A 61632-nucleotide genomic window follows, 5' to 3' on the forward strand; every position below is an offset into this window, starting at 1 on the left:
ACATTACATTTAATCATCATGTTGCCATAGACTTCTCTTGGCTGTGACAGTTTCTCACACTTTTCTTGTTTTTGATGACCTGGAGTCATCAACATTTGAGGACTACTAGTCAGGTATTTTGCAGAATGTCCCTCAACTGGGATTTGTCTGATGTTTTCCTCATGATTAGACTGGGGTTATGGGTTTGGGAAAGGAAGACCACAGAAATAAAGTACCATTCTCTTCATATCCTATGAAGGGTACACGCTATCGATATGCCTTATCACTGTTGATGTTAACTTGATCACCTGGCTTAGGTAGTATATGTCAGGTTTCTCCACTGTAAAATTACTCCATTCCCCCACCTTCCATACTGTACTCTTTGGAAGGAAGCCACTAAGTGTAGCCCGTGCTTAGGGAGTGGGGAGTTATCCTCCCAACTCCTCGAGGGGGAAGTATCTACATAAATTAATTGGAATTCTCCTGTACGAGAAATGTGTGTATTCTGTGATTTTAAGATGCTGGAATCAACAGGCTTTAGGTATAGGAAGAGAGGGATTGAGAGAAGTCAGGTATGACTGCCAGGTTGCTGTGGGACCTCCTCTGTGAAATGGTTGGAATACCAGATCTTGGACATACTCCAGATTCTGATGAATGTTTTGGGGAGAGCATGGAAGCTTGGATGCCTCTGGTTCTGACCTGGGACCACACTGTCAGAAGTGGATAGAGGAGACTCTGGCTCAGAAAGGAGAACATCTTGCCCCAGGGCCAGAGCTGAGAGTGCAGGATGCTGAGTCAAGGCATCTTGTGCAGAGGGAAGAGACACCTATGTGCAGTATCTGGAGCCAGTCCCAATGAGCATGTGATGAAGTGGAGGGGCAGGGGAAGCAGGAGGGGCAAAGGACCTGGAGTGGGCCAGGAAGAGGTCAGCCTGGCAAGAGGATCCCAGTCAGTTCAAGAGAGAGACAGCCTGGGTATCCTTGTCTCAATATACTCTGGCTCACAACGTGACTTCCTCACCCTCTATAGAGGGTCTCAGTTTTCCCATCTGCAAATAGGCTAATCATGCTGGGGGATCAGCCCAGGAGAAGCAACCAGCCTAAGATCCCAAGATGGAGTCTAGCCTTGAAGCAAACCTCTGAAGCCTGGCCTTCATCATGCTCTTACCTAATTCCTCTCTGTTTCTCTAATCAAATCCCTAGCCCCTCATCCTGGCATTTGAGGCCTCTCTTCACCCACCCTGTTAGAGAGGGCCTCTGACTTCAGGGACACTATTAGGACCCAATTATGTGATTCTAATATAGCTGGCCAGGATGCTCATGTCCTGGACTGAGGCATGGGAGAAGAAGATGTTCTTTGCCTAGGGTGACATCTTTTCCCTGTGCCCTCACTCCTCAGTGTGTGGTGTGGCTTCAGGTCCTGCCTAGTCTGGTCCTCCAAAAGGGAAGACTCTTCTAGGTCTTTAACGTCACATCCAACTCCAAAATACAGTCTTTGCTGAAGACCAGTGAAGACAGGCCCATTTGCTGGGACCCCAAACAGAAACCAGGAGGAGAATGAGGAGTCATAGGCCCAATGTGCCCCGGGGCCTTTCCCATGCCGAAGCTACTTGTCTTTGTATCCTTCACAACTCACCCAACTCCCCTAGAGCAGAGGGCCCTGCTCCTGAGGGTAAGGTTCCAAGGACTTCCTGGGGCCAGACCTTAAAAGTGCCACCCACTTCTGTGAATAAAAGCAGATTGGCAGGGACAAAACTAGATCCAGGAAACTAGATCCCTCTTTCTTTGGTGATCAAAAAGGCCATCAGTGGCTCCCTCAGTTGGGGGTGTGGAGGATCCTGTTTTTCATTAGGAAGCATCCTATTTTTCATTCAGTAAACATTACTGAGCACCTGCTGTGTGCCTGATAGAAACTCGGTGATAGGACTACAACAAGGAAACATGAATAGACGAAGTCTTTGTCCCCCTGGAGCCCAGAGTTGAAGACAAGTGTTCTTAACATTTCCTGTGTGCCATGGACCTGTTTGGTGATCTGGTGAAGCCTATGCGTCTTTTCTCAGAAAACAATATCTTTTGAATGCATAAAATAAAATACCTAGAACCACAAAATATTGACTATATTGAAAAATAGTTACTAAAATATGGAAAAGCAAATATGTTATAGTAATATATATGCTCCTTGTGAGATCTAATGGAGAGTCTAATGACAACCATGATTTTGAGATAGAGATGAGATTACATGATATTTCAAGAAATGTACAACATCTATAATATGATATGAAAATCTCTGTGATTTCTATTAGTGACAGAGTCACAGGTACTATCACTATTATACTATGGTGAGTTACATTCTTTACTGAAAAGATGCTAAATTTCAATTAGAGGAGAGTGAAAACAAAGATGTAATTTTTTTCCCATCCAAATTCATGGACCCCTCTAAACCCTGTCCCTGGACTGGATTGGAGGGAGATCTGTGAACCCAAATTAAGAAACCCTGGTAATAGGAAGGGCCTTCCTGTATCTCCTTTCTTCTTAAACCCCTTTCGTTTGGAGGACAGAAGCCTGGGTTTTATGCTGGGTCTTATTACTGTGTGACCTCAAGCCAAACAGTTTGCCTCTCTGGGCCATAGTTCCCTAAGTCTGAAACAACGGCAAAGGCAAGAATTGGGAGGGGAGACCTTAATTGTTTATGCTCCAGGCAATTAATTTATGTTCTCTCATTGAATCCTCCATTGAATGAATGGCATTTTCAGGAAAGATTTTTTAAAAAATTATCTTCCCATTTGACAGATGGTTAAACTGAGGCTCCAAGCGAGGCTGTCACTCGACCAATGTCTTAATCAGTAAGTAGCAGGGGCTGGTGGGTGACTGGCCAGACCCCTATAACCACCTCATCCTCCAGGGATAAAACTAGGAACTACGTTCACTATGAGCGAGAGAAACCTGGCTCAGAAATCCCTGCAGGTGGGGGTAAGCTATGGGAAATTGGGGGCAGAGTCGTGTCTCTTAGCGGAGCGGTGGCTTACGCAAGGTGGCTTACGGAGAATAAGACGTCAAGAAGCCGCGCACCTCCGACTGTCCTGTGACTCGCGCCAGGCCTCACTTTGGGGTTCGCGCCTGCGTGCTCCCAACTAACCTCCCGAAGACCTGTCGAATGGACTGGCAAAAAGCGATGAAGATCCTCCTCCTGGCCAATCCTATTAAAGGGTGGGCTTGGCTTATAAACCAATCAAAGACCCCCAAAGGGGCGGGTTTTCTTCGGCCTGGATCCTGGCTTGGGGGGTAAAAATGAAGTGTGTCCATCTCCAGCCAATCCCAGGGAAGACAGGAGGGCACTCCTCCAATGGGAGTCTGGAGCCGTCGGTAGCGGTGGAGGCCTGCGACCCCGCTAGCGCTCCAGCAAGCGGGAGGAACGCGTCCAGTCTATTCGCGAGATCCAGCTGCCGGTCCCTGGAGTCTATTCGCGCGAGGCAGCGGCTGCACCGACGGCCCGAGGTTCCCGGTGAGACGCTATAAAGACGGGGGCGGGTGGAGGACGCGGAGGGAAAGACGCCGGGCCGGAGCGCGTGAGGGGTGGGACCTGGGCGAGCTTTTACCTGGGCGGCCTCTCAACCCTAGGTCAGCGGGTTGCGGAGTATCGTGCGGGTAGCAAGGGGAGGGCGAGTGCTCCTGCGGCCCCCAGACGGCAACCAGGTGAGTACCCTGCGGAGCCCACCGCCCATGCCCACCCTCCGCGCTCCCCCCATTCCTGTCTCTTGGGAAACGGTGTACTGTGCAGGTCTGCAGCTCACGTGATCGTCTGCTTGCGTGTCTGTAAGTCTCCGTCTGTTATTCACTCTCTGCCCACCCCACTCCCCCTTCCTCTGTCCTTATCTCCATCTTTCTGTCTGTTTGTCTCTATCTTTCTGTCTGGCTCCCTCTCTGAGACATAGTAGACCGCCCAGACCTATAAGGCTGAATCCTGACCCAGCCAGTTAAAGCTAGCCGTAAGACCTTGAGCCTCACCCAGCTGGGCCTCAGTTTCCCCATCTGTCAAATGGGAGTCTAATAATCTCCGCCTGAGACAATACAGTGCATCACTTTGCCCAGCGCCTGGCCCCTTGAAAAGTTTCAATAAATAATGACAGTTATGATTGAAAAGAATATAGTCTCTCTTGGCCTTTGGCTTTATTTTCTCCCTGTCTGTCTCTGGCCCTTCCCCCACCCCAACTGGTTCTTCTTTCTGAATGCTTCTTTCTCTGTTATTGCTTTTCCTCTTTCTGCCTCTTTCCCATCCCTAAACAGGTTAGAGGTGCATTGTTTATAGCAATGAGCTTGGCCTGAGAGTGCCTATGAGCTTAGTCTGGGGTTCTTGTCTGTTCTGGGGGTAAAAAAATGGAGCCTGGCCTTAGGCTGCTTCTGGCCTCATTGAGGAGACAACCCTCTTTGTTCCCCACCCTACTGTGTTAAACAGGTGAGACCCCCCCCCCACCCAGGGTGGGGAGCAGCTTAGATGAAAAAGTGGATCTGGCCCTTATCCTGTATTATGTTAGTCTCCACAAGAAGATCAGAGACCAGGGGTCTCCTAGTTACATTCCCATACAGCCCTGGAATTGACCAGGCCTCTGGAACTCACCTTCAGTCATCAGCAAAATCCCCTTCATTCTCTGCCTGGTTTCTGAATAGTCCCGTTGTTTTCTTGCCATGCCTTAGTGGTTCTCATACCTTTTGAACACAACACTCCATTTTTATGATGTATGTTTTGAAACATCTCTTTCACTGTTCTGAATTGAAGTGCATAGATAATAGAATCTGTCTACACACATAATTCCCCCCAAAACCAATATAATGTCCTAATTCAATATAAGGGAGAAGTAAAGGAAAAATAATTTATAATAAAACAATATGTATTTCAGTATGTAAAGGCTGGGATATAATTCCACTAGAAGACATAATGAAATGGTCTTGCACATACGATGCTTGTACCTGGGAGTGTGACAGCTACACTGTGACTCAGAAACCATGGATAGGGTGATGCTATTTTCCTAGATGATGAACAATTCTTCATGAGGTTCTAAACAAAACAAAGTGCAATCTTCCCTCAATTTATATGGTTGTTGAATTACTGTAAAAGTCATTATATATTAAAACCCATGATCTGGCTCCCATAACCTCTCTGACCTTATCTCCTACCACTCTCCCCATTTGCTCCCTCTCTTTCACCCATCCTGACCGCCTCTAGGCTACTTGAACATATTAGGCACACATCCACTTCAGGGGCTTGTACTAGGCCATCCCTTGTACCTAGAATGCTTTCCCCCCACCAATATCCACAAAGCTCATGCCCTCACCTCCTTCAGGCCTCTACTCAGATGTCACTTTCTCAATGAGGCCTACCCTGACCATCCTGTTTAAAATTGCAGCTCTCCCCTAGCACATACCCTGATCTGTTTTTTCCATAGTGCTCCTCACCCTCTTACATAATATATCTTACATCTTTATTATGTTTGTTGTTTATTGTTTGGCTCTCCCACTAGATTGTAAACTCCAGAAGGGCAGAGATGGTTGTCTTTTTTGTGCCTTGATGTATCCCTGTTACCTAAAACAGTGCTTGGACACAGTAGGTTCTCTCAATAAGTGTTTGTTGAATGAATGAATGAACACGTTTTTCACCTACATGATTGTCTGGTGGAACATTCTAAAGTCATATGGGATGCAGTACGATTCTTTGCTGTGTGGAGCTGTCTTGTGCACTGCAGAATGCTGAGCATCCCTGCTCAGTGCCCACTAAATGTCACTATAATCTCCAATTATTGTGACAGTCAAAAATGTCTCTGAAACACCCCTTGACTGTCTATTCAATCCCCCACTGAGAACCACTGCTTGAATGGAAATCTGGCTTTCTCCTGAGCGCTCTGCTCCCCCAGCAGCCTCCTCATACCCCTGCTGCCAGGAGGCCAGGACATGGGGGTAGGTGTCCTCACTCTATATGTCCTTCCCAGACATTTTCTCTGCCTCCTTCTTAAACACTCTGGTTTTTTAGAATTAAAATTTATTTTTAATAATTTCAGACTTTTAAAAAGTTATAAAAATAGTACAAAGAATTCCCATATATCCTTCACTTACATTCCCCAAATGTTAAGAAATTATACAACTACAGTTCAATTATCAAAATTAGGAAATTAACATTGGTACAATACTCAATGAAAGTACAGAACCTATTTGAATTTCATCAGTTTTTCCACTAATATAATTTTTCTATTCTAGGATCTAATTCAGGATCCCACATTGTGTTTAGTTGTCATATCTCCTTAGGCACTTTTCATCTGGGACAGTTCTTTAGTCTTTCTTTGTCTTTTATGACTTTGATACTTCTGAAGAGTCCTGGCCAGCTATTTGATAGAACTTGGGTTTGTCTGATGTTTCCTTGTGATTACAGTTAAGTTATGTAATTTTGGCAAGAATGCCACAGAAGAGATGTGTCTTCAGTGCTTTATATCAGGAGGCACATGATGTCAGTTTATCCCAATACTGGTTTTGTTCACATTGACTATTTGTTTAAGTTAGTGTCTCCAGGTTTCTCCATTGTAGTTACTCTTTTTCCTTTGTAATTAATAAGTAATTTGTAGAGAGATACATTAAGATTATATAAACATCAACCACTTTGTTTTAAATCTCAAATCATCAGACTATACCATCACCTACCTGTGTGTTATAGTCAGGTACAGACATGCACACATGCCTGCCCCGGTCACGCCTCATTCCTAGAAGGATTTAGCTACTAGCTCACTGTCACTCTATAACACTACTCCAGTCCTACTTCTTGGTGATTTTAATATCCTCGTAGATGACCCTTCCAGTGGTCTTGTCTCTCAGTTCTGTCTGCTCTTCTACAGTGCTCTTGCCTTTCAGCCCCACCTCAGCCACTCACCCCGATAGTCTTACCCTTCTTATCAGTACCTGTGAGTGCATCTCCTCCATAATCTCAGTTTCAGGCATCCTGCTCTCCAACCAGTACTTATCCTTCTAGCTCACTCCCTCTAGCACCCCAATTCCAACAATCCTTCAATGCCACTGGAACTGAACGTTTTCACTACCCTTTACTTCCTCCATGTTCCCATGTCCTTCCTTTAATCAGCTTAGATTCCGTGGTCCATCATAATAATCATTCCCTTGCATACATCCTCACTTCCCTTGCCCTCTGTCACTTTAGCATACTTATCAGGCAAAACCCCAGCCCTGCCTAAATCCAACTCTGCCAGCTCCACTGTACTTCCTTATTCACTGTCCTACCCTTCTAGATAACTATTTCATACCTTCTCTCTCCTCAAATCTCCAACACCTCCTCTCCCATCCTAGGCTCAGGCTGCATACTTGACTGAAAATTTTAAACCATCAAAAGAAAACCTCCACTGATTCCCACTACCACATCCAACCACCAAGCAGCATGTGTACTCATATACTCTGCCTTCTTTTCTGTTATTATGGAAAAACTGTCCCTGCTGTCATCAAAATCCTGTCCTTCCACTTTGGCACTAGATCCCATCCTCTTACCTACTTGAGTACATTGCTTCAGCAATATCTCCCTCTCTCTCCTACCTCAATTTCCCCCTCTCTACAAGGTCATTCCCATTAGCACACAGACATCCTGTTATTGCTTCCATCTTTTTGTTACAGCTTTATTGAGATATATTTCACACACCATAAAATTCACCCTTTAAAAGGGTACTATTCAGTGGTCTTTAGTATATTCACAGTGTTGTGCAGCCATCACCACAATCAATTTTAGAACATTTTTATTCCCCCCTAAAAGAAGCTTCATACTCATTAGCAGTTACTCCCCATGACTCCCCTCCCCCCAACCGTAGGCAGCCACTAACGCACTTTCTGTCTCTATTGATTTGTCTGGTCTAGACATCTCATATAAATTGGATCATACAATATATTGGCCTTTATGAGTGGCTTCTTCCACTTAGCATACTGGTTTTGAGGTCCATCCGTGTTGTTGCATGTGGCATTTGCTTTTATTGCCAAATAATATTCCATTGTGTGAATATACTACATTTTGTTTATTCATTAGTCAGTTGATAGATATTTCAGTCGTTTTCACGTTTGGCTATTTTAAATAATGTTGCTCAGGACATTTGTGTACAAGTTTTTGTGTGAATGTATGTTTTCTTTTCTCTTGGGTAGATACCTAGGAGTGGGATTGCTTGGTCATATGGCAACTCTGTGTTTAACTTTTTGAGGAACTACCAAACTGTTTGCAAAAGTGGCTTCACCATTTTACATTCACACCAGCAATGTTTGAGGGTTTCAATTTCTCCATATCCTCACCAACACTCCTTATTGTCTGTCTTTTTTATTATAGCCATTCTAATGGGTATGAAGTGGTGTCTCATTGTGGTTTTTATTTGCATTTCCCTAATAATTAATGATGTTGAACATCTTTTCATGTGTTTATTGGCTATTTGTATATCTTTTTTGGAGAAATGTCTATTTCTGTCCTTAGCCCTTTTAAAATTAGATTATTTTTCTTTTTATTGTTAGATTGTAAGAATGCTTTATATATTTTAGATACAAGTCTCTTAGCAGATATATGAATTGCACATCTTTCCTTCCATTCTGGGTTATTTTTTCACTTTTTTTTTAAGTTGGTTTTTTTTTTTTTTTGATGTGAACCATTTTTAAAGTCTTTATTGGATTTGTTACAATATTGCTGCTGTTTTATTTATTTATTTATTTGGTTGGTTTTTTGGCCACGAGGCATGTGGGATCTTAGCTCCCCGACCAGGGATCTAACCCACACCCCCTGCATTGGAAGACGAAGTTTTAACCACTGGACCACCAGGGAAGTCCCTGTTTTTTCACTTTCCTGGTGGTGTCCTTTGATGCACAAAAGTTTTTAATTTTGATGAAGTTCAATTTATCTGTTTTTTTCTTTTATCATTTGAGCTTTTTGTGTCGTATCCAAGAAACCATTCCATAAACCAAGGTCACAAAGATTTATTCCTTTTTCTTCCAGGAATTGCACGGTTTTAGCTCTTAAATTTAGGCCAGTGATCCATTTTGAGTTAATTTTTGTGCATGCTGTGAGGTAGGGAATCCAAATTTCATTCTTCTACTTGTGGATATCTAGTTGTCCCAGCACCTTTTGTTGAAAAGAGTATTCTTTCCCTCATTGAATTGTCTTGACAACCTTGTGAAAAATCAGTTGACCATAAATCATAAATGTAACAGTTAATTTTTGGACTCTCAATTCTATTCCACTAATCGATATGTTTGTCACTATGCCAGACCACACTGTCTTGATTAAATTAACTGTGTAGTAAATTTTGAAATCAGGAAATGGGATTCCTCCAACTTTGTAATTCTTTTTCAAGATTGTTTTGACTGTTCTAAATCCTTTGCATTTCCATATGAGTTTTAGGATCATATTGTCAATTTCTGCAGAAAATCAGCTGAAATTTTTATAGGGATTGTGTTGAATCTATATATCAATTGGGGAAGTATTGCCATTTAACAATATTAAGTCATCCGATCCATGATCATGGGAAATCTTTCCATTTAGATCTTCTTTCTTTCAGAAGTGTTTTGTAGTTTTCAGCGTACAAGTCTTGCACTTATTTTGTTAAATTTATTCCTAGGTATTTTATTCTTTTTGCTACTATTATAAATGGAGTTGTTTTCTTACTTTCACTTGCTGATTGTTAAGTGCTAGTGTGTAGAAATACAGTTGATTTCTGTTTATTGGTTTCTGTCCTGTCACATTTCTGAACTTGTTTATTAGTTCAAATAGTTTTTAGTGGATTCCTTAGGATTTTCTATGTATAAAATCATGTCATCTACAAATAGAGATAGTTTTACTTTTATTTTCCAATTTGGATACCTTGTATTTATTTTTCTTGACCAATTAGCCTGGCTAGACCTACAGTATTGACTAGAAGTAACGAGAGCAGACATCCTTGTCTTGTTCCTGATCTTAGGGGGAAAATATTGAGTCTTTCTCCATTAAGCATGTTGTTAGCTGTGGGTTTTACATAGATACCCTTTATCAAATTGAGGAGGTTCCCTTCTACTCCTAGTTCTCTGAGTGTTTTTGCTATGAATGGGTGTTGGATTTTGTCAAATGATTTTTCTGCATCTACTGAGGTGATCATGTGGAGTTTATGTTTGTTCTATTAATATGGTATATTACATTGATGAATTTTCAGGTAGTAAACTAACTTTGCATTCCTGAAATAAATCCTAATTGGTCATGTTACATAATACTTTTTATATGCTGCTGGACTTGGTTTGCTAGTATTTTGTTGAGGATTTTTACATCTATATTCATAAGGGATATTGGTCTGTAGTTTTCTTGTGATGTCTTTGATTTTGGTATCAGGATAATACAGGTTGTATAAAATGAATTGGGAAGTGTTTCCTCCTATATTTTTTGGAAGAGTTTGTGAAGGATTGATACTTGCTTTGTGTATGTCTTATGTCTTTTCTGTTTCTTTGTTCTTCGATTCCTCTCTTCCTATATATCAAGTAGATATTTTCTAGTATAATTTTTTAATTTCCTTGTTAACTATATATTTTTGAGCTACGTTCTTAGTGGTTGCCCTGGGGATTACAACTAACATCTTAACTTGAGAAAATCTACTTTGGGTTAATTCTAACTTAATTTCAATAGTATATAAAAACTTTGCTCTAATATATCTCTGTTCCCTCTCCCTTCCTTCATAGTATTATTATCATACAAATTACCTCTTTATACATTATAAGCCTGCCAACGCAGTTTTATTATTATTGCTTTATGTAGTTATCTTTTAAAGCAGATAGGAGAATAAAAGTGTTACAAGCAAAAGTACTTTCTTTCATAATACCTGTGTAGTTACCTTCAAGTTACCATTTAGTGTCCTTTAATTTCAGCCTGAAATTAGTATTTCTTGTAGGGTAGGTCTACTAGCAACAAATTCTTTCAGTTTTTGTTTATATTAACTTTTCTTTCATGTTTGAAGGACAGTTTAGCTGGATAAAGAAGTCTCCATCTCTTTCTTTCAACATTTTGAAGATATCATTACACTGTCTTCTGGCCCCCATGGTTTCTGATGATAAATCAGCTGTTAATCTTATTGAGGATCCCTTATATTCAATAAGTCATCTTTCTCTTGCTACATTCAAGACTTTCTTGTCTTTGACTTTCATCAGTTTATTCTACTTGAGCTTCTTGAATGTATAGATTAATATCTTTCATCAAATTTGTGATGTTTTGGCCCCTTTCTCATCCTCTTGTCCTTCCAAGATTCCCATTATGTATATGTTGGTACATTTGATGGTGTCCCACAGGTGTGTGGGGCTGTTTCTTTTTTTTTTCATTCTTTCTTCTTTCTGCTTTCAAGAAATGGATAATCTCTATTTGACCTATCATCAAATTTACCTTTTCTCTCTTCTGCCAGCTCAAATATGTTGGTGAGCCCTTCTAAGTGAAATTTTTATTTCAGTTATTATACCTTTCAACTCCAGATTTTCTATTTGATTTTTTAAATGATTTCTATCTCTTTATTGATATTCTCTATTTGGTGAGACATTGTTCTCACACTTTCCTTCAATTCTTTAGATATTGTTTCCTTTAGTTCTTCAAAAATATTTATAATAGCTAGTATAAAGTCTTTGTCTATTAAGTCCCAAACATTGGCCCCTTCAGGGACATGTTCTTTTGGTTGCTTTTTCCCCTGTATATGTAACATACTTTACTGTTTCTTTGTATGTCTCATAATTTCTTGTTAAAAATTGGACATTTTAGATATTCTACTCTAACAACTCTAGTATCAGACTCTTCCACCCTCAAGGTTTGTTATTCTGGTTTGTGTGTGTGTGTGTGTGTATGTGTGTATGTTGTGTGGTTGTTGTTATTGTTATTTTTCTTGTTGTCATTTATTTGTTTGGCAACTTTTCTTGACTAATTCTGTGGATTCTATATTCCCTGCATTATGTGGCCTCTGAGTTCTCTGCTAACTTTTTTTTAAAAAAGATCTTGTTTTTATTTTTAAGCCTGGATTCCTAGGGGTAACACCTGGTAAGTATAATTTGGTGGTCAGCCATTGATTGGTCAGATGTCTTTAAATACCTTGTCTATATGTCTTCTACCCTCTGCCAAGGGGATCTGTGTGAGAAGGCATGCCTTCAAACTTCAGCCAGATTACAGGGCAGCCTGAGTTCTCACTTTCTGCCTGCACAAGGCCTCACAGTCAGCCAAAAGTAATGACTTGGGCCCTCTCCTTTTCCAGCTCTTTCTTGTGCACAGCCCTTTAGATTCCCAGGAATATGTCAGAACTTTTCAGAGTTCTCTATAGTTGTCTCATTCTCCAGGATTTCCTTTTAAATTCCTGACCAAGGCATCTCTCTGTTTTCTGGAATTTATTCAGCTTTTGGCTACTGAACCACTAAGCTGGAGAGGGAGGGAGGATGGGAATAGCCACAAGTTAAAATGTCACACACAAAAAAGGCACAGAGCCTGCTGTCTTGCCAAGATTCAGTCGTTTCTCTTGGATCAATGATTTTCACTTCATTCTATGCCTTTGTTAATTGCCAGAGTTTTGAATTGATTGATTTTAGTTGGTTTGCCCTTATTTTCATTGTCTTAGAGGGATAGCTGGCTCACCAAAGTCCTCACTCTGCCATTCCATTGATCTCCTGTTGCTCCCATCTTTAAAAAATGTAAAACTCTCTTCATCCCACATCCCCTTGCAAATATGACTTTATTTCTCTATTCCTCTAACAACAAAACTCTTCAAAAGAGTTGTCATTCTTCACTTCTTCCTACTCTTCTCCCATTCACTGTTTGTTCATATAAAATATCTTACACATATAATAAAATAATATATACATTATATACATAAGTTATAGAGATAATAATAATGAAAACCCAGGAACTCCAACCCCGCCCAAGAACAGCATTAATGATAGCATCTATCCCTGTGTCATTTTCAGTCCCATTTCCCACCCCTCCTGCCAGAAATTACCACTCTCCTAAGTCTTGTGTTTAACATTCCCTTGCTCTTTTTGATTTTTTTTTCATATTTGTGGAGATGCTTAACCAATACATTGTGGTTTTGGCTTGGTTGTGAGCTCTGTAAAAAATAGTATCATACTGTATGTGGTCTTCTGTGACTTACTTTTTTCATTCATTATCGTGTTTCCAAGATTCACCTGTTTTGCATGTAGCTGTAGCTTGTTCATTCTCAATGCCATATGATATTTCATTGGGTGACCTTAAATTATTCATCCATCTACCTGTTGAGGGACATTTGGGTCACTTCTAGCTTTTTGCTCTTATAAAAAGTGCTATTATAAACATTCTTGTACATGTCTCCTTGTACACATGGACACTCATTTTTCTAAGGTATATACCTATGTATGGAATTGCTGGTTAATAAGACATGTAAACATTCAGCTTGATGGGATTATGCCAAAATGTATTTTAAACTCTTGGTACCAATTTACACACCTTTCAGCAATTTGTAAGAGGTCCCATTGATTCACATACACCTTTTTAATACTTGATATTGTGCCACTTTTAAATTTTTGTCATTATAGTGAGTCTTTGTGGACTTAATTAGCATTTTTCAAATTACTAAATAATTGAGCATCTTTTCATGTTTATTGGCCACACATGTTTCTTCTTCTGTGCAATGACTGTTAATATCTTTTGCCCATTTTAAAAATTGATATTTTTATCATTTTTATTGATTTACAGAAGTTATTTAATTATTTGGATACTCATCATTTGTCAGTTATATGTGAATATCTTCTCGTTTGTGGCCTTTTTCTTTCTTTATGGTGTCTTTGCATGAGCAGAAATTCCTAATTTTAAATGAGTTGAACAATTCAGTTTTTTCTCTGTAGCCAGCACTTTTTGTGTGTTGTCTTCCCTAACCTATGGTCATGAAGATATTCTTTATTTTCTTCTAATAGAAGTTTAAAGGTTTACCTTTAACTTTTAAGTCCTTAATCTAACTGGAATTGATTTTTGTGTAGTGTAAGTTATGAGATAGGAAGCCAATTGTGCTATTTTCCCCACAGATAGCCTAATGATCTGAAGTGCCACTTCTATCATACATCAAAGTTTCACATCTGTGTAGGTCTGTTTCTGGGATCTCTGCTATTGGCCAACTTTTTGCCCCTGAATCAGTACCACACTACCTTTAATTACTTTAGCTTCATAAAGAATCTTGATATTTGATAGAGCAAAATCTTCCCATCCTATTTTTCTTCAGGAGTATCATATATTCTTGGCCCTTTGTTATTTCAAACACATTTCAGAATAAGCTTGTCGTGTTCTACAAAAATATTGGAATTGGAATAAATCTGTAGATCAGTTTGAAGAGAATTGATATGTTTGTGATGTTGAGTCTTCCTAGCTATAAACATGATGTATCCTTTCATTTTAAATAAATTATTGAATGTCTTTTGGTAGAACTTTATAATTTTCTGTATAAGGTCTTGCATATCTTGTGTTAGATTTTTTTCCTTGGTATTTATGGCTTTTACTGCTATTATGAATGAGATCTTGTTATTTAATGTGTCTTATCTCTTTTGCAGGTATATAGAAATGAAGTTGATTTTTTATATTGTTATTATAGCCATTCACCTTGCTAAACTTTCATTACCTTTAAGCAAACTTTTAAGTTTAGAATAATTTTAGTTATAGAAAAGTAAATAGAGACAGTATGGAGAGATCCTGTATACTCTTCACTGTGATATTTTTGTCAAAACTAAGAAAACAACATTGGTATATTACTATTAACTAAACTTCAGACTTTATATAGATGTATCAGTTTTCCCACTAATGTCCTTTTTCTGTTCTAGGAGCCAATTCCAAATACCACATTGCATTTAAGTTGTCATGTCTCTTTAGTGTCTTCTGGTCTATGACATTTTCTTAGTCTCCTTGTTTTTTTTTTTTTTTTTATAAATTTATTCATTTATTTATTTATTTTGGCTGTGTTGGGTCTTCGTTTCTGTGCGAGGGCTTTCTCTAGTTGCGGAGAGCGGGGGCCACTCTTCATCGCGGTGCGCGGGCCTCTCACTATTGCGGCCTCTCTTGTTGCGGAGCACAGGCTCCAGACGCGCAGGCTCAGTGATTGTGGTTCACAGGCCCAGTTGCTCCGCGGCATGTGGGATCTTCCCAGACCAGGGCTCGAACCCGTGTCCCCTGCATTGGCAGGCGGATTCTCAACCACTGCACCACCAGGGAAGCCCCTCCTTGTTTTTTATAAGCTTAACAGTTTTGAGATGTACTATAGAATGTCCCTCAATTTGGATTTGTCTGAAGTTTTCCTCATAATTAGACTGGGGTTGTTCTTGGAAAGAATACCACAGAGTTGAAGTGCCCTTTTCATCACATCATATCAGGGGTATGTGATATCCCTATCACATCCCTGGTGATGTTGACCTTCACCACTTAGTTAAGGTAGTGTTTGCCAGGTTTCTCCACTGTAAAGTTGGTATTTTTTTTCCCTTTTCATTCTCTGCTCTTTGAAAGAATCTAGCCCACCCTCAAGAAGGGAAGGAATTAAGCTTCACCTCTGGAAGGGGATGTAATTACATATATTATTTGGAATTCTTCTGTAAAAAAGATTTGTTTCTTCTCCTTTATTTACTTACTTATTTATTCAGTTACTTGTTTATATCAGTATGAACTCATGCCATATTTGTTTAATAATTTGAGATATAAATCCAATACTGTTATTTGTCTTGTGGCTCAAATTGTTCCAGCTTTGGCCACCGGGGGCTCTTTTAGGTTGGCTTCTGTGTCCCGTTGACATGGCCCCATCCTTTTGTTTTTAAGTACTTCCTTACTTGTCAGTGCTACAAGATACTCCCTACTCATCTTTTATCTTCCTGCCCCAGTCCCAACCCCAGAATCGACCATTTCTCAAGGAACCCTGCTTCCTTTTAAGTTGGCTATATATTCTTTTGTGTTTTCTATGTTGACAACCATATCAGCTATTAATAATGACGGTTTTGTTTTTTCCTTTCCAATCTTTATGCTTTTAATTTATTTTTCTTGTCTTACTGAGATGGCCAGGACCTCCAGTACAGTGATGAATAGAAAAGATGCAGTGGGCATCCTTGTCTTGTTGTATATTTTAGAGGAAACACCACTAACTTTTCTCTAGTAAGAACGATATTTGCTGTAGATTTCTACAGGTTTTATCAGATTAAGCAAGTTCCATCCTGTTCCTCCATGCTAAGAAGTTTTTGTTATTGTTTTTAAATCATGAAAGGGTGTTGAATTTTTTATCAGATACATTTTCTGTTTCATAGGATGATTGTGGTTTTTTCCCTCCAATAATCTGATGATGTGGTAAATGACACTTATAGGTTTTCCTTATGTTAGACTACCTTTGCATTTCTGTTATAAACATAACTTGGTCATGATCTTTTCCTTTTTCTACAATACTAGATTCAGTTTGCTAATATTTTGTTTAGGATTTCTGTATCTGTGTCCATAAATTGGTCTTTAATTTTCCTTTCTCATGCTATCCTTATTTGCCTTTGGCATCAAGTTCTGCTGGTATCATAGAATGAGTCAGTGTTTCCTCATTTACAATATTCTGGAAGATGCTACTATATGACTTTGGAATGATCTGTTTGGTAGAATTCTCCTGTAAAGCCACCTTGGTCTTTTCTTTTTAATATTAAGTGAATATTAAACTTCTAAATAAAATATTTTCAAAATTTTGAATGAGAAACTTGAAATCTGCTTCCATAACATGTTTATTTTATATCAGGTTTTATGCTTAAAATGGCTACAGACAAATCCTGATCAAGACTTTTTAATGATGTATTCTTCAAATTCTTAACGGTCACCATCAATACAAATCTTTCTTTGTACAATTAGGTGGTAAAGTATTTAAAACCAACTTTTAAATTGTTCAAAAATGTTTAAAAAGTGAAATTATATCTAACAGCTTTTCTTTTTGTGTCACTGACAAATATATTGTTAAAAATGTCTTGTGATAATATGATTAGATTTCAAATCCAATTGAACTCTTTCATATTAACTATTTCAAAATAATGATAAAGCTCTTATTTGCAGAACATGCATCATTGTTAGAACCATCACCCTGCAGCTAGCTTGGACACCATTAAAAGGGCTCATCAGCTGCAAATGGATAGAAGTATCTGATATTCGTGAAGACAGAGTTTCAGGGCTTCTGCCTGGAGCTACACTCTCCAAAAGCCCCTGCTTGGCCTCCCTGCACCCAACCCCACCCCATCCAGTCACAACTTGGGTCGTGTGGTGTTTCTTGGCAACTGGAACACAGACTCCTCCAGCAGCTCCGCAGGCCCCTTGTCCTCAGTGAGCAGAAGACTACAGAAGCTGGCTACTGAAGAGGCTGTCCAAGTCTTAGAGCTCCTCTTCGGCCCTGCTTAGCACATTTACCACAGAGCAGTAACTGAGTGCTGGATGTTACTCATTCGTGCTCACCACCTGCAGGGACTGCAGAGGGATTTGTCAGACCCCATTTCACTAAGGGCCACCCTCTAAGGATCTCCACAGGAGGCTGCCCATAGAGAGAAGTGGCCTGCCTAGGGTCTCCACTGCCTTAAGGCCTACGTGGACACTTCCAGGCCTAAGGGGATTAATATTTCTTCACCTACCTGTCATCCACATATCAACTGGAAAATTCTCCCTCCTGTTGTTTTTTGTTCTTTTGTTTGTTTTTTGGTAGGAAGAGTTTTAACTACTGTTTCAATTCCTTTAGTAGTTAGAGGACTAGTCAGCATTTCTTTTTCTTCTTGAGTCAGTTTTGGTAAGTTATAGTTTTCTAGGAATTGGTCCATTTTGTCTGCTTTCTCAAGTTTATTGGCATAAAGTTTCCTTATTTTTTTATTCTCTGCTGTATACAATCTGTAGTTATGTCTCCTTTTTCATTGCTGATATTGGTTATTTGTGCCTTCTCACTTTTTTTCTTGATCAATCTCACCAGAGGTTTGTCTATTTTACTAGTCTTTTCAAAGAACCAACTTTTGGCTTTGTTGCTCCTCTCTATTTTGTCTTTGTTTTCTATTTCTTTAATTTCTGCTCTTATTTTTTTTGATCTCCTTCCTTCCACATTTTTTGGATTTATTTTGTTGTTATTTTTCTAATTTCTTAAATTGGACACCAACCTTATTAATTTTCAGTCTTTCTTGTTTTCTACTTTGCACATTTAAGGACGTAACTTTCCCTCTAACTACTGCTTTTCTACAAGTTCAGACATGTCATATTTTGTTACTGTTCAGTTCCAAGTATTTCAGCATTTCCATCATGGTTACTTCTTTGACCTATGAGTTATATGGAAGTGTGTTTCTAAATGTGTGGAGATTTTAAAGTTTATCTTTATGTTATTGAACTCTAGCTTTAATTGCATTATGGTCAGAGGATGTGATCTGTGTGATAACAATTCTGAAATTTATTGAGACTTGTTTTATAGCTTAATAGGTGATCAATATTTTTGAATGTTTCCTATGTGATTTATAAGAATGTATGTTCTCTAACTGTTGAATACAGAGTTCCACATAAGTCTGTTATCAAATTTGTTAATCGTATTGTTCACATTTTCTATATCTAAACTGATTTTTTTGGTCGTAATATACCAATAATTATAAGGTATGTGAATATGCAATTATGATGGTGGATTTGTCTATTTCTCCTTGTAGTTCTTTTTTTTTCCTTTTACTTATTTTGAGGGTATTTTATTAGGAATATTCAAAATGAGAATTGTTACATATTCCTGGTAAACATGTAATGACCCTCTCTATTCCTGATAATGCATTTTTTTCCTTGAAGTCTATTTTATCTTACATTAATATAGCAACACAAACTTTTCTTCTTCTTAGGATTTGTGTGGTATATAATTTTCCATCCTTTTACTTTTCAACATTTTCATGCCTTTATGCTTTAATTATATCTCTTGGAAATGGCATATAGCTGCACCTTTTAAAACATCTAATATAATGATCTCTGTCTTTTAATGGTCAAGTTTAGTCTGTTTACACTTATTGTGATATATTTGGACTTGTTTCTACCATCATACTTTCTTATTTCTATTTCCTACCACCACCTTTTCGATGCTTCATTTTTCTCTTTTTTTGCCTGCTTTTTAGTTTTGAAATTTGTTTGTTTGCTTTCTTAATCATTTTTTTTTCCTCCCTACTGTTTGGAATTTACCTATTCTTTTTCCTTTCTTTCTGTGGTTATCCTTGAAATTTTACCATGCATGTTTAACTTACAAGGTTTAAAGTTAAACAGTATTTTAACCTCCCTCTTGAAGAATGCAGGAACCTTAGAAACCTTCAACTCTAGTCATTCCTATCTTGACCACATGTTATTCTTTTGAGTGTGTTAGTTTGTTCCTTTTTCCCCTGACCTCACTAATATATCATCATTAGTATTATTTTATATAGATGGTATGTGTTTGGATTTACATACATACATTCTTGCATCTCAGAACATCATTCTGGGATCATTTTCCTTCATTATGATTACGATGTTTAGATACTCTTTTAGTACATATCTGTTGGTGTTAAATTCTCCTAGTCTTTGTTATATGTAAATGTATTTATTCTCATTCTTAAAAGGTAGATTGTTATAGGTAATATTAGAAGTCCACTATCAGTCTAATTGCTGTTTTTTGTAGGTGTTTTTGTTTTCTTATATTCTGGCTACTTTTCTCTCTCCCTTTTTTTTGGAGGGGAGGGGTATATTCAGGGGGTTCTGCAGTTTCATTCTATCAATGTTTAGGTATGTATTTCTTTTTTATTATTCTACTTTGGAAATGTGCTTCATGCCTCCGGATTCATGTTTTTCATAATTTCTGGAAAATTCTCAGCCATTATCTCTTCAAATATTGCCTTTCTTCCATTCTTTCTGTATTTTCTTTCTCAGAATTCAGTTGGTCATATTTTGGACCTCCTCATTCTGTCTTCCACATCTCGTAACATTTCATTGATATTTTCTATCTTCTTGTCTTCCTGCACTTCATTCTAGGCAATTTCTTCAGATATATCTTTCAGCTTATTGATTCTCTCTTCAGCTCTGTCTGATCTACTGTTTAATCTGTCCACCGAGTTTTTTTATTTCAAGAATTGTATTTTTCATTTGTACAAACTTCATATATTTCACTTTCTAATCTTCCTAGTCATCACTAGTAGTCTCTTGTTGCTTGCTCATCTTTGTGGTTGCATTTATTATTTCTTTAAACATGTTATACAATTTTTGTTCAGCCAGTAATCACTGTTTGTCTAAGTATGGCATTGTAAATATTGTTCACATCCAAACAACATAGTACAGTCTGATTACATATCCTCTGTTGTATACCTTTTTGTTTTCCTAGTAATTGTCTGGGTTTTTTTTTTTTCTTTTGCCTGGTGTTCTAATACCATTACTAGTTCTTCTCTGAAATTCTTTTTTTTTTAATTTTTTAATTTTTTGGCTGCGCCACATGGCATGTGGGATCTTAGTTCCCCAACCAGGGATCGAACATGTGCCTCCTGCATTGGAAGTGTGGAGTCTTAACCACAGGGAAGTCTCTGAAATTCTTTTTAAAATCCATATCAGATCATGTCACTCCTTTGCTCAAAATTCTCCCATGGCTCCCAGCTCCCTCAGAATAAAAGCCAAAGCCCTCACCGTGGCCCAAAAGTCTTTACACAATCTTGTCCCCATCATCTCTCTGACCTTGCCTCCTATCACTTTCCCCATCACTCACTGTTCTCCAGCCACACTGGCCTCCTTGCTGTTCCTTAAACATGTCGTGTATCCCCCCTCTTCAGAGCCTTTGTACTTGCTAGTCTCACTGTCTAGAACACTCTTCTTCCCAGATAATCTGATGACTTGCCCACCCACTTCCAGTAGGCTCAAATGTCACCTTCCTAGAGAAGCATTCCCTGACAAACATATCTAAAATAGCCCCATTCACCAGCACTTTCTATCCCCTTATCCTACTTTATGTGTTGTGTTTTCCTACAGAGCACTGATCACCACCTGATATACTATATTTATTTATTGTGATTAGTGTTTGTCTCTCCACAATAGACTGTAAGCTCCACAAAGCAAGGACTCTTGTTTTGTTCACTGTTGTATCTCTAGTGCCAAGAACAGTGCATAGTAATATTTAGTAGACACTCAATAAATATTTGTGGAATAAACTGAATGAATTAATGAATGAATTAATGTGGAGGATAGAGGGAGAAATGCACTGAGAACTAGGCTAGGCATGAATGCCTTTCATGCCATGCAAAGGAGCTTGGGTGTCATTGTTCAGAAGGGTGAGGGCTGTAAAGAAGCAGTGAGGATAGCTCCTGGGTTCTTTTGAGGAGCAAGTTCAGAGTTGGTAGGGTGGTAACAAAGCCCCATGTATGACTCACTCTGTATCCTGGGCTCCTAAAGGTGGACCTGCCTCTTTTTCAAACAGCCCTCAAACTGCTGTGTTGTCATGCCTGCCTGTTACTTAGTGAAAACCAAAGCCCCAGCTCTCATTAGGCCTTTTGGTCCCAGCTAGGATCCTCCTTTCTCCTGCCTGTGAGACACTGTTTCTTGGTCCCCAGGCCAAGCGGATCACCCCCATTAGACTTTTTCTGTGGTACTTGGGTTGGGGGGGAATTGTACAGGAGCTGGTATAAAGCCTGGTACATAGTAAGTGCTATCATAATGGTGGACACTTCAGGGAAGTAAGTTTCAGCTCAGAAAAACTTTTTTCCATTGTAAAGGCTACAACAGATTGTGAGGTTTTAGTCCTGACTTTCTCCCTAACCCCTTTGGGAGCCAGCATGGCTCCAGTGTTTCTGTTTGTCCATGACTGTTTGGATACTAATTGTGTTTAATGTGTGGCCTACTCCCCTGGTTTTTTTGTAGCCCACTAATTTCATCAGAATGCCATCAATACACACAGGTCCCTGTGGCACGCCCCTAGAGACCCCCCCCCCCCCGACCGGGCCAACATCTGTTCATTAATCATTATCACACTGGGTTTAACCAGCCAGCTAGTTATAAGTTCACTTGAGCAAAGTTGACTGAACACCTACTATGTATCAGGCCTCCGGTTCCGCACTGAGGACACAGAGATGAACAAAGTGTGTTCTCAGACACAGAACCATCATTTCAGGGCAGTGTGGTCAATGCAGTAATAGTGATGGGTACGAGAGACTGTGAGAGCCCCTATGGAACACACGACCCAGCTCAGGGGGCCAAGGAAGTTTTCTTGGAAGAGATGGTATATGAACTGACTCTAAAAAGATGAGTAGGAATCTTCTAGGTGACTAACAAGGGAGAGGAGGGCAGTCCAGGCAACGGGTACAGCATGGGCAAAGGCCGAAAGATGGGAAGCAGCATGGTGTACACCAACCTAACTGCATTCACTGTTCACCTTTCTTTCTACAAGATCATTCTAGGAGACTCTGGCACATACCAAAATTCTGACATGAGGAGTTTGTGACCTCCCTTGACATGCTAATCTGTTAACTCTTCAGAAAGGTAATGAAAAATTTGGTTGGACACAACTGTCCACAAACTTGTTCATACCAGCTTCCAGTGTTCCTGGCTTCCTTATCTAGATGATGGTGTTTATGTTACCTGCTTCCTTTGTACCTCCCCTGGGGTTGGGGTCATTCCCACTGTCCTGGAGGTTATGGAGTCTCCCTCAGCTCCTTGTGTGGAGATCTCATTGTGGAGAGGAGTTTTTCTGACTCCTGATACCAGCTGTGGCATAAAGACTATTTATCTTTCAGGGAATGGGCAGGGCCTGTCTGTCTTGTCCTCAGACATTAGGGTTCACGTCCTCTGGGATTCATTCATACCTGTAATAATCTAGGACAAGTTGGTTGTGGAGTCTGGTAAGCCCAGTTTCAAGGTATGGAGCCCTCATGTCTTGGTTGTGTGACCTTAGCCATGTCACCTGTCCTCTCTAAGTGTCAGTTTCCTCATCAGTAAAATGAGTTGAATACCCACCTTGGACAGTTGTTGTGGGTGTTAGAACATATGTGAGTTACCTGGCACCTGGCTACCATTTATTGAACACCTACTACTATCAATATTAAAGGGACAGTGGCCTGCCTAGTGGTTAAGAACATGAGCTGAAGATCCAGACCAACCTGATTTTGGATTATAGCTCAACTACGTACTAGCATTGGGACCTTGGTCAAGTTTCCTAACCTTTTTTAGCCTTAGAACATGTGTAAAATGAAGTTACTGTACCTACCTCAGAGTTATCATGTGTGTTCTTGTAGCAGGGTATATATGCGAGGTGGGAGCCTTCACAGGCCCCAGACCCCTCCCCCGCCTGCCCTCTCAAGAGACCCCCCCCCATCCCCAGGGGACCTACCTTTAGCTTCCCCCTCTCTCTAAGGCTAACAAAGAGGACTGAGCTAGCCCCTCAGTGTCATAGGGCTACCTCGTTATGGGAGCTTTCTAATGTTAATTGGCTCTCGCATTTCTGGAGTAAACCCAACATTTTCATCTTATGTTAAATCTTTTTTTACTCATTTGGTTTGCTAATAAATTGTTTAGGATTTTTTTCACCTTTGGTCATCTACCATGTTTGTCTGGTCAAGGTTATTAGTGGGCTCATCCAGTAAATAAATTAGTTGGTCCAGTTCATCTAAGTTTTCAAATTAATCGTATCCTCTTATTTTATAATTTCTGCTATATCTTTTATATTGTTCATATTATTTATTTGTGCCTTTTTCCTTTTTTTCTTGATTAGTCCCTCCAGAGATTTTTTTAGCGGTTAGTCTAGAAAATTTACCATACATATTCAACCTAAAGTCTAAAGTTAAACATTATCATAATCCCCCACCCAAACAGTACAAGGATTTTATAATTTTCTTTTCTAAGGAAGATATTAACATATACACTAGATGGACATTAACAATATTATTATTTTGTGCAGTGTTTAAATACTTGTTTACTATTTTATTTGTTCACTTTCCTTCTTAAACCTCAGACCTCCTTTTTGGGGATAATTTTCTTTCTTGAAATATATACTTTAGAAGATCCTTTAGGGCAGATTTCTTAACAGGAAACTGTCTGAATCTGTATTTATCTGTAAATGCCTTTATTTCACTTTATTCCTCTTGAAAGATAGGTTTGCTAGGTACTCAGTTCTGAATTACCTTTTTTTTTCTCTTAACACTTATAAAATATTATGGCACTGTCTTCTGGTTTCCGCTGTTACTGTTGAAAAGTCTGCTGTCAGTCTAATTGTCTTTTTTTTTCAGGTGTTCTTTTTCTCTGGCTGCTTTGAAGATCCTTCTTTGATTGTTGCTTGATTCTAAGGGCTTTTTATCATTGTTGTTCTCTGAATATTCCTTTGTATAGCTTCCTGATCTTGCTTCATGAATACAATATTTTTTCTTGTCACTCTGAGGACATTAAATAATAGTGTCTTTCAAAAAAGTGTTCTTTTCCTTGCATAGTTTTTGTTTCCAAATATGTGTATTTGGGTGGCAGTGGCAGTGAGAAACACTCACTGGCTACCAGATTTGGCCAAAGGCATCACAGATACCAAAGACATAACCTATTCTGAAGCCCTAGAGAGAGTTTGTATGATATTGAGGGGAGCTCCATTAGTGAGTGTACAAGCGTGGGTCAGTGCCACAGTCGTCACTTGATAGCATGGTAGTGCAGTGTACTCTAGAGCCAGACTGCCTGGGTTCAAATCCTAGATCTGCCATTTCATACCTGGGCCCTGGGCAAGTCATTTCACCTCTATATTCTTTAGTTTCATCTTCTGTAAAAACGGGGATAATAATAGTACTTACTTCACAGAGTTATTGAGGGTATTAAATGAGTAAATATATCTAAAACATGTTTAGAATAGTGTCTGGCAGATAGTAAGCACTATATACGCATTTGCTATTATTACCATTATTACTTTTGTGCTGAGGGAATTGAAGGGAGAAGAAAAGCTTCTATGGTGCAATGAGGAAAGCACAGAGTATATCTTGCCCTGTGTGTTCCCCTAATGTCTTAGAAATAAAAGCCATTCACGAAAAACACGAAGTCGGGAATTTAGAGGAGTTATTTGGGTACTTTAGGCTGTGGGATATCAAGTTCATTAGGTAGTCAGAATGGGTTAGGATTCTTCAGTGGGAATATGGGAAGCAGGGTTTAAGGGTAGGCCCCTCTTGAGAGGTGACCCACATTGGCTATTTCCTCATTGGAGTAGAACAATACCAAATGGGGGAGCAGTGACAGTGAGGGTTAATCTAGGGTAAGGGATTTCCTAAGCATTTAATAATGCTTTTCTCTTTGGAACTAACCTGTCAGGTACTGAGAGGCTTTAAAGGGTGTGATGGCTCTTCAGGCTGGGGACATGACTCTGTTGAGGGGCAAGTCTGCTCCCAGGAGTTGATTCACACTCTCAGAGGTAGGACTGAGCACATCAGAAATGCTTTCAGTCTTTGTTCTAAATTCTCCTGGGCCTTCTCTGAGTTTGGGAAAATTCCCAGCCTCAGTAACTATCTCAGACACAATCTAGAGGATATGAACAGGAGGAGTGAGTCATACTGAAAATAAGTGCTTGGTGGGGAGGCCTATTTGAGGAAAGTGTCAAAAGTGAAAGTTCAAGAGATGCAAAAATTTTAAACAAGATTTTATCAAATCAAATCCAACAATATATTTAAAAAGATATCACAACCAAGTGGAGTTTATCTCAGGAATGCAGCGTTGGAGTAACATTAGAAAATAAGTCAATGCAGTTCACCATGTTAACAAGCCCCCTCCAAACCCCATATGATTATTGCAATAAATGCAGAAAAACATTTGACAAAATCCAATATCCATTCCTGATTTAAAAAGAAAACCTCTTGGTAAACTAGGAATGTAAGGGAAACTCTCGACCTGATATAGGGCATTTACAAAAAACCCACAGCTAACACTATATTTAGTGGTGAAAGACTGAAAGTTTCACCCCCCAACCCAACATCAGAGACAACACAGGGATGTCTGCTTTCACCACTTCTGTTCAGCATTGTACCGGAGGTTCTTGCCAGTGCAGTCAGACAAGAAAAGGAGAGGCAAGACATCAAGAAAAGAAAAGAAAAGGCAAGCCATCCAGATGGGAAAGGAGGAAGTAAAACTATATTTTTTATAGTTATAAAAAACTATATTTTTATAGAAGATGACATGACTGTGTAGAAAATCCAGCTGAATCTACCAAACAACAACAAACTACTAGAACTAATAAGTAATTCCCCAAGTTGCAAGATACAAGATCAATATACACAAAACAATTGTATATACCAACTGTATATAGCAATGAACAATTGGACATAGAAATTTTTAAAATTCCAGCTATAATAACATCTAAAAATATGAATTAGGAATATATCTGACAGAAAGACCTGTACACCTGTATTGCTGAAAGAACAAAATAAATGGAAAGATACACCTCGTTCATGGGTTAGAAAACTCAGTGTTGTTAAGATGTCCATTCTCCCCAAACCAATCTGTACATTCCTCATAATCCCTTTAAAAGTCTCAGCAGGCTTTTTTGCAGAACTTGACAAGGTAATCTTAAAATTCATATGGAGGGACTTCCCTGGCGGTCCAGTGGTTAAGACTCTGCGCGTCCAGTGGAGAGGGCACGGGTTCAATCCCTGGTTGGGGAACTAAGATCCCACATGCCACGTGGGGTGGCCAAAAAAATTTTTTTTAATTAAAAAATAAATTTAAAAAATTCATATGGAAATACAAAGGCACTACAGAATGTGATACAGAGTACAGAAGCCTTGGTTAGGGTCCAGCCTTCCCACAGGATCAGTGCTGTCAGTAGAGCCCACACTGGAAAAACAGTAGAGGGGCCTCCACAAACAGGCCTACAAAGGATATGAACAAGCGATTTCCTGAAGTAGAAAACTGAAAAAGCTAACGGGCATAAGAAAAGATGCTCGGGCTTCCCTGGTGGCGCAGTGGTTAAGAATCCACCTGCCAACGCAGGGGACACGGATTTGAGCCCTGGTCCAGCAAGATCCCACATGCCGTGGAGCAACTAAGCCCGTGCACCACAACTATTGAACCTGTGTTCTAGAGCCCTCGAGCCACAACTACTGAAGCCCGTGCGCCTAGAGCCGGTGCTCCGCAACAAGAGAAGCCACTGCAGTGAGAAGCCCATGTGCCGCAACGAAGAGAGCCCCCGCTCGCCGCAACTAGAGAAAGCCTGCGTGCAGCAACGAAGACCCAACACAGCCAAACATAAATAAATAAAATAAATAAATTTATTAAAAAAAAAAAGATGCTCAAATGCATTAGTTATCAGAAAAGTACAAAATAAAGTTACAATGAGATTTCACTTTAGATCTCATGGATGGGCAAAATTTTAGAAAACTCAATCGTGCCAAGTCCTATAATGGGAATATGAGGCATAGGGACCCTCATGCACTTCTAGTGGTAGAAGGGACTTGGGCAGCCATCCCAGAGATGAATGTGGCAGTACATAGTCCAATTCAATATCCCCATGTGCCCTCTAAAGAAATTCTCACACAGATCCATAACAGGTCATGTAGGAGAATGTTTGTTATGGTGTGGTTTGCAACAGTGGGGAGCTGGGGGCATTCTGGGTGTCCATCACCAGGGGATGCACAGGGAAATAGTGAGGGATGCACTCCATAGTTGGCCTTCCAGCAGTTAGATCAGTGAGTTAGATGTACACAGAGCATCACTGGTGATCTTCAACACATAGTACTGGGGGAAAAATAATAAGCCATAAAACAAAACACTATTCACATAAGTTACAAATACATGCACATATACACCAAATATACATCTTAAAAGAACTTGGACAAAAGGATATAAGTTAAACACATTCAAAGAGATGCCTATGAGGTAGGATTTGGGGTGGAACGGGAGTGTGGATAATAGGGAGTAAACAAAACAAGAAAGGGAGAAGGAAAAAAATAAACAGAAAGCATGTATTCCTTTGTCTTAGGTCACCTACTCTCTATGGCATTCATCCTTTAGCATCTGCTCTTCACTAAGGAGGAAACAGCCCCATCTGTCCTCTGTCAACCTGAGGACAGAATGCCCAGGTGAGCCTGGCTCAGAGTATCTGGACTTTGCTAATTTGACCACATGCTGCCGAAGCTCCTGCACCCCATCCCTCCAAGTACTGCACAGCCTGGATCGGGCATGGACATACATTCCACCCAACAGAAGTTATCTGCTGTCTTCTACTCTTGCGGGGGGAGCAGGTCATGGGGAGATGAGAAGGAGAGAAGTCAGAGGGGCCCACTCCCCGTCAAACCATATTGTTACCAGACAACTAATTTTTCTGGTCTGCACAACAGCCCTCTGGTGCCCTGACTGTGGTGAGCCATGTGTGTTTCCCTGGACTCACACGTGACCTCACCCCGATGACCTCCCTAGACTCGGCTCTCATAAACTCTTAGGGAAGCTGGAGCCAGACTATGACCGAGAGACTGTTCAGCTTATCCCCTCCTGGGCATCTTCACCTAACAGTAACTTCAGTAACCAGCTAGGTGTGTGTTTGCCACTCCGGTTTTCAAAACAAAATAATATATATTATTTAGGTAAACTATAATGAAAAGCAAAGGAATGAGTAACACAAAAGTCAGGATAATGGTTTCCTCTGGGGCAGGGGAAGGAGGTATGTGAAGGGATACACAGGTGGCTTCTAAAATACTGTAAAGTTCTAGTTCTGAACCTGGTTGGTGGGTATATGGATGTTTTATTATTCTTCCTTAAACTGTACAAATAAGTTTTAGAAACTTTTCTATATGTTGAATGCAGTTAAAATTTTCAAAGAAGCACAGTTTTCAAACCCAATAATATTTACACCTGACAGAACACGTAGAATCAAAGAGAATCACAGTGAACACATTAGAATATCTACCTATGGAGGCAGAGGGTTGGAAATGGGAGTGGAGAATGAAGAGAAAATGGAATGCATGGATAAATAAATAAAAAGACATCCATTCTAGTGGTCAAAGATAATGTGGAGTACAGTTTCCTCTACCTTCTGCACATGAATATTGAATATGAATATTGAATGAATTGAATATTGAATAAAGCAGCTGGGCCTTATAAATCTGTCCAAAACCAATAGGTGCAAAGTCAAATCACATGAAGATTATTATAATAAAGGGTTGCTACAGAAAATTTCCCGAGGCGGAGGATTTTGAAGGCCCCTCTGAGTGGTCATCTCTCCAAAGTTTTATCTGTAGACTCCTACCCAGCGTTCCTGGAGGATTCCAATACAGCCCTTGGCACACCAGCCCATTTCACAATAAAACTCAAAAACCAGCAGAGAAAACAGGAGACTAAAGTCATGTCCCTAGAAGAGCAGAAGAAGCAAAATAAATTTCCTCTATAGTTTTAAAAACAAGAAACAAAAAGCTGGCAGTTGGGAAAATGAGTGCTTGAGTAAACCTCAGCCATCCTCAGCCTGGAAAAGAATCATGGGGGTTACACTGAGTCTACTCACATCACTCCTAGCCACACTGTCTTGTTTTGTCCCCCAATCCTAGCATCCCCGTCTCCATTGACTGGCAAATGGGCATTTCCCCCTCAATACTAAGGCCACCTGCTCTACCTAGTCTCCCCATGCTCAGTTTGCCTCGTTAGGTCTGTTGTTTGCTGGGATTGAAATTGAGATAAAGCCGATTATCCCTAATCTTAGGAAATGGCTCCCTCTTACTGTGTTATATACAATATACCTTCCTGCCTAACCCCTGTGTGTCTACTAACATATCAGGTAGAAATATTACTTACAAATGAAGCATAGTAATGTGCTGTAGGCCAGTCGGAGTATAATGCTCTCTGTAACAACCTGATCTGATCCACAGTAGCCAACTTTCTGGGTTGGGCTCTTACAGATGTCCCAGTCAACTTGTGGATGGCTGACCTTAACAAGGGGGAGCAGCTGATTAGGACATTCCCATTAAAATCAAAATTACACAGCATATGCTACCACCTTCCTGTCCCAAAGAGCCTGTCATCAACGTCCTCCTCAAACATGGCATCTTTTTAAAAAAATTATAGTTGATTTACAGTGTTTTAATTTCTGCTGTACAGCAAAGTAATTCAGTTATGTGTGTGTGTATGTGTATGTGTGTGTGTGTGTATATATATATATATATATATATATATATATATATATATATATATATATATTCTTTTAATATTCTTTTCCATTATGGTTTATCACAGGATATTGAATATAGTTCCCTGTGCTATACAGTAGGACCTTGTTGTTATCCACTCAAACATGGCATCTTAATACCAACTCAGAGTCTATGCAATAGCCCTGTCCTCCTGGTAAGAAAGGCAATTTATTCCTAAGAGCCAACAGGTCTGCCACCACGTTCAGGACCCACACCACATTAATGAATATGTCACCCCTTTCATCTCAGAGTTCTGAACCCACCATCATCTTCTCCATGAATCCAGCTCAGACTCCTCTGAGATTGGTCTGAGCATCTCTTTGTTTCTCTGTTTCAGGACACTCCAATTCCCCAAAACTCTGTCTTCACCCACCATTGACAACAAATAACTTGAACTGTTCCTTCCCAGGCTGTACATCTGTAGGGAAACTAGACTGTCCTGTTGCTCCTCAATATGCCTCAGTGTCACCTGAGAGCAGTAAGTCTCAACTCATCAGACCCAATGTACCTTTTACTCTCCTGAAATGGAATTCACTACTAATGGAACCCACCTACACAGTTCTCAAAAATCAAGATAATGCACCAATTTCAATGTAAAAAGAATATATCAAATGATTTTTCTGCATCAATTGAACTAATCTTATGACTTTTATCCTTCAGACCATTTATATAGTGACTTTTGATATTGAACCATAACATCCTTATATTCCTGGGGTAAACTCTACCTGGTTATAATCTATACTTTTGAATATACTGTTAATGTCTGTTGGCTAACATTTTATTGGGGATTTTCATTTCATAAATGAAACAGTCCTAGAATTTTCTTTTCTTGGGTTCTTCTTATCTGGTTTTGCAATCTAGGTTGCACTAAGCTCAAAAAATTAAATGGATAAGTTTCACTCTTTTGTTATTATGCATAAGATTGGAAACTTGAAAGTTTGCTACAGCTCACCTATAAAATCAACTAGGGTTTTGAAGGAGGAGAGTTCCTTGACTACCATTTCAGTTTCCTTAATACTCACTGGACTATTCAAGACCTTTCTTTTGTGCCTATTTTAGCATGTTATATTTTTCTAAGAATATAGCCTTTTCATCCAGATTTTCAAATTCATTGGCATATCATTCATAATTCATCTTTTAAAAGAACTTCATTCTGCATTTTTCTTTTGAAATTTTCTCCCCCTTCCCCCTTTTTTTCTTGATCACTCTTGTCAGAGGTCTGTCTCCCTTATGAGTCTTTTCAAAGACCAGTTTTGGTTTGGTCAATTTCCACTATTGTCTGTTGTTCTCTATGTCATTTATTTCTGCCTTATCATTATCATTTCTTTCTTATTTCTTTGAATTTAGTAATATAAACAGTGTGGCATTGGCACAAAAATAGGAAAGTAGACCAATAGAACAGGATAGATACAGACCTGTGGATATAAAGGAACCTAGTGTGTAACAGATCAATGGAGAAAGGACAGTTGCTTAGTTGATGGTGTTGAAAAAACTGACTCTTGACTTGGAGAAAAATAAAACCAGACCCCTACCTCACACCATGTAAAAAAATGGACTCTAGATAGAGGACCTAAATGTGAAAGATAAAACTCTAATGTTAATAAGAGAAATTGTGGGAGGATATCTTTGTGACCTAGGGGCTTGGAATGACTTATTAGATAAAACTGCAAGACTATAATGTATATGGTAAAGAGTTGATTGATTCGATTACATCAAAATTAAGGATTTGTGCTTGATGAAAGACTATGGGCAAAGGTAAGAGATAACCTACAAATTGGGAGAAGATATTTGCAATGTCTAAATCAACAAGGGATTTAATATCTAGAATATCCAAAGGTTTCCTGTGGATCAACAAAAAAGAGAACACCACCACCAGGTGGGCAAAGCATAGAACAGACAGTTTGCAGAAGAAGAAATTTGAAAAACCAACAGCATATATGATGAGGTATTCAAGATCATTGGAAATCTGAGAAGTTAAAATAACCATGAGATATGACTTTACATTTATGAGACTGACAAAATTAGAAAGCAGGATAATGCCAAGTGCTGGTGAGGCTGTAAGGACCTGTAAACCCACCTGCGTGGCTGGTGGGAGTGTGGACTTGGGCAGCCATTCTGAAGGCTGTCTGGCAGTACCTTGCCAAATGAAATATGCATATACTGTATGACCCAACAGTTCTGCCCCTGGGTATAATAAATCTTAGGGAAATATACACATATATAAGGGGACATATGTGAGGGTGTTCATCACAGCGTTAAGCCCAAAAAGAAAAGGCAAAAAACTAAACGTATGTCTCTTCAAGTGAGAAGCTTCCAAGGGCAAAAATACAAGCCTTCACTCTTTAAAGTGGATTTTCCCAGCACATGTGTCCAGGAAACCTACAGTGCTGCAAATCAGTTCCACGGGTGGGAGTTATTGATAGCTGTAACTTTAAAAATAATGACAAATGTTTTAAAAATATCTCTAACATTTACAACTGTTTTTTTAAACCGGTTTTAAAATATTTTGAAACTATATTTGAACAGTACAGTACTCGCATGGTTTTCTCTGTGAACTTCTAGATCCCATGATTATTATGCTGCCAGGAAAGACTCCATGCATAGCTTCCGCCATCAGAGAGCGGCTCTGTGCAGGCTGCACTATGCAACACTCCTCTGACCTTCTCTGGGAATCATTCCACTTAATATGATTTTTACTTTGTTCCCGCTCATCAAGATAATTTGTTTTGTGTGCATAAGTGTAATATTTAAATTTTTATTAGATTCAATCTGGGGTTTTAATTTTTTTACATTTTTTTCTAGTAATACAGAAGTTATGGAAGTTATATCTTATCAGAATCATCAGCATCTATTAGTAGGTGCTGCTGTAAGGAACATCATTAATTTTGTTTATTTTCTCTGTTGTTATCTCCCATTCTCTCTTTCCCCTCTCTCCCTCCCTTCCTTCCTCTGTCCCTTCTCTTATTCTTTATTTCTCTCTCTCTACTTTCTCTCTGTCACTCTCTCTCCCCAATTTCTCTTTTTCCCCATCTCTTTGTATTACTGGTTTTGATGTTAACAATGAACCAAATGCTGATTTTTGATGGAATTTCATTCTGGGTTATCATTTACTTTTAGAAAAAAATATGAAAACATAATAATGGGATTATTTAATTAAGTCAGAATGGGCTGTTATAGGCCCTTATCACTTCAAAAACGCTGTTATTCAAAATATGTTCATATGTGAGTATAAGTAATATTTATTTTGAATATTTAAAATTTTTAGAATTTTCATTATGAAATTAACCAAAAATTAATATTTCATTTACCACATGTAGATTTTTTAAATGTCAGTGAAGTTCATTTTAAGTACTCTTAATGCATCCTAATATTAAATATCATTTTTGAGAACCTAACATATAAATAGATTTAATTTATAAAAATATTTGTTTCCAAATCTGTATTAGGGTTCTCCAGAGAAACAAAACCAATAGAATGTGGGGGGGTGGTGTGGGGAGAGAGAGAGAGACAGAGAGAGAGAGAGAGAGAGGTATTTATTATAAGGAATTGGGTCACACAATTATGGAGGCTGACAAGCCCCAAGATCTGTAGGGTGAGTGGGCAAGCAGGAGCCCTAGGAGAATTGATGGTGTAGTTCCCATCCAAAGGCCCAGGAAGAGCCAATGTTTCATTTCGAATCCAAAGGCAAGAAAAATCTTGATGTCCCAGTTCAAAGGCAGTCAGGCAGAAAGAATTCTCCCTTAATCTGGGGAAAGTCTGGCTTTTTGTTCTATTCAGACCTTCAACAGATTGGATGAGGCCCACAGACATTGGGGAGGGCAATCTGCTTTACTCAGTCTGCCAATTCAAATGTTAATCTCATCCCAGAGCACCCTCACAGGAACAGCCAGGATAATGTTTGGCCAAATAGCTGGCAGTGTGTGGCCCAGTCAAGTTGATACATAGAATTAACCATCACAAGTTCACCCCCTGTCAACTTGACACTCATAGGCATCTCCTTAAATCACACTTAATCTCCAAATGAAGATAATAAAAAGGTTATCCTTCCACCTAACATGATACAACTATCCTGCATACAACCAAAAATGCACTAACCCCTTCCCCAGAAGAAGAGGTAAAGTCCTTGTGTGATGTTTACTCTTCTCTTTGACATCCCATAACTTAAATACTATGATGTAAAGTTAACAATACTTAAATATTATGATATAAAGTGAATACATCTTCTTTTACATGATAAGGGGATAAGAAAGGGAAGAAAACAAAGATATATATATATATCAAAATAAAGAGACACTAGTCATGAAAGTTATGGTCCTCATTTCTGTAAATGACCATATTGTCATGGCTGGTATTTATAACCACCTTCTTCCACTGCCCATTCCGTATTTCCTTTGCCTTTAGCAAGCACCTCAGCTGGTCGTGGTTCTTTACCCAATGGAGTGACGCAGTCCTTCATTCCTGAAGGATCTGGACCATTACTAATCCTGCCTGGATTGGGTTGTTGTAGTTTTTCATTTACTTTAATCACAGGATACATAATACTAAGAGATACCTAGGGCATCTCCTGTGTTGCAGACATGCTCTTTCTTACCTCTGTTATGGAGTAGCAGCCCAGTTTTCCCTTGGTAGTCGAGATGAGTCACCCCAACCAGCAGAGTAACTCCCTTCTTTGCCTATTGATTCAGAGGCATGAGGAGCCCAAAGTGGTGGGGCAGCTGGTCTTAACTCCCAGTTCAATGGAATCATTGTTGTGTGTCCTTGTGGAAGCATTCCTCCCTTTGGGACTAAGCCCTCTAGGCCAACAGAGCATAAGGTCATGGGAACAGGAAGCAAACATTTTGCTAGTGAGTCACCAGGGATAATTTGAGTGGTGCCACTCCTGTTTCTACCCCTGATTCCTGGACCCATGAATCCTGACTATGGGAGAAACAACACCACATATTGCTCTAGCCCTGCAAGGCATTGCCACCTAACTGACCTGTAACTGACTCTTCTAAAGGCCATTCAACTATTCATCAAGCCAGCGGCTTTGGGATGGTAAGGAACATGGTAACACCAGTGAATTCCATAAGCATGGGCCCATTGCTGCACTTTTGGTGAGTTCCTTTATCAGAATCAGTGCTGTGTGGAACACCATCATGGTACATAAGGAAAGCATTCTGTAAGTCCATGGGTAGTGGTTTTAGGAGAAGCATTAAGTGTAAGGAAGACAAACCCTTATCCAGAGTAAGTGTCTAGTCCAGTAAGGATAAAATGCTTCCCCTTCCGTGATGGGAGTGGTCCAATGTAACCAACCTGCCACCAGGCTGATCACCCCAGGGAATGGTGCTGTAGAGGGGGCTCAGTGTTGGTCTCTGCTGCTGGCAGATGGGTTATTTGGTGGTGGCCGTAGCCAGGTCAGCTTTAATGACTGGAAGTTCATGTTGCAGAGCCCGTGCACAACCCCCATTGCTGCCACCTTGGCCACTTTGTTCATGAGCCCATTGGGCAATGAGACAGGGGTAGCTGGGGAAAGAGGTTGACTAGTGTCCACAGAATGGGTCATCCTATCCACTTGATTATTAAAATCCTCCTCTGTTAAGGTTACGCTTTAGTGAGCATTCACATGGGATACAAATATCTTCATGGTTTTTGCCCATTCAGAGAGGTCTATCCACATACCTCTTACCAAAATTTCCTTGTCACCAATTTTCCAATCATGTTCCTTCTAAGTGCCTGACCATGCAGCCAAACCATTGGCCACAGCCCATGAATCGATATGTAATCACATGTGTGGCCATTTCTTCTTCCAAGCAAAGTGAACAACCAGGAGCACTGCCCAAAGTTCTGCCCACTGGGAGGAATCTCCTTCACCACTGTCCTTCAGGGATGTCCCAGAGAGGGGCTGTAGTGCTGTAACTGTCCTCTTTAGGGTGGTGTCTGCATGTTGTGCAGAACCATCTATAAACCAGGCCTGAGACTTTTCTTCCTCTGTCAACTGATTGTAGGGAACTCCCCATGAGGCCATAGGTGCAGTCTTGGGGAGAGAAGGCAGTGTAGGAGGAGTGGGGGCCGTGGACATTTGGGCCACTTCTTCATGTAACTTATTTGTGCCTTCAGGACCTGCCCGGGCCCGATCATGTATTGTATATACTAATTCCATTTGATGATAGAGTGTTGCTGTGCACGCCCAACTTTATGACTGGTGGGTCATATGCCTAGTTCATGATGGGAAGCTCAGGTCACATGGTAACTTGATGGCCCAAGGTTAAGTGTTCAGTCTCTACAAAGTTCAGTAGCAGACCTCTTGTTTCTCAAAAGGAGACTAGTTACCAAAATGATGGAAGAGCCTTGCTCCACAGTTCTTAAGGCCTGTGCTTTGATTCACCTATGAGGGCCTTCAAAAGGCTCCAGACAGCATCCTTATTTGCCACAGACATGTCAACACCATTGTGTCTTCTGGATCTTATGGCCCAAGTGGCAAAGCAGCTTGCACTGCAGCCTGGACCTGTTACACAGCCTTCTCTTGTTCTGGGTTCCATCCTAAACTAGCAGCTTTTGGAGTCACTTCATTAAAAAGTCTGGAGTAACACATCCAGATGAGGAATATGTTGCCTCCAAAACCCAAAGAAATCACTAAGAGCTGTGCCTGTGCTTTGGTTGTAGGAGGTGTCAGAGACGACAACTTATCCTTCACCTTAGAAGGGATATCTTGACATGGCTCATACCACTGGGCCCCTAGAAATCTCACTGATGTAGGAGGCCATGGCATTTTGTCTTATCTATTTTCTGTCCTCTGACACATAAATACCTTACCAACAAATCTAGAGTAGTTGCTACTGCTCGTTCACTAGATCCAACCAGCATAGTGTCAGCAGTGTAATAGACCAGTGTGATATCTTATGGAAGGGAGTGTCAGGTGTATTTTCTAGCAAACTAAATAATGGCATCAGGCTGGAAAGTTGATATACTCATGAGGTAGGACAGTGAAGGTGTATTACTGGCCTTGCCAGCTGAAAGCAATCTGCTTCTGGTGGGCCTAATGGACAGGGATGGATAAAAAGGCATTTTCCAGACCAAATCCATATACTTACATACCATTTACCAGGGTGAGTATTAACTTTCTCAAGCAATGAAACCACATCTGCAACAACAGCTACAATTGGAGTCACCACCTGGTTAAGATTATGATAATCTACTGTCATTCTCAAGATCCATCTCTCTTCTGCACAGGCCAGATAGGATGTTGTAGGAATCACCACGCCTGCATCTTTCAAGTCCTTGAAGGTGACACTAATCTCTGCAATCCCTCAGGAATGCAGTACTGCATTTAGTTTACTATTTTCCTAGGTAGAGGCAGTTCTAGTGGCTTCCATTTGCAATTTCTCACCATAATAGCCCTCACTCCACAGGTCAGGGAAACAATGTAGGGATTCTGCCAGCTGCTGAGTAGATCTACTCCAAGTACGCATTCTGTGACTGGGGAAGGAACCATAAGATGGGTTTGGGAATCCACGAGGCCCACTGTGAGACAGAGCTGAGCTAAAACTCCATTGATCCCCTGACCTCCATAAGCTCCTACTCTGACTGGTGGACCAGTGTGGTCTCCTGGAAACAGTGTCAGTTCAGAGGCAGTGTCCAGTAGTCCCCCAAAGATCTGATTATTTCCTTTTACTCAATGCACGGTTACCCTGGTAAAAAAAAGGCTGTAGGTCCCTTTGGGGAAGGCTGAGAGAAAGATTAACAGTATGAACTTTTGGCAGTGTTCCTCAAGGAGACCTGGGCTCACCATTCTGACTTTTAGGATCCTATTCATTCCCCATCCATGCTCTCTCACTTTAACAGGGGACACCCTGTAAGGCCAGGAATTCAACTTGTGTTGAAATTCAGCCAGTTGCAGGATGAGATTCTGGGTTTGATTTTCAGCAATCTCAGCCCTGCTACTACAGGAGATAAGGGTCTCCAGGGCACACCTAGAAGCTTTCAGGTCATTTATGTGGCTCTTGTGCTGGGAATTCAAATCCTTGAGCTGGTCTTTACTTTCCCCACTTTGTAGAGCAACATTAGGAGCAACCAGCCAAGCTCATTATAGTCATTAATTTAAGAAACATGTTCAAAAATAAATACACAGTCACCCAGATCCTTGCTTCTTACGAGTGGTTGATTAGGAGTATCCACTGGTAATATTTTGTGTATCTCTATGAGCAGTTCATGCCATGGAATATCCGTGCTCTCTTTACTACTGGGATAGTCATTAGTGTCTCTAAAATCTAATCAGATTAGAAAGCCAATTCCAGAAACCCCAGAACCAATTCAGAAACTTATCCTTAAAATTCTGTTCCTCTAGAACCACTTTCAGTATCAAAATCAGTATTAGGGCTCTCCAGAGAAACAGAAGCAATAGAATGTAGATAGATAGATAGGTAGATAGATAGATAAAGAGATTTATTATAAGGAGTTGGCTCATACAATTATGGAGGCTAACGAGCCCCAAGATCTGCAGGGTGAGTCGGCAAGTGGGAGACCCAAGAGAATCGATGGTGTAGTTACGGCCCAAAGTCCAACCCACCCATGAAGAGCCATTGTTTCATTTGAGTCTGAAGGCAGGAAAAAAGCTGCTGTCCCAGTTCAAAGGCAGTCAGGCAGGAGGAATTCTTTTTTACCTGTTGGGAGGGTCAGCCTTTTTGTTCTATTCAGGCCTTCTACGCATTAGATGAGGCCCACTCACATCAGAGAGAGCAATCTGCTTTAGTCAGTCTACTGACTTAAATGTTAACCTCATTCAAAAACACCCTCACAGACACACCCAGAATAATGTTTGACCAAATATCTGGGCACTCTATGGCCCAGGAAGGTTGATACATAAAATTAACCATCACAAGGGAATTCCCTGGTGGTCCAGTGGTTAGGACTCAGCACTTTCACTGCTGAGGGCCTGGGTTCAATCCCCGGTCGAGGAACTAAGATCCTGCAAGCCGCGCAGTGTGGCCAAAATAAATAAATAAACAAATAATTTTTAAAATTAACTACAGTACCATAATGGACAACTTTTGGGGTAAAGCTGCAACGTCATCATATTTCCAGGACCAACTCCATGTCCATAAATGTTGTTTATGTCATGAGGACCATCTCAAATTTGGATTTGGGTGCCCCACAAGCCTCATTCCTCAGCCTAAATGTCGGATTTGCATGCAAAATGATTGAGAGAAGCAACAATGCCAAACAGATGATTCTAGGTTAAAATACTCCAGCAAATATTTCATGAATTACTTTTTATTTTGGAGCAATCACAAAGAGAAGTTGCAAGAACAGTACAGAGAATTTTTTTCCTGAACCATCTGAGAGCAAGTTGCAGACCTAGTGCCCCATCACTTCTGAATATTTTAGTGTGCTTTTTTGCAAACAAGGACATTTTCCTACATAACCGCAATTCACCCATCAATGTCATGAAATTCATGTTGATCCATCACTACCACCTAATCCTCAGATCCCATTCAAATTTCACCAGTTATCCTAATAATATCCTATAATTTACAGCAAAAGGAATCAATCCAGGATCATGCATTTCATTTTTATGAATATTTTGAAACAAGTCTGTGTAGTAAGTGAGGTCACAGTGATAGGAAGATGTAAAGGCTTTGCATCTAGAGTTTGTTCTGAAAAACCTGAGATTCAAGTAATACATTGTTTTATTTATTGTTTTATACAGAGGAGTCTTCATCTGTAAGAGTATGCCTTTTGATCTGGTTTCCGTGGGAAATTGTACTATCAGTATGATGAATCTAATTAAATACAAGATACTAACCTCCCACCTGTTTTCAGCTTTGTATAAGACAAGGGCTCAGAACATCCTTCTCTGCTGTTTCATAAGTGTATGAGCTGATCCAAAGGAAGAATTTTCAAAAGTTTGTGAGCAAAAATAAAAATTGAAAGTTTTGGGACTTCTCTGGTGGCACAGTGGTTAAGAATCTGTCTGCCAATGCAGGGGACATGGGTTCGAGCCCTGGTCCGGGAAGATCCCACATACCGCAGAGCAACTAAGTCCGTGCGCCACAACTACTGAGCCTGCGCTGTAGAGACCATGAGCCACAACTACTGAGCCCGCGCTGTAGAGACCATGAGCCACAACTACTGAGCCCGCGCGCCTAGAGCCTGTGCTCCGCAACAGGAGAAGCCACTGCAATGAGAAGCCTGCACACCACAACGAAGAGTAGCCCCCGCTCGCTGCAGTGAGGGAAAGCCTGCATGCAGCAACGAAGACCCAACGCAGCCATACATACATACATACATACATACATACATACATAAATTTTTTTTAAAAAATTGAAAGTTTTTTTCCATGAACGATTCTTCCCTGACAGATTTGTGGAGAGATTAGCTGATTTTTTGGGTCCCTGAATATAGTTTATAGAAATTTGGAAGGACCATGTGAAAAGAGATTAATGTGAACTGACAGAGTTTTGGGGGTTCAAAGCAAAAATTCAACTTTGGAAAAGTGAGGTTAAAAATTATTCCCTGGTAGTGTTGCTGTTATACTTTGAATCATAAAGACAAAAATTTTAATGGAGTAGAGTAACATTTGTGAATAACTTCAGGGAAAGAATCATCATTTAAAAACTATTAAAATGTTCAACTGGGGCTTCCCTGGTGGCGCAGTGGTTGAGAATCTGCCTGCCAATGCAGGGGACACAGGTTCGAGCCCTGGTCTGGGAAGATCCCACATGCCACGGAACAACTAGGTCCGTGAGCCACAACTACTGAGCCTGCGCGTCTGGAGCCTGTGCCCCCGCAACAAGAGAGGCCGCGACAGTGAAAGGCCCGCGCATCGCAATGAAGAATAGCCCCCGCTTGCCGCAACTAGAGAAAGCCCTCGCACAGAAACGAAGACCCAACACAGCCAAAAATATTAATTAGTTAATTAATTAATTAATTAATTATTTTAAAAAGTTCAACTGGATTTAAATGATTTCAAGAATGAAATAGAAATTCTGGCTAATGGCGGGAAAAACCCATAAATTCTCCTTTTCCATTTACCACCACCTACTTGAGAAAAAAAGCATTTCTCATTAATAACCACAATCAAGATTTTGAAGAAATCATGAGTAAAAAGTCCTGATCAGGAATTGTGTGTAGCCATTTCTGGCATAAAACCTTATGTAAAGTGCATATTCAAAAAATATGCTCGAGTATGTCATTAAAAATGTGAAAAGTTTATTTCAATATTATACAAGGAAAGACTATCTCCTCTAATACTGTATATTTTATTTTTTGTCATAACTATATAAAATAAATACAGAGACTTCCCTGGCAGTCCAGTGGTAAAGACTCCTAGCTTCCACTGCAGGGGGCACTGGTTCCATCCCTGGTCTGGTAACTAAGATCCCACATGCCACGCAGTGTGGCCAAAAAAACACAAAAAAACAAAGTAGTACATGTTTTCACCAAACCCCCTTCCCATCCCTTTCTCCGCACCCCCATACCTCCTCCGAAATGGAGCCAGAGCCACAGCCAGGGTGATGTTTCTTCTGAGCTGTAGGTAGTCTTGCTCCAGCTCTGGGAGCCCAAGGACCAGGACTGAGAACATCTAATAATAATAGTGGCAGCTAACATTTATTGAGGACTTAATTTATGCCAGACACTAAATACATAATCTTATTTAATTCTCACAGTAACCCTCTGTGGTAGGTATTATTATTCTACTATTCTCCTTCATTATAAAGATGTGGAGCTAAGACTATAAGAGATTAAGTCATTTGCCAAAACTCACACGGCCAGTAATTGATGGAGTCAGGATTTGCACCCAGGTAGTTCAGCAGCCCTGGGTGCGTGGCTCCTCCCCTCTGAGTACCCCTCAATGTACCTGCTCCTCTGGGCCCCTTTCTGCTCCCCTTGGGCCTCAGCTTTTCATCTGCAGTGGTTGGCTGTGTAGAGGGGTCGATGTCAGGGCTGTCCCAGGTCAAGCTACAGGCTGAACAGGTGACCACACAGCAGGACAGGCCCAGCTGGGGCTGCTGACGTCTACAGTTAGGGGAAGCGGGGAGTAATGAATGTACCAGCCCCTGGTCTAGGCTGACGCTAAGCCCCAGTCTCGGGAAAAGGCCTGGACTTTCCCCTACACTCCTGTCTGGAGCTGATCACAGGGCAATACAGCGGATGCCGTCATCCAGGGGACAGGGATGTGCTAGAAGGGAGATCTTTAGAAGAGAATGAGGCCTGAATACCAGGTAAAGGGCAGGAAAGGGCTCAGTGCCTGCAGCATGTCCTGGCAGTAGTTGAGGGGATGAAATGGCCAGAGAGGAGGCTGACCCTCAAGGCATCTCCAGAGCTTGAGTCCCTCTATAGCCAGCTGCAACTCCCAACCCCTCTGGACTATGTCCTTTCACTCAGACCAAGGCAGACTCTTGGTACCACCTCCAAGCCCCATCTAGCTCTGTCTCCCACATTTTGCCACTATCATGGCTTCAGATCACCCCTTAGCTCTCCCAAGTCTCTCTACCCATCCTGCAAGGTCCAAAGCCAATCCCACCCCCTGCAGAAAAACTTCTAAGTCCAAGTTAAGTTTCCTTTCCTGATGATTGATTTATTGATTTCCTTTTCTTTTCCTATTTGCCATTCTCAGGGAATCAAGCTAATTTTTTAATGTTATATAGCCTTTTGTTTGTATGTGTCCTGGCAAAATATATTGGTGGGTTTTTTTTTTAGCTTTATTTATTTATTTTTCTTAAAGCATTTATTTATTTATATTTTTATTTTTTTTTCATTTCTGATTTTATTGTCTTCTCTCTTTTTTCCTTAGTCAATCTAGCTAAAGGTTTATCAATTTTATTAACCTTTCAAATAACCAACTTTTGGTTTCATTGATTTTCTCTATTGTTCTGTTCTCTATATCATTTATCTCTACTCTAACTTGTATTTTTTTCTTCCCTCTGCTAACTTTGGGTTTATTTTTTTATGTTTATTTTTTTTAACATCTTTATTAAAGTATAATTGCTTTACAATGGTGTGTCAGTTTCTGCTTTATAACAAAGTGAATCAGTTATACATGTACATATGTCCCCATATCTCTTCCCTCTTGCATCTCCCTCCCTCCCACCCTCCCTACCCCACCCCTCTAGGCGGGCACAAATCACTGAGCTGATCTCCCTGTGCTATGCGGCTGTTTCCCACTAGCTATCTATTTTACGTTTGGTAGTGTATACATGTCCATGTCACTCTCTCACTTTGTCCCACCTTACACTTCCCCCTCCCTGTATCCTCAAGTCCATTCTCTAGTAGGTCTGCATCTTTATTCCCGTCTTGCCCCTAGGTTCTTCTGACCTTTTTTTTTTTTTTTTTTTTTTAGATTCCATATATATGTGTTAGCATACGGTATTTGTTTTTCTCTTTCTGACTTACTTCACTCTGTATGACAGTCTCTAGGTCCATCCACCTCACTACAAACAACTCAGTTTCGTTCCTTTTTATGACTGAGTAATATTCCATTGTATATATGTGCCACATCTTCTTTATCCATTCATCTGTTGATGGACACTTTTAGGTTGCTTCCATGTCCTGGCTATTGTAAATAGAGCTGCAAGGAACATTTTGGTACATGACTCTTTTTGAATTATGGTTTTCTCTGGGTATATGCCCAGTAGTGGGATTGCTGGGTCGTATGGTAGTTCTATTTTTAGCTTTTTAAGGAACCTCCATACTGTTCTCCATAGTGGCTGTATCAATTTACATTCCCACCAACAGTGCAAGAGGGTTCCCTTTTCTCCACACCCTCTCCAGCATTTATTGTTTCTAGATTTTTTGATGATGGCCATTCTGACTGGTGTGAGATGATATCTCATTGTAGTTTTGATTTGCATTTCTCTAATGATTAATGTTGTTGAGCATTCTTTCATGTGTTTGTTGGCCATCTGTATATCTTCTTTGGTGAAATGTCTATTTAGGTCTTCTGCCCATTTTTGGATTAGGTTGTTTTTTTGATATTGAGCTGCATGAGTTGCTTGTGTGTTTTGGAGATTAATCCATTGTCAGTTGCTTCATTTGCAAATATTTTCTCCCATTCTGAGGGCTGTCTTTTCGTCTTGTTTATGGTTTCCTTTGCTGTGCAAAAGCTTTGAAGTTTCATTAGGCATTTGTTTATTTTTGTTTTTATTTCCATTTCTCTAGGAGGTGGGTCAAAAAGGATCTTGCTGTGATTTATGTCATAGAGTGTTCTGCCTATGTTTTCCTCTAAGAGTTTAATAGTGTCTGGCCTTACATTTAGGTTTTTAATCCATTTTGAGTTTATTTTGGTGTATGCTGTTAGGGAGTGTTCTAATTTCATTCTTTTACAAGTAGCTGTCCAGTTTTTCCAGCACCACTTATTGAAGAGGCTGTCTTTTCTCCACTGTATATTCTTGCCTCCTTTATCAAAGATAAAGTGACCATATGTGCGTGGGTTTATCTCTGGGCTTTCTATCCTGTTTCATTGATCTATACTTCTGTTCTTGTGCCAGTACCATACTGTCTTGATTACTGTAGCTTTGTAGTATAGTCTGAAGTCAGGGAACCTGATTCCTCCAGCTCCGTTTTTCTTTCTCAAGATTGCTTTGGCTATTCTGGGTCTTTTGTGTTTCCATACAAATTGTGAAATTTTTTGTTCTAGTTCTGTGAAAAATGCCAGTGGTAGTTTGATAGGGATTGCATTGAATCTGTAGATTGCTTTGGGTAGTAGAGTCATTTTCACAATGTTGATTCTTCCAATCCAAGAACATGGTATATCTCTCCATCTATTTGTATCATCTTTAATTTCTTTCATCAGTGTCTTATAATTTTCTGCATACAGGTCTTTTGTCTCCTTAGGTAGGTTTATTCCTAGATATTTTATTCTTTTTGTTGCAATGGTAAATGGGAGTGTTTTCTTAATTTCAGTTTCAGCTTTTTCATCATTAGTGTATAGGAATGCAAGAGATTTCTGTGCATTAATTTTGTATCCTGATACTTTACCAAATTCATTGATTAGCTCTAGTAGTTTTCTGGTAGCATCTTTAGGATTCTCTATGTATAGTATCATGTCACCTGCAAACAGTGACAGCTTTACTTCTTCCTTTCCAATTTGGATTCCTTTTATTTCTTTTTCTTCTCTGATTGCTGTGGCTAAAACTTCCAAAACTATGTTGAATAATAGTGGTGAGAGTGGGTAACCTTGTCTTGTTCCTGATCTTAGTTGACATGGTTTCAGTTTTTCACCATTGAGGACGATGTTGGCTGTGGTTTTGTCATACATGGGCTTTATTATGTTGAGGAAAGTTCCCTCTATGCCTACTTTCTGGAGGGTTTTTATCATAAATGGGTGTTGAATTTTGTCGAAAGCTTTCTCTGCATCTATTGAGATGATCGTATGGTTTTTCTCCTTCAGTTTATTAATATGGTGTATCACGTTGATTGATTTGCATATATTGAAGAATCCTTGCATTCCTGGGATAAACCCCACTTGATCATAGTGTATGATCCTTTTAATGTGCTGTTGGATTCTGTTTGCTAGTATTTTGTTGAGGATTTTTGCATCTATGTTCATCAGTGATATTGGCCTGTAGTTTTCTTTCTTTGTGACATCTTTGTCTGGTTTTGATATCAGAGTGATGGTGGCCTCGTAGAATGAGTTTGGTAGTGTTCTTCCCTCTGCTATATTTTGGAAGAGTTTGAGAAGGATAGGTGTTAGCTCTTCTCTAAATGTTTGATAGAATTCGCCTGTGAAGGCATCTGGTCCTGGGCTTTTGTTTGTTGGAAGATTTTAAATCACAATTTCAATTTCAGTGCTTGTGATTGGTCTGTTCATATTTTCTATTTCTTCCTGGTTCAGTCTCGGAAGGTTGTGTATTTCTAAGAATTTGTCCATTTCTTCCAGGTTGTCCATTTTATTGGCATAGAGTTGCTTGTAGTAATCTCTCATGATCGTTTGTATTTCTGCAGTGTCAGTTGTTTATTCTCCTTTTTCATTTCTAATTCTATTGATTTGAGTCTTCTCCCTTTCGTTCTTGATGAGTCTGGCTAATGGTTTATCAATTTTGTTTATCTTTTCAAAGAACCAGCTTTTAATTTTATTGATCTTTGCTATCATTTCCTTCATTTCTTTTTCATTTATTTCTGATCTGATCTTTATGATTTCTTTCCTTCTGCTAACTTTGGGGATTTTTGTTCTTCTTTCTCTAATTGCTTTAGGTGTAGGGTTAGTTTGTTTATTTGAGATGTTTCTTGTTTCTTAAGGTAGGCTTGTATAGCTATAAACTTCCCTCTTAGAACTGCTTTTGCTGCATCCCATAGGTTTTGGGTCGTTGTGTTTTCATTGTCATTTGTTTCTAGGTATTTTTTGATTTCCTCTTTGATTTCTTCAGTGACCTCTTTGTTATTAAGTAGTGTGTTGTTTAGCCTCCATGTGTTTGTGTTTCTTACAGATTTTTTCCTGTAATTGATATCTAGTCTCACAGCATTGTGATCGGAAAAGATACTTAATATGATTTCAGTTTTCTTAAATTTACCAAGGCTTGATTTGTGACCCAAGATATGATCTATCCTGGAGATTGTTCCATGAGCACTTGAGAAGAAAGTGTATTCTGTTGTTTTTGGATGGAATGTCCTATAAATATCAATTAAGTCCATCTTGTTTAATGTGTCATTTAAAGCTTGTGTTTCCTTATTTATTTTCATTTTGGATGATCTGTCCATTGGTGTAAGTGGGGTGTTAAAGTCCCCTACTATGATTGTGTTACTGTTGATTTCCCCTTTTATGGTTGTTGGTATTTGCCTTATGTATTGAGGTGCTCCTATGTTGAGTGCATAAATATTTACAATTATACAATATTTACAATTATACAATTATTTACAATTATATCTTCTTCTTGGATTGATCATTATATAGTGTCCGTCTTTGTCTCTTGTAATAGTCTTTATTTTAAAGTATATTTTGTCTGATATGAGAATTGCTACTCCAGCTTTCTTTTGATTTCCATTTGCATGGAATATCTTTTTCCATTCCCTCACTTTCAGTCTGTATGTGTGCCTAGGTCTGAAGTGGGTCTCTTGTAGACAGCATATATACGTGTCTTGTTTTTGTATCCATTCAGCCAGTCTATGTCTTTTGGTTGGAGCATTTAATCCATTTACATTTAAGGTAATTATCGATATGTGTGTTCCTATTACCATTTTCTTAATTGTTTTGGGTTTATTATTGTAGATCTTTTCCTTCTCTTGTGTTTGTTTCCTGCCTAAAGATGTTCCTTTAAAGTATATTGTTGTGTCTGCATGTATTTGTAATGTATCTAAGGGTGTTTATTTATTTATTTTATTGTTTTGGCTGCATCGGGTCTTAGTTGTGGCACATGGGATCTTCATTGAGGCATGTGGGATCTTTCGTTGCGGCGCACAGGCTCTTTGTTGCGGTGCTCAGGCTCCTCTCTAGTTGTGGCGTGTGGGCTCCAGAGCACGTGGGCTCTGTAGTTTGCCACACGCAGGCTCTCTCATTGAGGCGCATGAGCTCAGTAGTTGTGGCACACAGGCTTAGTTGCCCCGCAGCATGTGGGATCTTAGTCCCTGACCAGGGATTGAACCTGCATCCCCTGCATTGGAAGGCGGATTCTTTACCACTGGAATACCAGGGAAGTCCCTCTAAGGGTGTTATGTTGTATACTTCATTCTGTTTCCTACTTGTTTACACAGCAATATATACTTTTAATTTTTTAAACTTTTTTGTTTTGTAATAATTTCAGACTTAGAAAAAGTTATAAAACTAATACAAAGAATTCTCACATATTCTTCACCCAGCTTCCCCAAATGTTACCATTTTACACAATCACAGTACAATTATCAAAAACAGGAAATTAACATTGTATAATACTATTAATTAATCTATTCACATTTCACCTTGAACTTTATTCAGATTTTACCAGTTTTTCTCCCATGCCCCCTTCAGTGGAGCACGGAGTCTTAACCACTGGACCACCAGGGAAGTCTCTCTAATTTTCTTTTAATTTCTATTTATCTAATGACTACTTAGTTTGAGCATTTGTTCATGTGCCTGTTAGCCTTATGGCTTGCTTTCCTTTTCATATCCTTTGTAGACCTGTTTGCCTCTGAAGGCCTCTCCAAAGTTTTACCTTCCGTGGGGGCTACACTGGTGGTCCCAATCCTGCGGGAAGCCTGGATGTCAGCCAGGGATTCTACACACTATACTGTGGGGGACTCACAGATGCCTCTCTGTCTCTGATTTCTTGACCTGTTTGAACAAACTTCCCTATCTCTGGTCCTCAGCACCCCCTTCTTTTCCAAGCCTCCCTTTGGATCAAGGCCATGGCAGAGTCATATTCATGCCTCCCTACTGACCCTTAGAATGCAACTCCTGTGCCCTCCACACACCTCCACTCAGCCCTGTATGTGTCCACAAGCTGTCTTTCCCTCCCCAAAGCTAACCTTTTATCAGAAAACTCCAGAGACACCCCACTGTCCAAAATCCCCTGAAAGGTTGCTGTGTGGGGTCCTCTCAGGGGAAGGAGGCACTGTAGAAGCTACCAGCAGAACAAGGCATCCAGGAGGTTTCACTCTTGTCAAGGCCTTGGGCTACCTATCTGGAGCATAGCATGAGGATAAAACATGGGGCACCCTCTCCTCAAAGAGGCAGGGGTGTATGGGAAAGATGGAAGAACTTCAGAAGAACCTGGGGCCTGAGTGCCAGAAAACCACAGGAAGGAGGCAGTGGGGCAGCCAGGACAGGGAGAGAGATACCTACGACCTGCAGTGGTTTTTGAGGAATGATGGCCATGGCCCTGGGGCACCTCCACGGCCAGGCCTCTCCCTCATCAGCCTTAGCACCTAAACCCTTCCAGATTACGCCCCTCTGTTCAAAAGTAGACTCTTGGCACCTCCCCGCCATCTTTGTCTCACACACAGACTCCTGCCTTTATCGTGGCTGCCTTCCTCTACTCCTGTCCTTATTTGAACCACTTCCCTCCCTCTGCTGCCCACCCCAGCATCCCACAAAATCCAGATCTAATCACAGGTTTTCTAGGGTGCTTTTTCTGGGTCCAAGTCTCCTTCTTTGTCTCCACTTACCTTCCTCCTCAGGAAAAAAGGAGGGACCTTCTGGCAGGTTCCCAAGGGAAGGGGGCTGGAACCGTAGCATGAAGTGGAAGGGAGTCTCTTCACCTCAAAGGGCTGGGTGTCCTCCAACACTGCCTTGAAGCTGCCATCTTTCTGGAGGTCACCATGGTCTGCAGAGCTCACAAGTCAAGGCTCTCAGTGACCATGGCCCTATAAAGTATAAAGCCCTGCAGTTTCCCACTTCATCTCCCTCCCACCCTACTTCCAGTGCTTCGGCCATTCCTGGCAGGACAAGCTGGGCCCTGCTGCCTGGTCTCCAGTCCTTATCTACTGTGGAACCCTCAGGTTGATTCTCCTCTCTCTCCTTATAATCGGGCTCATCACTCCAGACAGCCCATTACCACCTTCTCTGTGGGATCTTCCTTTACCCCTTCCCTAAGGCACAGAAAAGTGGCAATATTAAGCTATGAAGAATATATAGAGTTGAAATAGAGAACACAATAGAGGGGGAGAATAGTAGGCTGAATACAGATGAAGAATGAATAAGAGAATTGGGAGATCAGATTGAAGAATTCTCCCAGAAAACAGAAGAATAAAAATATAGAAAATATTAAGTTAAGAAAACAAAGAGAAATGGAAAATAGAAGGCCAGCAATTTGATAGTAGTGTCAGAAAAAGAGTAAGAATGAATAAATGAGAGGAGAAAATATTTGGAGAATGGAGGTAAATATGCCAGGATTAAACCTTACTGGATATAAAATCAAATTACAAACATCAATTGTATTTCTGCATATAAACAGATGCAGTTAGAAAATAAAATGTTTTAATTAACATTTAAATGGCAGTTAAAGATCAATTATTTAGAAATCTTAGAAATATATCTAACAGAGGACGTGTAAGTCCATTATGGAGAAAACGATATAACTTTTTAAAGAGATTAAAGAAGATGTAAATAAATGGAGTGATATACCATATTCACAGGCTGGTGGACTCAATATTACAAAGATGTCAGTTCTCTTCAAATTGATCTACAGATTCAATATAAATCCAATTAAAGCCTAACTTCCTTGACGGTCCAGTGGTAAAGAATCCGCCTTCCAGTGCAGGGGACGCAGGTTCGATCCCTGGTCAGGGAACTAAGATCCCACATGCCGCGGGGCCACTAAGCCCGTGCGCCACAACTATTGAGCTCGTGCGCCTCAACAAGAGAGCCCACGTGCAGCAAACTGCAGAGCCCATGCGTTCTGGAGCCCTCGTGCCACAACTGGAGAGAGAAAACCTACATGCCACAACTAGAGAGAAGCCCGCACGCCAAAACGAAAGTCCCGTGTGCCGCAACTAAGACCCAATGCAGCCAAAGAAATAAGGAAAATAAATAAATTAAAAAAAAAAAAAAAAAAAAGCCTAACGGGTACTCATTGTTTTGTGGAACTTGACTCCAAAATTTATATAGAAATGAAAAAGGCCAAAAATAGCCATGATTCCTGAAGAAGAACAATATGAGAGGTTTTGCTCTATCAGATGATCAGATTTTTAAAATAAAGTTATAATAATTAGGACCGTAGTACTGGCACAAGGATAGAAAACTAGCCCAGTGGAACAAACAGCTCAGAAAAAGACCCATGCATAGTTGCATACTTGATTTAACAAAAATGTGGCACTGGAGAGCAGTGGTACCAGGGCAGTTTTTTCAATAAATGATGTTGGGACAATTGGGTGTCCAAATAGGAAGACAAGCAAACAAACACACCTAAATCAGATGTTTACCTCACATCATATATCTAAAAAATCAAATAATTCACAGACAGATTATAAACCTAAATGTGAAAAGCAAAGAAGATAACATAGGAGAATATATGTTTGACTTTGGGATAGTAAAAGATTTTTTAAACAAGACACCAAAATTACTAATGATAAAAGGAAGGGATTGATAAAATGGACTACATTAAAAATAATAACGTATTTTCACCTAGAAACACTATAAACGGTGCAAAGGTAAACTACAGAATGGGAAAAGATATATTTACGTCACGTAAAACGGTCAAAGATTTCATATCCAGATTATAAAATGAAATCCTACAACTCAACAAAAGATCGATAATCAATAGAAAAATATTTGATGGGGAACTCCCTGGTGGTCCAGTGGTTAAGACTCTGCACTTTCACTGCAGAGGGCCTGGATTCAATCCCTGGTCAGGGAACTAAGATCCCACAAGCTACCGGAAAAAAATTTTAATTAAAAAAAAGAAAAAGAAAGAAAAATATTCGAAAGAGTTGAAGGAGCACGTCACAAGAGAATATCCAAATGGCCAGTAGGTATATGAAAAGGTGCTCAATTTCATTAGTTATCAGGGAAATGCCAATTTAAACTACATGAGATACTATGCTCCTCAGATTGGCAAAAATTAAAAATCGACAGTACCAAGGACTGGTAAGGATGTGGAACAACAGGGCCTCTTATACTCTGCTGAACCTAAAGTTGCTCTAAACAATAAAGTCTATATTACAAAAACAAGAAATCTCTGTATTTCTTCTAGTCACCGGACTGATGTAGCCTGAAATCAGACATAAAACCAAATCCTGCAGGTTGCTGAATTACAGTGCCGGTTGAATTCACAAGATCTCCAGGTCTCTTATGTGAAATAAAAGTCTGCTGGTTGCTGGAAGAATGGGACCTTGGGAATTGGAATTGGAACATCAAGGTTGATTTGGATCGACCTGAGTTCCCTAAACACCAGCCCCCACTGAGTCTCCCTTGGTGGCAGAGGCAGCCCTTCCTCCCCAGTCTAATGGGGCTGGACCTGCATGACTTGGGGACCCTCTAAGGATTTTGCTAATCTTTCTCAGGATCCATTCACATCACCCCTTGGTGCCTCCATACCCATTACTGGATTCAGATTCCTGCATGTCCCAGGGAAAATAGAGTCAGACCTGTGAGGAGAAAGCCTAATTTATGTTGGCAGAAACCTCAGTGATATATGTGGGAATTGATTCTATGCATGATAGATCAGAGAGAAATAAATGTAATTTTAGATTGGGCCAAACGTTTTTTATTGTGGTAAAATATATATAACATAAAATTTGCCATTTTAACCCTTTTCAAGTGTACAATTAGGTGGCATTAATTATATTCACAATGTTGTGCGACCATCACCATTATCCGATTCCAAAACTTTTTTTTATCACCCCAAGCAGGCACCCATTGAGCAGTAACTCCTGCCCCTAGCTCCTGGTAACCTTTAACCTACTTTCTGTCTGTATAAATTTGCCTATTCTAGATATTTCATATAAGTGGAACCTTAAAATATTTGTCCTTTTTTGTTTGGATTATTTCCCCTAGAATAATATTTTCAGGGTTCATCCATGTGGTAGCAAGTCTGAACTTCATTCCTTTTTATGGCTGAACAATATTTCAGTATTTGTATATACTACATTTTGTTTATCTGTTCATCTGTTGATGAACACTTGGGTCATTTCCACCTTTTGGCTACTGTGAATTACAGTGAATGAATATTGGTGTACAAATATCTTTTTGAGTCCCTGTTTTCGATTCTCTTGTGTATATACCTAGGAGTGGAATTGCTGGGTCATATGGTAATTCTCTTTAGCTTTTTGAGGAACTGCCAGGCTGCTTTTACACAATGGCTGCATCATTTTACATTCCCACCAGCAATGTACAAAGGTTCCAATTTCTCCACATCCTCTCTGATGTTATTTTCTGATGACGATGATGATTATGGCCATCCTAGTGGGTGTGAAATGTTATCTCATTGTGTTTTGATTTGCATATCCATAATAACTAATGATGTTGGGCAACTTTTCACGTGCTTGTTGGTTATTTATATATCTCCTTTGGAGAAATGTCTATTCAAGTCCTTTGCCCATTTTTATTTTTATTTTTTTATTTTTATTTTTTTTATTTTTTTTTTTTAAAGTAAATTTATTATTTTATTTTTTATTTTTGGCTGCGTTGGGTCTTCGTTGCTGTGTGCGGACTTCCTCTAGTTGCGGCGAGTGGGGGCTACTCTTTTTTTTTTTAAGAAATTCACGTTCTTTTATTTATTTATTTATTTATTTATGACTGTTGAGTCTTCGTTTCTGTGCGAGGGCTTTCTCTAGTTGCGGCAAGTGGGGACCACTCTTCATCGCGGTGCGCGGGCCTCTCACCATCGCGGCCTCTCTTGTTGCGGAGCACAGGCTCCAGACGCGCAGGCTCAGTAATTGTGGCTCACGGGCCCAGTTGCTCCGTGGCATGTGGGATCTTCCCAGACCAGGGCTCGAACCCGTGTCCCCTGCATTGGCAGGCAGATTCTCAACCACTGCGCCACCAGGGAAGCCCCCTTTGCCCATTTTTAAATTGGGTTGTTAGTCTTTTTGTTGTTGAGTTGTAGGAATTCTTGATATATTATGGATATTAAACCCTCGTCAGATACGATTGGAAAATATTTTCTTCCATTCTATAGATTGCCTTTTCATTTTCTTGATATTATCCTCTTGATATTGTCCTTTGATGCACAAAAGTTTTTATTTTTATGAAGTCCAATTTATCTATTTGTCCTCTTGCTGCTTGTGCTTTTGGTATCACATTTAAGAACCTGTTGCCAAATCCAAGGTCATGAAGATTTACCCCTGTTTTCTTCTAAGAGTTTTATGGTTTTAGCTCTTGTATTTAGGTTGTCGATCCATTTTGAATTAATAGTATATGGTATGAAGTAGGTGTCCAACTTCATTCTTTTGCATGTAAAAATTCCGTTGCACCAGCACCATCTGCTGAAGAGACTGTCCTTACCCCATTGAATGGACTTGGCACTCTCATCAAAAACCACTTGGCCATTTGACTTTTTTTTTTCAAGATTGTTTTGACTATTGAGGGCCCCTTGAAATTCCATATGAATTTGAGGATTGGCATTTCCACATTTCTGCAAAAAGGCTGTTGGAATTTTGATAGAGATTTTGTTGAATCTGTAGGTTGCTTTGGGTAGTATTGACATCTTAATAAAAAATCTTCCAATCCATGAACACAGGATGTCTTTCCATTTATTTAGGTCTCCTTTAATTTCTTTCAGCCATAGTTTATAGTTTTCAATACACAAGTCTTTTGCCTCCTTGGTTAAATTTATTCCTAGGTATTTCTTTTAGATGCTATTGTAAATGGAATTGCTCTCAATTTCATTTTAAAACACAGCTGATTTTTATGTGTTGATCTTGTTCCTTGCAGCTTTGCTGAATTTATTAGCTCTAAGCCTTTTCTGCATCTGAAATGCCTTTTCTGCATCAATTGAGATGATCACATAGGTTTTTTTTCCTTTGTTCTATTAATGTGATGTATAACCTTGATCGATTTTCTGATGTTGAACCACTCCTGCATTCCTGGAATAAATCCCACTGGATCATGGTGTATAATCCTTTTAATATGCTGTTGGATTCTGTTTGCTAGTATTTTGTTGAGGATTTTTGCATCTGTATTCATACGGGATACTGGTCTGTAATTTTCTTGTGATGTCTTAATCTGGTTTTGGTAGGGCCAAACTTTTCAGTATGGGTTCACTTATCAGCATTCCTGGATGTACTGTGTCAGCTGAAGCAGCTAGGAGTATTTCTAAGATTTGTCCTCTTGATTGATTGAAACCTGGGCTCAACAGTAGCCTATGTTAATTGAAGTTAAGATGCCAGATGTACAATGTAGAGGGAGGAATCCAAATGCTAGTGTCACTGGTGGTATAGTGGTGAGCATAGCTGCCTTCCAAACGTTTAGAGCGGTAAGAGTGTTGGAATCAATTCATCATGTGTAACCCATTTAACTAACCCTCTAACTACGTGGACACTCCTTTCACAAAGGCTTTGAGAAATGCATTATGAGGTGTGGCAGAGACTAGCTAGGTGGTCACTAAGCCTGCTTCCTCTTCCTGTTTGGGACAAATTCAGATTACATTTTCCAGCATCCCTTGTGGTTGAATATGACCACTGTCTGAGTTCTAGCTAATGGAATGTGAGCAGAAGTGATGTACACTACAACTAGGCCTAGCTCATTAAAACCTCCCACGTGGTCTTTTCCTCTTCTAGTTGGCTGGGATGGAGATGACAATAGTACAATGGCGACCACGTTTTGAAGATGGCAGACCATCTACACAGAAGGTGCCTAGGACCCTGAATCACCACTTAGAAGAGGGCAGCCCAGCTATTAACTGTTTTGGAAGATTGCAGGAGTAAGAAGTAAATTTTATTGTCTTAAATTTCACAGATTTCTTTTTCTGTCCCAGAAGCTAACTTTACCTTAACTAATACATAAACATTGCCTCCTTAAAAAACATTGCAGTGGGTTTTTTTTTCCCCTGTAATTTGGGGTCATGGTGAGAGATGGGCCCTCTGATTTCAATGGGGATGATAGGATCACCTTCAGGGACAAGTTGCGTCTGATTCCTATAATGCATAGCAGAGCCATAGCAGTAATCAGAACGGTGATTTGACCTGTGGGAATCTATAGTGGTGGCTAATTAAATGTGGTTACCCTAGGGCCAAATAGATGGACAGCCTAATAAGGTCCTACTTGATTTACGTAACCAAAAAAATCTAGTCTAGCAATTGGAGGCTTGATCTAGTCCCCAAAATGTAGAGTCCCAGCCTCTCCCCCAGTTCACGGACTGGAGCCCCTCGAATGAAGGGGAGGGTCTACTTACTACACCTTTCACAAGGGTATATGGTGAACTCTCCCTCCTTGCTTTTCCCACAGGAACCTGCAGCCAATGTAATTGTGCCTTGGGGACAGGGAAATACCCAGACCTTTTGAAATAGACTGGATACTGGTTCTGAGTTAATCCCCTGTGACCTAGACATCACCATGGTCCACCAGTCAGAGAGGGATAAAGTCATACGTGAAGAGTCAGCCTGAGTCCTTCTCATATTGGGCCCAGGGGATCGCAAATCCCATCCTGTGGTTTGCTGGTTCCTGGACACATTATGGGAATACACATGGTATAGATGGCATAAAGGGTAGGAGAGCTACATATGAAGAACAAAGTAGTGAGTGGAAAGATCAGACTGAGGATCTCTTCTGGAAATCAACAGGTAAGAATAAAGAGATATAAAATATTTTTTAAAAAACTAAAGACATGGGGGGTAATATTAGAAGTGGCCACATTGTGATAATAGGAATCCCAGACACAGAGAAAGATAAAAATGGAAAAACGGATCTATTTTGTGAATGAATGCCTGGACAGAGGACACCATGTGACCTGTGCAAGCTGAGCTGCCATGGCAACATGTGTTAACGGTCCCATCAAGCCATGAGGTTGTCTATGTGCAGCAGCACTCTGCCACCAAAAAGAGTAAGCTGCCTGAGCAGGTGGCTCATACTCCCACTGGCTGCACTGCCGCCCATTTCTCACACCTGAGTCTCATGGGGCGTTCCCTGTGACCAGGTGACTCAGAGGCACAATATTCAAGCTTGGTTCACAGATGGTTTTGCATAATATGCTGGCACCAGCTGGACATGTCTAGCTGCAGTGTGATAGCCCCACTTAGGGTTGATCCTGGGGACAATGGGAAGGGAAATTCTCACTGCCTGGTTGCATAGATGGTTAGAGGTGTAGATACCACTGATCCGTGAGTAGTTAGTAATGATTTGGCTAGGTGGTCAAGGACTTGGAAAGAATAGGATTGAAATATTGTTCAAGGAGGAGGTCTGGGGAAGAGGCATATGGATGTCCCTTTTGGAATGGGCACAGAGTGTGAAGATAGTCACATCCCACATAAATGAGCACCAGAGAGCATCCACTATGGAGAAAGATCTCAATGAGTTGGACAAGATGTCCTGTCCTGTGGATGTCAGCCAACCTCAGTTCCTTACCCAATGGACTCCTGAACAAAATGGCCATGGCAGCATGCGTGGAGTTTAGGCACGGGCTCTATAATACAGACTTTCACCAAGGCCAGTCTGGCTATAACAACTGCTGAGTGCCCAACCTACCGACAGCAGAGTCACACCAAGCCCCGCTATTGGAACCATTTGTCAGTGGCAACTGATTACAGAGACAGTACAAAATGAAAAGAAACCATTGGACCCCCAACATTTTACTGGCAGGAAGCAGACTGGGGAAACTACTCAGCCGCAAATATGGGATAACTTTCATGAAAAAGGAAGAAAGGCACAGAGGGTGGGACCAAGAGCCCAGAAAGCAGAGCCAAGAGCCATGGAGAATTATTCCCAGGCCTTGAAACCTAATCCAGGAACTTCCATGTGCCCAGCGGGATTTCACAATTGCTATAGACCAGTGACTCCTTTGTGTCTCCCATTTCCCCCGTTTTTTAAATGGAATGGGACTTCCCTGGTGGCGCAGTGGTTAAGAATCTGCCTGCCAATGCAGGGGACACGGGTTCGATCCCTGGTCTGCGAAGATCCCACGTGCCACAGAGCAGCTAAGCCCGTGCACCACAACTACTGAGCCTGTGCTCTAGAGCCCGTGAGCCACAACTACTGAGCGTGTGCACTGCAACTACTGAGCCCATGCGCCGCAGCTACTGAAGCCCGCACGCCTAGAGCCCATGCTCTGCAACAAGAGAAGCCACCACAATGAGAAGCCCACACACCGCAACGAAGAGTAGCCCCCGCTCTCCACAGCTAGAGAAAGCCTGCGCATAGAAAAAAGACCCAACACAGCCAAAAATAAATAAAATTAAGAAAAAAAAAAAGAAATGGAATGTCCATAGCAGTATCCTGTGTCTGTTGCACCATCGTATGTTGGGTGTGTTAGGGACAGATAACTTGTCTCTTAAGTTTCGCAGATCTACTGGTGGAAAACAAATAGAACTTAAGGAGCCATACTTAAGGAATACACTGAAGGAGTCTCATTCACACCTGGACCTGATTTAGATGAGATTCTGGACTTTGAGGCAATGCTGTAATGGAATGAGACTTTTTCAGACCTTGGAAAGGGGTGAATGTATTTTGCATGTGGAAGGGACGTGAATCATTGGGGGCCAGAGGACAAACTATAGTAGTCTCCAATATGGCCCCCAATGATCCCCACCTCCTGGTATTCACATCCTTGTGTAATCCCCTCCCGTGTATGGTCTGGACCTGGTGACTTACTTACTTCTAGTGAGTGGAATATTGCAAAAGTGGTGGGATGTCACTTCTGAGACTAGGTTATAGACTGTGACTTCCATCTTGCATGTGCACAATTTTCTCCCCATGTCCCCCCCACACCCCCGTTTCATCTCACTTGATCAACTCTGTTGAAACAAGTAGCCATGTTGTGAGTTGGCCTGTGGAAAAGTCCACATGGCAAGGAAACTGAGGATGGCCTCCAGCCAACAGTTGGCAAGAAACTGAGGCCCTCAGTCCAACAACCCACGAAGAACTAAGCCCTGTCAACAGCCACATGCTGAGCTTGGAAGCAGATCCTTCCCCAGTCGAGCCTTGGGATGACTGCAGCCCCAGCTGACATCTTGATTGCAGCCTGTGAGAGAGCCTGAAACAGAAACCCAGCTAAGATGTACCCAGATTCCTGACCTACAGGAACTGTGAGATAAATGTCGTTGTTTTAAGCCATTGTTTTGAAGTAATTTGTTATGCAGTAATACATAACTAATACAGGCAGGCATGGAGGTTATGTACAAGTTCAGCATATGGACTTCTACCTACCAAGGCCAATCTGGCTATAGCACTGCTGAGGTCCCATCTGCCAATAGCAGAGAGCAACACTGAACCCCTGCTATGAATTATTTCCTGGGGGCAGACTGATTACTTTGGACCCCTTCGCTCATGCAGCACAGGCTGTAGGTTGACAGAGATTTAACGGGAATCCCAGCTCTGCCAGGCTGATATTGCCTGAGCTAGACGTGTTCTTCGTGGAGTCTGTTTCCTGTGTTACATGACAAGGACTTTGTGAAACATCTCACGTGGAGCTTGGCACCCAGAAAGGAGTTCACAAGAGGCTTTTCCCTTCCTTTTCCTGGAATGTGCGTGCCCCAGGGGCAGGGAATCCATCTGTCTCCCAATGCCTTTTCTCCCATCATTACAATTTCAGGGCTTCTGGGAAGCATGGTCAGTATCTACCCCTTCAGGGCCCCAGTGACCATGGACCTCAGACCCCAGGCCCCACTCCTGTGGGGTAGCTAGCGCCCTTACCAATGAGCTTTATGCACTGCAAAGGGAACAGAGTGAGACTCCAACTGCTGTTTCTGTCTCCCTCCTTCTGAGCCCAGACTGCAGGCCCCTGACTGGAAGTGGGGGCAGAGGACTCAGGCCGGGGCCTTGCCTTCCCTCTAGGAACTCCCAGTATGGGAACTTGGGGGTGGGAGAGTGTTTCAGGCACCACCTAAGGCACAGTGGAGGCACTAGGGAGGGGGAAGGGGTTGGGGCAGATCCTTAGAGGAAGTGATGTGTCTTCCCATCCCCGTGTCACCTGCAGACTCAGGAGCCATTCTGAGGGATATGGCAGCCTCTGGGAGAATGCAGCAGCAAGGCAGTGTCTCTACAGTAGGAAATGACTTGAGGTGAAGATACTGTGCTCCCCCAATCCTCTTTCTCCCCATCTCCCACTCATCTGGGCCCTCCCAAGGCAGTCACTCCTCCCTTTCTAGGTGAGTGTCTGGGGAAGGGGGACAGATCTGCACCCAGAGCAGGCTCTCTGGAAGATGTCACATTTGATCTGGGTCTTACAGGATGGCGGCCAGCACCACTCCTGCAGAGCTCCTGGGATGCACATCACTGTGAGAGATGGGGCAGGACGGTGCAAAGATGGGAAAGGCTGTCTGGAAACCAGTGAGCCCCTTAACTCTGGAGGACCTTAGCCTGGGCCTAGTTCTCGAGCCTGGGAGCTGCTGTAGGTCATAGGCACCCTCTTCCTCTCCTGTCAGGCCACGTCTTCTGGGGACTGCCTCGGGGTGGCAGTGGTAATGCAGCGCTGAGACTGAACCCCTTCCTGTCCCTGTCCTAGCTCTCATATCCCAGTCTCCTCTGAGGTGGTCTCCAACCTTCTTTTCATGCTCAATTCCATACAGGTGGGCAAACAAAAGACCAGCCTTTCCCCGTGGACAGGGGTACCCACTGGCCCCTGCCTCCCCTTACTTGCACAGCCCAGTGGCTCCTGGCCGGACGACTGAAGGAGGCAGGGCTGAGCCAGAAATCAAATCAAAGCCCATCAAAGGCCCCAGCAATCAAAGCTGCTAGAAGTGGGTGAGCTTTCTCACTCACCACTAGGCTCCCATTAACTGGAAACCTTGAGAAGGGGAAGAAGAGGAGCAAAATGAACCCACTGAGCATTCAGATGAGAAAGGGCAGAGTGGCAGTGTACTGGGGCTCCTGGGCTAGGCATCAGGGCCTGGCTATTAGCCTTTAAGCCCTCTGTGCAGCACCTTGAGAGAAAGGAAAGCCCTTGCAGAGCCCGGCATGACGGGAAGCTGGTGGGCAGGCTTAGCAGGGCATCAGTGCTTTTGCTTCCTCTTCTGTATCCTATCACGAGCAGACTCTGAACACACAACATTGACTACAGAGTGGTTCTTAGCCTTTGGAGGGACAAGGATCCCTTTATGAATCTGATGCAATGTCTTCTTGCCAGTAAAACAGATGCATGCAAACCCCCATAAAAACACATAAATTCTGGTGATGGTCTCTGATTTTAGAGACCCTAGTCACCCTCATTTTAAAGACTTTGGGTCCCAGGAGGGGAAAAAAAATCTGTATTTAAAAGTGAACTCGCCTTGAAACCATTATGCTAAGTGAAAGAGCACAGTCACAAAGGATCACATATTGTATGACTCCATTTATATAAAATGTCCAAAACAGGCAAATCCATATAGATTAGGTGGTAGCCTAGGAGTGGGGGACCAGGGGAGAGGGGTGATGCTTAAGGAGTGTGGAGTTTCCTTTTGGAATGACGAAAATGTTCTAAAATGTTTTGCAGTGATGATTACACTAGAATATACTCAAAGCCACTGAATTGTATACTTTTAGGGAGTGAACTGTGTAGTATGTAAATTGTATTACAATAAAGTTGCTTTTAAAAAGTGAACTCGGGGGCTGTAAATTACCGTACACCTAGCTTTAGTCCTCATTCAGAGGCAGGAAGAACCCTTTACGGTAGAGAAAAACCAGGGAAGGGTCCCTGGAAGACCCAGCATACGGGTCCGACAGGAAAGCATTCCAGAATGAGATTACATGGGGGGTGGGGGAGTGGTGGTAGTGGTGTTAGGGGCAGCGACCCCCTGTGCAGTCGAAGATCTGCAAATAACTTTAAAGCCCATCCTCCATATCATCCTCGGATTTGACCCACCGAGAATAGTACAGTAGTATATATTTATTGGAAGGAATCTGCGTTTAAGTGGACCTGCACAGTTCAAACCCGTTAAGGGTCAGCTGTGTGTGTGTGTGTATGTATTTTAAGGGCAGTGAAGCATCATGGATAGTTTTAAGCAGGATAGAAACATCCCTCTGAATCACTGAATTGTACATTTAAAACAGGTAAATTTT

The 61632-nt window shown here is 40.8% G+C and overlaps 1 long non-coding RNA gene and 1 other non-coding gene across 2 annotated transcripts; both read left to right on the forward strand.

Annotated features, from left to right (window-relative positions):
* Positions 1-3348: 3348 nt before the first annotated feature.
* Positions 3349-57506, forward strand: LOC118889174. Its single transcript, XR_005018432.1, has 4 exons — positions 3349-3480; positions 3597-3671; positions 55224-55366; positions 55891-57506. It is a non-coding gene; the product is annotated as an uncharacterized LOC118889174 (long non-coding RNA).
* Positions 38983-39055, forward strand: TRNAE-UUC. Its single transcript has one exon. It is a non-coding gene; the product is annotated as a tRNA-Glu (tRNA).
* Positions 57507-61632: the final 4126 nt, after the last annotated feature.

The sequence above is a fragment of the Balaenoptera musculus genome, chromosome X (genome assembly GCF_009873245.2).
Source record: "Balaenoptera musculus isolate JJ_BM4_2016_0621 chromosome X, mBalMus1.pri.v3, whole genome shotgun sequence".
Classification (NCBI taxonomy): domain Eukaryota; kingdom Metazoa; phylum Chordata; class Mammalia; order Artiodactyla; family Balaenopteridae; genus Balaenoptera; species Balaenoptera musculus.